Source organism: Mytilus edulis, chromosome 13, assembly GCF_963676685.1.
Source record: "Mytilus edulis chromosome 13, xbMytEdul2.2, whole genome shotgun sequence".
In the NCBI taxonomy this organism is placed as follows: domain Eukaryota; kingdom Metazoa; phylum Mollusca; class Bivalvia; order Mytilida; family Mytilidae; genus Mytilus; species Mytilus edulis.
This window is the reverse complement of record NC_092356.1, coordinates 34,736,261-34,792,568: the sequence shown is the minus strand read 5'-3', so window position 1 is coordinate 34,792,568 and position 56,308 is coordinate 34,736,261. Positions and strand designations below refer to the sequence as shown.

The window sequence follows — 56,308 nt, the reverse complement described above, 5'->3', positions numbered from 1 at the left end:
CAAGTGAGTAACAGACGGACAGACAGTCCAGAAATTATGCTTCAGAAATTCTCAGATATTTTTAGAATTTTACAGATACACATTTATCGTTATTGACATGCGCCATAATCATAAAATGAGGAGAAAGCTGATCATGCAGGATGTGGAATGATTGCAGTAATTTTTTAATCAATTCTACGTGAAATATCAATATTATATGTCAGATTTTTTTATAGACATATGTATATATCTTCTGTAGCTTTATATAACCACCAAATCGAATTCATATACGTAAAAATAATCAGACGTTTTTGTATTTGAGACGATCCCTTCATTTTACCTGTAAAATGTAGGTGTCATCAATCAGTCGGTGTCGAGAGTTGTTAAAAAGATCTAATAGGATATGCCAATAGCTGGCTACAATCTCATTCTCACGAACATAAACAAGAACTTCAGCACAACGAACTATTTTTACTGGGTTTATATGTGCCATAACAGAGGCACCTGATTTACACTTTTTTTAGTCTTGGTCGTATCATCGAAAATATTGAGAGAAGACTTATAACAAGGGTTTCAGACTCATAAGAACAGCCTTCCACAAAAGATTTAACCATCTGGTTGCCACGTTCAAGAGATTTAGGAAGAGAATCATGAACATTTAGTGAGGCTTTCATTTCAGTAGAAATACTAGTATTTATCAATTGCTAAGGATGATCGGCAACGTTAAGTGGATCGGTCATATTTGATTGCATATAAGGCTCCATGTTTATGTCTGATTGAAAACTCATATGAAATAAAGACAGATTTCACCATTTCAGACAGATTCAACATATCCAATGTGTAAGCATAATTCGTCCGATTGGTAATGAAAAAGCATCGCGACATTGCACCTACCATTTTCAAATGTAAAAGCCACTACCCATTCCGTTCAATCATAATATTCTGTACCCAAATTTCAACTGCACGAAGAAACATATCAAAAAATCCGAAGGTTGGTGATAGTTTACAAGAGTGTATTCTGAAATCTTCACACAATGTTAACATATGTTCTTTAAAATTAGAAAAAAAAAACCTGAGCAATGCCTTCAGAGCTTTTGGGTGTTTCAGCAAATGAACTGTGCCATACATTTGGTTCAATATCAATTAACGATTTTCGTCTGAACACAAATTGAAGAATGCTTTTAAATTAAACAAAAGAGCCATAAGAGCTAGCCATTTTGGCAAAAGAACGTTTTGGCAAATCTAAACATTGTTTCATAGTCGTAAATACTATTGCCATGTCGAGGCTAGGTATATATAACAGGAGCATAGGCTACAGACGAAATTTCAGATTAAGCATTTTGTAAGAACCGGTCAAAATTAGAACCATTTGTTCGGTGCTTTCGGCAGAAAATGGAATCGAATCTAAGTTTTGTCTCGAAAGAAGTCGAAGAAATACCAAAAACAGTACCGATATATCTCGGTTTTCGATGAAGCAAGACACAATCTTCTTATAAACATTAGAACAACGAGGAGGTTCATATCGTTCTGTTGGCTTGTCGAAAAGTAAACATGCCATAAGATTGGTATTCGAATCATTCAACGTAAAAGATCTTTCTATTCCCCGTTTAACTTTTATGGAACTCATGTGGGCGTTTGATGATTCGTTTTTATACTGAAATACAACTCTAGCCATGGAGTTAAATATATATACCATGATTGTTTCAGCATTTAAGTCAACATTGTCTGCTCCCTCCTTTATAATTAAACCACCTTTTCTAAATACTGCAATACTATTAGGTATAAAGGACATGTGTTGGATTCTGTCTATTTCTATTTTCTAAACTAGTCCGATATCTTCGTATGCATTCTGCTATTGCCAGGAATTTTTGCAGTTTGTGGACAGGAAAATTAAAAACATTACTAAAATCTTTAAATGAGCATCAGAATATCGAGGAGGTCCATATCATAATTATTGAACTATAAAGCAAAGTTAAGAATCCTCATCAAAGTTAATTTATGAGAAATACTGACTTGGAATGGCTTCGAAATTTTACAAAAGGAAGATTAAAATACTTTAATTCGGAAAATCATGACATTTTCAATGTAATTTAAATTTACAAATGTTGTAACCACTTTGTTAAAATACTACAGAGTGTACTTTCGCTAAACTGAGTGAAAATGGACAAAATTTAGAAAGAAAATAAAGGAGTTTAGTTTTACATAATGAATAAACAATTAAACAGTGTATAAAATGCAAAATCATATGTCAAAAGACAACAAAAAAAAGTAACAAAATTCAATTTGTTTCCAATCTTGAAATTTGAAAAAAAAATCCAAATGTCAATTTTCCTTTCCATTTTATGAAAAACTGCACCGCATGAAATACATGTATCTACAACCGGGCAAAAACGTAAGCTTAAGGTATTGGATTTGCAAAAAAAAAAGTGTTTAGCCTGCAGGTATGCCTGTCCATTAGAGTCGTAAAACTAGCACCTTTTTCTTGATCTGTCACTCCACTATATGATCAACTTATCAGTTTGACTATCACTTTGGTAGATAAGGTCAAGTTTTTTTAACCATCAAAAAACTACTCCAACTCTCGTTTGTTAGTTCATATGTAATATTTTGGTTTTGAAATCGCATCACCGATAATGAATTCAAATCACCATTTTTAAATTAAGAAATAATTGATGCAAGCTATACTTTATCGTAGTTTTAACATGGGTAGGCATTATAATGTTATATTCGTAATTATTATTGCCCGAGCGATAGTGACAATTAAGGTAATTTCTATGTCCGATGTGTATAAGTGTAGAGCGTTTTTGTAGGCTCGTCCATGAACCTACTTTTTTGTTTGTAAACAAGTAAACGACTGGCAATGTGATTTTTCAGAGGGAGGAGTTTTGAACAGTCAGCATGAACAGATGTCGTATCTAGGTCAAATATGTCAATTTCGAATATCAGCACAATATAGTCATGATAAATGAATTAATAGCAACATGTGCATCATTTAAGAGTTTGGAAGTGTTTTAAGTTCATGAAATATATTAAATGCATGCCAATTTGATAAAATTCATTATTCTGCAGTAGTCAATATACGCATGTGCAACAAATTTTATTTGATTTAGAGCATGGGTTTGTTCATAAAGTGAAATAAGCATGTAATAGTATAATTATATATATATATACATATGAAACTGAAGTAAAATCATCAGTCAGTGGCAAACGTATACGGAATCTCTCTGAACAAGAATGCCAAGCCATGAATAATTTAAAAAGCCGTGATGATATTGTTATTTAACAAGCAGACAAAGGTAGTGCAGTTGTGGTGATCAACAAAACCGACTACATTAAAGAAGGGAATCGTCAGCTTTCAAACACAAAATTTTACAAACATTTAGAAAGTGATCCTACAAAAGAAATAAGCAAACAAATTAATGAAGTCCTTTCAGATATGAACAGCAAAAAACACATAGATGACGACACGTACGACTATCTACGCCCTGATGAAACCTGCACAGCCGGTCGATTTTACTTGCTCCCAAAACTTCATAAAGAAGGGATTCCGGGAAGACCGATAGTATCTGCAAATGGCCATCCAACCGAAAAATTATCTAAATTCGTGGATTACCATCTTAGACCACATGTTAGAACAATACCATCTTACATTCAAGATACAACAGATTATTTGAAGAAAATGGATTCATTAAATCCCTTACCAAACAACACAATTTACGTATCGATGGATGTGTCTTATTTATACACAAATATTCCCAAAAATGAAGGAATAGTCGCTTGTGAACAAGTTTGGAAAAATCGTAAGGATAAACAACCCCCAACAGACTGTCTGGTTCAGTTGCTGTGACTAGTGCTCGAAAACAACAATTTTGTATGCCTCGACCAGCACTACTTGCAGGTTGACGGTACCAGTATGGGAACCAAAATGGCACCTTCTTTTGCCAACATGTTCATGGGGAGTCTCGAAGAACGCATCCTTTCGAATGTACCATACAAACCCTTGTCTTGGCTCCGTTATATTGATGACATCGACATCAAATGGAACGAAACTGAAGAACGTCTGCAAGAATTTCTCGATTTCTGTAACAACTTTAATCAATCGATAAAGTTCACATCTGAAGTTTCAAATGAGAAAATTGCGTTTCTCGACATCCATAACCTTAGAAAACGGAGTCATGACAATCGTTCACACCAAAAAAACTGATAAACACCAATTTCTCTCTCCGAAGAGTTGTCACCCGAAACACTGCTCCCGGAGCATTCCGGACAGCCAAGCCATCAGGTTAAAACGGATTTGTTCATGGGAATCAAAATTAAACCATCGTTTGGGGCAACTCAGACAGCAACTTAAATCAAGCGGTTATAAGAACAAAAATATTTCAGAAGCTTTCTGTAAAACAAAAGAAAAAGACCAAACAAACCTACTTGAATACAAAGAAAAGACGTCTCAGACAAATAAAATCCCGTTTGTTGTTAGCTTTCATCCTGACCTGACAAATCTTTCATCCATTGTCCACAAACGTTGGCATCTTATTGAAAATGATCCTTCCTTAAAAGAGATTTGTCCATCACCTCCCGTTATGGCTTACCGCATACCCAAAAACCTGAAAGATATTCTAGTAACATCCAAAGTATCTAAACAGGAGATATCAACAATCGGAGGTTATAAACCATGCGGAAGGGGCAATTGCAAGTGCTGCAACTCGCCTACATCGAAACCCAATTTGTCAGCACAGTCACAAAGAAAAATACAACATATTTATAACATCAAATTGCAAAACGCAAAATTGCATTTATGTTCTAAATAACGTGTGGAACTTGCAAATTACAATATGCTGGTGAAACAGAAACATCATTTAACATCCGACTAAATAACCATCGGTCATTTTATACAAAAGCAAGAAACTGCCCAATTACAAGACACCTTTTAAGAGCAGGACATGATTTTGAAAACGTCACATTTCAAATCATTGAGAAAAATCAAAATTGGGATACACAAAGAAGACAAAAGAGAGAGAGATTTTGGATGCACCAGTTACGAACTCTTGAACCTGGTGGACTTAATGAGAGAGACGAAAAAAGATTTAAAAGCAAATGAAAATTATAATCTTGGAATCATACAAATTGATTTATAGAAATTCATACAATTAATCGAACATCTATAAATGTGTTAAACTTTTGTCAACTTTATGTAGTTATAGCTACAAACATATTTTATGCAACATCAATAAATATGTTACACTTTTCCTCAAATCTTGTATAGATTAAGCTACAAAAATATTTTTTTTGTCATGCATCCGATTTCACCTTGAGAGACGCACACGCCTGATGAAGCTAATTTGTTTAGCGAAATATTGCGTATTTCTATTTAAAATCTAATAGAACTTTTTAATGCATTAATTTGCGATTCTTAGACATTTATATAATTTTAATTCAGTAATTAACTGTATTAGTTTATTTTCACAAACTGATCCACGCTTAAATAGATTGAATGTTGATTGTGGCTATTTTTAGACATACATCAGATGGCAAGCGAATTATTTTGATAAATATTCTAGTGTCGTAGACACATAATTGTCTTTAATTTTTTTATATAAATTAGGCCGTTAGTTTTCTCGTTTGAATTGTTTTACATTGTCATTTCGGGGTCTTTTATAGCTGACTATGCGGTATGGGCTTTGCTCATTGTTGAAGGAGTACGGTTACCTATAGTTGTTAATTTCTGTGTCATTTTTGGTCTCCTGTGGACGGTTGTCTCATTGGCAATCATACCACATCTTCTTTTTTTTTATATATTATGTGTTTTTTGTTGTCTGTGCTTTGGTCGGGTTGTTGCCTCTTTGACGCATTCCCCATTTCCATTCTCAATTTTATTTTAATATTCTTAAAAATAACAAATAAGAAAGTTTTATTAATAGATATAATTAAAATTAATAAATTGCTCTATTATGTTTATATGGTCAACTATTACTTTACTGTAAGAGATATTGATACGCAAACATTTTTGTTTATCACCACTTTAAAAGTTTAAATATTCCAATTTTTAATCGCCTTAATATTTGTTCTGTTTAAAAGGTATAATCATTAGTTAACCATGTACACCGGATTAAAACTACTTTGACAAATTATTTAAAATTTGGGTTGCCATTATATACCATGCCGAATGTTTGTTTCATTCAGGGGGTATAGAACAACTATGGGAGTTGACACTTTAAAAATCAGCTGAACAATTTCATGAGATAACTTGTACAGTCACTAAGGTGCAATCAACATCAACTTGAAGGTTTCGTTTTTCGTATTTTTCAATGGTATTATTATGCAGTTTGTTTTCGACTTATGAATTAGAATGTCCTTATGTTTGTTTATTTGTCCTCTCTCTCGTACTATTTTACAAACACAATTTTATTTGTACCAATGAAATGGTTTTATTTTGTCCAAAATTTTGTATAAAATGCAAAGTTATTTCACAAGAGGGTTTGGTTTTTTTTTCATTCAAATTTAGCGACCATTACAAAATGTACCATACTTACTATACAATATGAAATTTAAAGTTGTCAATACGTTTATGATAATTATATACTGTCAATGAAATCTTAAAGGAAGTATGTGTAAAAAAATATTTAACTGTTTACAAAACTTAATTTTTTTTAAATACTAAGTAATTAAAGTCTGTTCTTCCTCTGGAATAGATTACCTGAGCTATGTTTGGCAAAACTATTATGAATTTTTGGTCTTCAATGCTCTTTAACTTCGTATTTTATTTGTGCTTTTTAACACTGATTGATTCGAGTGTCACTGGTGATTCTTTGTAGATGAAAAGCGCGTCTGGCAAAAATATATAATTTCAATCCTGGTACCTATGATGAGTTTATTTTTATTAACGTTATTACGTTGCAAGCCATGGAATATCTAGATGTTACTTCTATTCTCCCAGTCGTCTGTATTTATATCCGCTAGCCCACATCAGATATGGATCACTAACAAAGTCTTGTAAAAAGTTGTAACATGCAGCTAATCTCTAAAATAAATAACAAACATTGAATAAAAAAAACGAACGTAAAACATGATCATAATAATTATTCTGCTAACATAAAAATATGTGGTATGAACATGCTATTTGAAGGTTCCGAAATAACAAAACAATTGAACTAGAAAAAATAACGACCTGATTGAACAAAAAACACACATGGTAAACAGCAACAAATAACAACCACTGTAGTATCGTCTCCTTACTTGGGACATGCACATACAGAATGTAGCGAAGTTAAACATTTTTTTGATGCGCGCAAACCATCCTCTTACATGGAACAGTTGTGCAACAGCACAGCATAGGTATAAAATTATAAAAATCAGTTTGAAACTCATCAAATCGATAGCAACTTCTTTTTGTGAACGTTTTGTTATCGTTTATCTGAACGTTATTTATAGGTTTCATAACGAGTAGGAATTGAATGACGCTTGATATTTATTTAACTCGTGTTATTCAATTTTAATATAATAATAAACGTGTTCAAAAAGAAGATTATGTGGAGAAAAGTGTGATTGTTTTGTATATTAATAAAGAAATCACATATGTCCGTTGCCAATGACGCAATGTACATCGTCGTAATATTTGTAAGTCATCAATGACCTAACGAATAGCCAATGGAAATACCAATTATATATTCCTGCAGTAAACAACCTTTTAGTATTTCTTCAATTAAATGTTTTGTAATCAGTTAAATTCAAAATATGGCCATAGCTATGAGTATAGATATAAGGAGATGTGATATGAGAACTAATGAGACAACTCGACATCCAAGTCATAATTTGTAAAAGTAAACCATTATAGGTCAATGTACGGTCTTCAACACTGAGCCTTGGCTCACACCGAACAGCAAGCTATAAAGGATCCCAAAAAGTGACTAGTGTAAAACCATTCAAACGAGAAAAACAACAGGTTTATCTATATAATGTACGAGAAACATGTATGAACCACATCAACAAACCACAACCACTGAACATCGGGTTCTTGACTTCGGAAAGGTGCAAACCAATGAATAACGTATGTCAACATTGAAGTGTTAACTACTGATTTAAACATACGGCACGAGTATCGATGTTGAATCCCTGTCCACCATCAACCAGATATCTATATTTAGGATGGACGTTTCGAAGCGCGTCTACCAGGGCGTCAATTACAGGTTCCGATGATGAGGCTGCACGTGTGTCATTTCGATTCACCAACATTTCGTCATACCATGCAAAAAAGTATTTTCTTCCGTACAACCGTTTAATTTCTTCGCTTGCTTCTTTCCATTGTTCTTCGCAGTCCTTCTTCACTCGTTCACACTGAAATAAACATGCAAAAAATACGCTTTTAAAATATATGGGGCAATTTGTCGAAAAAAATGCAAAACTTATCGGAGCTGATATAATAACAAAGAAAAGTTTTAACTTTAACCATGGCGACAACATTGTCTCCACATTTATTACATGGTGTGTATTTTAATTGTAAAAAAAGAAAATCTAGTTTTTCTTCGTTATTTTTCAATTCAAATATAATGTAGTTTGATTGATTATTGGTTGCTTAACGTTCAGTGGCAAACATTTCATGCAAATTCAGGACAAGAACAAGTTAAGTAAACAATAAATACAATAGGTATGTCTTGTAATGATAGAGGCCATCCGGGATGATGTCGGAGAAATTTGAACTGTCACTGGAACATGAGGGTATATTGGATAGGGACAGACATTTTGTCTTGCAACAGGCCACCTACGAACCCCTTAAAGTGTTGTTGCAATGGTTCTGAGCGTGTAACCGGACGTTACTGCAAACTTGATACATCCCGCACAGTCAAACGGATGCCCCACTTTGGCAAGCGTTTTACTGCCGGTTCGAAAGAAGATCTAGTGACTATATTTCAAGTCCCCAGTCACCGTTTAGGGAGTTCAAATATAATAAAATGTTTGTTACATTATCAATATCACTGAATTGACATAACTGTATGCAATTATATAAAATAAGGAAGATGTGGTATGATGACCAATAAGAAAACTCTCCACAATAGAAAAATGACACAGAAACACGGCATTCAACAATGACTAAAATCAATGGAATAGTCCATATACATGTAGTTCTATGAAAGCTAATGAAAAAATCGTTTATCTCATTTTGGAACGGCTTTTCGTGAAATTTTCAATATCTGATATAAAAATTATCAATATGCCATAGCCAGGTGACACCAACAAAAATATGGAAAGCAATTGGAAGTTCATTTGAAGAACGATGCATAAATAACTCATACCGTTTCAATTGACATCGATGCAGTTGCTAATGGAAACCAACCGGGTTCAACAATTGAAACCTTGATACCAAATTTCACCATTTCCAATCGTAAAGAATCTGACATTGTTTCCAATCCAGCTTTAGACACGTGGTATGTTGAATATCCGGGCCATGAAAATCGACCTCTTACAGATGAAACATTAACAATTCTCCCTAAAATAATTATGTATTGTTTATTTTTAGCAAATTAATACGATATGACAAACAAAGGTTAGATAGTAGTATAATAAATTGATTTTTTTACAGAACCTATTGGTTAACAACAGTGGCGGATCCAGAAATATGCATAAGGGGGTCCACTGACTGCCTAAGAGGGACCACTCCAGTCTTGTTTCAGTGATTCCCTCTATAATCAACCATATTTTTTTTTAACAAAAAAGGGAGCATCCATTGCCTCACCTCTAAATCTGCCTATAAACACCTGATTGGGATGTACAGAACAAGTGCATGTTCAATTGAAAATATATTCATAACATCTATCTATGGTTTTACATCTTTTTGTTACTTTTCAATAGAAGAATAGACTATACCGTTTTCATATTACCGACTATTTGCCCGGAGTTCATGTGGTTTTTTTTTACAGGTAACTTAATTTGCGGTAGGACATATTGGTACTCGATCAGGTAAACAAAACATGGGTATCATTTTCGGAGAAAGCTAACTACTTTTTTTTTAAACTTTTGTGAATAACATGCATCTCGATCCATATCACGGTGGGTATGGTTGTCCTGCGAGAGAACGTTCTGTTCTGGTGATTCGGTCCTGACGGGTGCTGGTGATCAATTAAAAATTGTAAACAAAGACGAAAATGATGATTTTTGACGTTTTCACTCATAAAAAATTGAAGAAAACAGTTGAGATTTTTCTATTTTGTTTCTTATGGGTTCATATGTAAACCATTAAAAAGTTGACCCTCTAAACTGTTTCAGTAAGCGTAACACAAAAATGCTCATTTTCAGAAAATCAAGAACTGAAAAAATAAAACAAAAATGCTCATAGAGTCCGCTCTCTATACCGCAATCCACACGACAAAACTATTTTGTGAAAAAACGTTGCAATTTATTAAAATTTAGCATTTTCTCAATTTATTCATGTCCTGATACTGTGCTGGTGGGTCCTGTCATTGTGCTGGTGGGTCCTGATACGGTGCTGGTGATTTTGGATAAGAAGTTGGTCACATTTGAAACAAATGTTAAAAAATCAATAAAATTGGGCAGATAATTGTTGTCAATAGGATCTATGACTCCTATTTTAGCTCTTGTGCATCCATTTGGCTGTTTAATATGTGTTTTCAAATGATCGTAACTTGTATTACATAATTACATAAAAGGGCAACATCTTTCGTCCAATATCAGATAACAAGATATAGTATCTAAAATAAGAATAGTTTTATTAAGATATTAAATGCCCCTTACATTGATGCTTCAACAATGATCAAAGCCCATGCCGCATAGACATGTTTGTTAGCGCTCAGCATACCCCTCCCCACTTCCACCCAATCAACCCTCCTCATTTCCTCCTTCATTGTTACAGTGGTGTACCAACACAACAATTTATCACATAAAATAATAACACAAAGACACACATTATTGAACAACGAATGCTCGCAGGTACTGAAAGCTAGTTCAAAGCCGCATTTTCAACTAATAGATAAACCGTGTTCTCATATACAAAAATCTCAATCGTGTCGATTAAAAAAGTCTCAAACCTTAAGTTCACATTTTAATGTTTGATGAAGCAGAACTTTAAAGGGGTGCAGTGAATCTTGTGCTCACAGCAGTTATTGTCATTATCATGTTTACATAAGACTTATAAAGGAATTAAGAAGGTACCAAGAAATATTTTACAGTTCAATTTAATGATCATGAATGGAAGGAAATGGTACGGAAGTTTACATAGGACAAAAAGAAATTGATAGTAATTTTTGGCGAAAGACTTAAATGCTTCTTTGTATTATATAGTACAGCTCTTCTATAAAAGCTAGCAAAAAAAAAAAACTTTGATTGACCAGGGCCGTAACTACATTGAGGCTAATGAGGCAAATGCCTCATGATGGAAATTTCAAAAAACAAACAAACAAAAAAACTGAAACAAAAGATTGTCTTCATATCAAATTGTTTTCACGGAGAGTCTCTTGCAAGAAGCAAGTTCTCTTCAATAGCTGATGTCGCCCCTGTATGTTTTTTGTGATCCATGTTTCTATTTTACTTTTGGTTTTCAGAGTTGATGGTCTATTGTTTGTACTTTTGTGTCCCGGGTTCGTCTTTTGTTCATTTAATGTCCTACGTTATGACTATAGTCTGAATGTTGATTTTCATTTGTAAACGTGTGCAATGTTGCATGTCCACCGATGTCCAGACATAATGTGCGAGAAAATATTTTAAGAATATGCGATGCTACTGGACACAGAAAAAAATGGTCGTTTCACTGATGTTTCTTTAAAAGTATTGATTGTAAAATTGGTTATTTTCTCTGAATCGTTTAAATCACTCGAAACTAGGCGAGACATGCACAGAAGCGATAGATATAATTATGTATAAACATAGAAATTGAATATTTTAATCAACAACAAAAATAAAAAAAATATCTGTATCATATACCCAAGCGCCTGTGTATAAAACTAGATAGATGACATGGTTTAGATTAAAGTAAGACCATCAATTTTCCGGTTTCAAATCATTTGAAAAAACAACAACAATGTATTGCCATATGACCTTTTACATCGAAGGGTTAAACTTGCATAAAGTCGTGTTCAGACCCTTTAAAGGAAAATAAAGGAATATGGAGTAAAACATGCACCGGACCTAATCACACACAAAGTCAATGCATAGAAAAAATACAAATAATCAATGGCCAAAGTTTTTATTCCTGTTCTTCATCTTGATAGTTGCTGGAGGGTCTTCAATAATAAAAGAATCATTAATACCGTTAAACATGGTCAAGATGGTTCCTAGTGTTTACTTAAAAGCAGTACTAGTGCTTAAAGTATTATACTGTACTGTCACTCTATTTTAATCTAGTCATAAAAAAAATCACCAAAGTCAGCACAGTACCAAGACGAACAGACAGACAGATCTGGTATTAATGATTATGAGAATGACGATTTTTGCTTTATCCTACATATCGGTCTTTAAATGTTGTCCCTTTAACCTAAAAGTTTTAAATTGCAATGAATCTATGGATTTGCTTTGAGACCAGAATATTGTCGAAAAAATAGCTAAAGATTATTTGCTTTTCAATGTAAGGAGAAGTCCTGGAAAGGCTCAGAATTCAGGATTTTGCATTATTTTTCTCAGAGCTTCTGGGGGCCTTGAGCTCCCTCGTCAAAATAAATTCGCCTCGCTACGCTCGCCGAATATACTTTGCCTCACTATTAAAAGTGGCTAGTTACGGCCCTGAAAAGGTGTAACCAATGAATTTAACAGAAGTTAAAAATTCCACAATACTATATAATTCATTTTATGTGTCAATTTGTTTGTAAAAAGTCGAAAAGAAGAGAGTTTTTTTTAATGTTATGATTATCTGTCGCTTTCTAGATCTATGCTTACTAGCATTTATTTCAGATGACATGGACTCCTCACTCTGGTGACCCTGTTGCCTTTCATAGCTTTATCCCTGTACATATATTAATAGATAAACAAAAGGCTGCAACTGGTATTTTTGTATTTAAAATGATTCGTTGTAACGAGAATATTTGTGGTGAATGGAAACTGTGAGGGTCAAAATTTTAAATTGCTTATAAATGTTGCTTGACCCAGTTTCGTTATCTGATCTGAATTTTCTGAAATGTGCAAGGTAGATAGACATTTGCTTTTTGATTTTTTTTTACTCGGTAAGTTTTGCCCTAATTGGTTGAACTTTTTCAATATTAAAGCCGATTTCAATGAGTGTGTAGACAAAGGGAATATCCTTAGTTATCTTGCTTGCAGAACAGAAAAGACATTGTTAGGTTATGTAAACTACCCTACTTTAAGAGTAGACTAGTCCGACAAATGACACATCTTTCTGTCTGTAGGACCAGGCTACTTCGAAAGGAGGGTAGTATACCTTACCTAACAATGACTTCACGGTTTAGCTAACAAGCAAGCTAACCAAAGATATAACCCCTGCCTACATACTCAATGGAATCGGCTGTAACTAAAAACTCGAATACATTTTAACAGACAGTGGTCATGTTTGTTAATGAATATTGTTTTTCCTAGATTCACTCTGGAAAAATCATTTGGTAACATTTTTCAAGTAATTTCAGATTATATCTTTTTGTAATTGCGGACGCCAAGACAATACATGAACCTCACACGACCCCTCGACACAGGTGAGCTTATATATGATCTTATAGCGACTCGGGTTGATAACCAGTTGAAATTAAGCCAGTTTTGTGTGTGTGTAGATTTGTATTGTTTTAAACTGTTATGACCTTTTAAAGTTAAATGTAGGTGTTTAATCTAAGAATTTCTTTTTTAAACTTATATACATTGTACTTGTTTTATACTCAATTGGTAGTATGAAGCTACGAGGTATTTTAATTTTTGAAATTGACATATTCTAGTCTGCCCTTTCATTGAATAGTGATTTTTTTTAGTGTTCTATCGAACTTTCGAAAAAAATACCTGATAACCGTTCAGACAAACAAATTATGATGAAAAAATCTTACAGATACAGCAAGTGGTTTTTAATAGCTATAAGGTACATTTTTCTTTTAAAATACAACTTTTAAATCTTACGGGAAACTATTCCAAGCTTAAAACTTTCACTGTAACCTCGCTTTAACTTATCCCCCATCCCCTAAAAAAAAACCAAACAATTTAAACAAACCCGCAATACTATTGTCATTCTTATAGTCAGCACTAAATTGTTCACAAACAAATGTGTTTTAAGCTGCTAAAGACATATGATTCAAACGCTCAGAAAGTCTTTTGTTCTATATTTTTGCTCTCCATTTTTATGCAAAACCTTTTACATTTTTATATTATGGGTTATTGTTGAAGGTCGTACGATGACGTATGGTTGTTAACACATACTTCCTTTGGTTTCTTATGGAAAGTCCATTGACAACAAACATACCACATCATCTACTTTATATAAGTATTGTATAAATTACAACGTATTTTGGTGATCTTGCAAAATGATCGTAATCCCGAAAATCGTAAACATATTTTCTTATCTTAAAAGGGGGCAAGAAGGGTTCCATTAACAGGCCAATAAATAAGATTACAGTTAATTTAAAAAAAAAATAAAAAAAATAGGGGTATTTTTCTCTCATAATAACAGTAAACAGATTCACAACAATGTCAATTTCAAGAAAGCAGACAACAGTTAATTAGTCAATAACAGTACAGCATCAATGATCTTGAATATATGTCACTTTTAACTAAAATATAAAGGCACAGAACCAGGACATAGGAGCACAGAACCAGGACCGTTTTTCTTATCACCAGCACAGCGTCAGGACAATTCCGTTTAACGAACTTGCACGACTTTTGCAATATAATATTGTTGTAATATACTTTGCATGGTACTTATGATGCATCAGAGAAAAATTAAGCAACAAAACTGTCGTTTTATTGCCGTTCTGATACAATGTAAACAAACCCATCAGCACAGAATCAGGACCCACCAGCACCTGACAGGACCAAATCACCAGCACAGAACGTTCTCTCGCAGGACAACCATACCCAACGTGCATATCAAATGCTAGTAATTGGTTACACTGAACTGTTAATTATTAATTACTGTTTAAATTCAAATTGATTCTTTGTTTAGCCTTAATAAGTTTTAAACAAATACAAAATTCTTCGTTAAAAAAAAATAGCGGCGTAAACGGGTTAACAGAATAGAGAATTATGGGCAAGAATCTGCAGAAAAATTGATCATAAAAAATAAGAATAGACAGATTAGGACAAAAAATAAAAAGGAAAAAAGCAATAGAATAGAAAAACAACTAGGACAGATAAAAAAGAATAGATAATTATTGACCAATAATGTACAGAATTGAGAAAAATGACAAAACAAAGTATTTAAAAGTACAGAAATAATGACCCTCTTTCCAGACCCTCCTATATTTTTACCATTTACCTTTACATCGTCGTAATAGTGGTAAACATGCTTTGATGATAGTCATATGTCCTAACAAATTAATGTCCATAATATGTCTGTATTGCTGTAAATTGCATAACTCTATATCTCCTCCAATCCCTATTCCTGCATTATTTACTACTGCCCACAAACCTACAGTAAAAAGTCATTATTTATTAACATTGACAGTAGCATTGTTTCTGCAGCAGATGCTCATTTCGATATCTAATGCCACGATACACATACATGTCTGAGTAAATGATAGTCGTCTCCTATCAAAGTCTATGATAGTATTAAGCGTGTTCAATAATAAGATAATGCATTTAAATAGAAATCATTCAAGCCTTGTTCCAAAGGGAAAACGATGGATGTAGGATATCCATCCAAGACGTCACAATGAGGTCTTCAGCACGGAGCAAAAAAAAACTCGCACCTCACTGCAAGTCTGAAACGGTCATAGCACGGGTTTGAGCGAAATTCTTTACAAAATTATTTGGATAGACTTTGCAAGATGTATTATATAAGTTAGAAATTTCAGCTAGCTACAATCAGGATTAATTCAACATTCTCTACATACATGACATAAGAATGTCTGCACCAAGTCAGGAATATGACAGTTGTTTTCCTTTCGTTCGATGTGTTTTGGGTTAGGATTTTACCATTTGAAAGGGGACTTTTAGTTTTAATGTTCCTTGGAGTTTGGTATTCTTATTTTAATTGCACTACCAAATCGAACCCGGACAAAAAAAGAACATACTGAAATTAAATTCATACTATCTAAAACAAAATAGTTCCTACGCAAATGTGTAAAAAAAAAAACTACGATGAATCGACTATATTTTAGTTATCAAGCATTCAAATGAAAGATGAAGGAAAGGTGATCCCTAAAAAACACAAATTCACTGGGGTAAAGCTGATGACCGTAACTGCATTCACGGTCATCCCAAGATGTCGGATGAAAAATTAGGTCAGTTTCTGTATTGCCTGTTAAAGAGCTTCTATATCATTTTTTTTTACAAAGCATACATTGGTACGATGTAATTTTATAAAAGATTCACACGGGAACCACAAATTGCTACAGAGAAATGTGCATGAAACTGGAAATTGGATTTGAAAAAATCGCTAAGACGACCGTAAATCATCACTAAAATATTTTCAAGATGACCGTAACAGATAACGAGGATGACCGTGATTGGTGAACAGATGACCGTAATTTGAAAAGGATGACCGTAATTTGAAAAGGATGAATTAACTTTAAAGGATGAAAATCAATTCAAAGAAATATTCGTACTTGTATTACCTTTTTTTACGACGCAAAATTTAAAAAAAGTTTAGAGCCAAAAAAAAGGGCCCCAAATGAGCATTTTTGTAGTTTCTAGTCATAAACTCGTGTTGAAGTGTATAAATCTCTCTGAAATTATACCACAAGTTTCCATACTACAAAGGGATGGTTTAGAGGGGTGTTATGGCTCAAATCATTTACATGTAGCTAACAGGGGCAAGAAAGTGGTAAACAAGAATTTTTCTAGTTAAAGGCAATTCAGAAAATTTAAAAGCAGTGTAAGGGAGGTAATTCAATTATAATTGAGAGAATATTCTTATATATGTTTTATTACCTCCCTTACACTGCTTCAATATTATGCATTAATAAATAATGATTGTCTTCAGATGTGTAATTGTAATTTATTTTAAGAAGTTACTATTAATTGCAGATACTAATTATAACCATTTAAAATTTCATGGTGTATCTAAATGAGTAGTTATTGTTTCAAACTCCATTAGAAATTTGAAATGAGATTATATTTGGAATAAGGGAAGGTGAAAACAAATTTGAAAAAAGCATGTTTTTAGGAGATTAATATTCAACAGCAAAGTGAATTGCTCAAAAGCAAAAAAAAATAAGTTAACTAGACCACATTCAGTCTGTGTCAGAAACCTCTGCTGTTTCAACTATTCAATTACAATCCAAATTCAGAGCTGTATCCAGCTTAAATGTTGTGTCCATACTTGTTCTAACTGTTCAGGGTTCGACCTCGGCGGCCGTATAAAGCTGCGCCCTGCATAGCATCTGTTTTTTTTTTTAATCAAATAATTAATCGTGTTGGTATAAAACGTATTTATAAGACAGCATTATCCTACAGGTAGAAGAGAATTAGACGTGCTTTCAATTCATAGTTCATCATATGTAGCCTCAAAGGGTGTGTTCCCATTTCGCCTTAGTTGTGAGTTCCAGGTTAAAAAGGGGAAAAAAATACCAAGGCAATATGGGAATTGTACTACAAGCCAAAAGATGTTTTTTATTTCTGGGATTCCTGTTGATGTCATATAATACATACACCTTTTTAAAAATGCCAATGTTGATTGATCTCCCACTTTGTCTTGCAAGTAAAATAACAGAAAATGTGGTTTGTTCTAAATAATACGACCAAACTAGTGAAGGTGAGCTCCAGCAAAATAGATCCTTAATATGGTCTTGTACGAATCGCGTATCACAAGGGGAAACCTTGTCAAATTGCATAAACAGAAATGTTATTCATATACCATAAGTAATTCAGATTGTAATCTGATTCCTCTGAAACCATACATATGGGCTCGTTTACCGGATATTCACATGTTTAACTAATGGGTTTTTTCTACAACTTTCTGTCGTATCGCTGTCAATTTGTAATAAAATTTTAACGTCATTATCAATACATATTCAATTATGCAATTTACTATCATTGTCTAATCTAAAAATACGGCAAAAAATTCAAAAGAAATTGATTAAACATATTTATATCCGCTTACCTATTGAGACAAACTCAACAAAACGCTATGAATATAAATATTGATATTTCTTAGAAGTGACGGTCATCCTATAAAAGTTACGGTCATCATTTACAAATTACGGTCATCTTTAAGCCAATTACGGTCACCCTTGTTATGAATCGTTGGTATTGTTACGGTCATCTCGATTATAATTTACGGTCATCTTAGCGATTTTCTCATATCAAATTTCCTGTTCCGTACACATTTCTCGGTAGCAATTTGTGATTTTCGTGTGAATCTTTTATAAAATTACATCGTACCAATGTATGTTTATGACAAAGAAACCCTTTTACAGGCAATACAGAAACTGACCAAATTTTTCATCCGACATCTTGGGATGACCGTGAATGCAGTTACGGTCATCAGCTTTACCCCAGTGATATTGACTGATAACTTTGAATAATACAAACATATATAACATATGGTGTAGCATTCTACTGTTTTCATTGGATATTATATGAACACGTGTTTCAAAGGTTATTTTACGTATCCGAAGCCTTTTTTCTATTTTTAATTGACTCGATTTATATATTTATATGTATATTGATGGTCAATACGAAAAAATCTTGCTAATTTAGATTTATGAAGTTATGACATCACACATAACAACCATGTAGGAAAAGCCACGGCAGACGAAAAGAACTCAGAAGGAGATATGAATAATTTTCTGTTAAATGCAAGCTGAGAATACAAGAAAGAAAGCTTACGCTACAATGAAGTTGTTTAAATAATATTGATATTTCAAATAACATATGTTAACTTTTTGGAAAATACAATTTAAGAATTCGCAGAAAGAACATTAAGCGGCATTTTCCAAATACATTATTTACACATGTAATATAAAAACTAAGGACTTTCACTCAGTCAATGTATGGACCTGTTATATTATATTAACACTCGGACATCGTCCTCGTTCAATATAATCTGAACAGGTCTATATATAACGCATTGACCTCGTCAAAATTCTATAATTGATAAGTATAAATGAATTTTAAAATTGAGAGTATAAAAAAAAATATGCTGCATGATTTTCGGATATTAAATGCCTGGTTTGTTGTATCCAAAGTGCCGGTAACCAATAAGGTCTGATGTAAAGATAACGATATTTTGAGCCTATTTTAAAATTTGATTTTATTTGGTTTGCTTATTTAAAGTAATTTTTGTTAAAGTTATATGAAAAAGATAATTATTTACAACTGAAGACCAAAAAATAATTCCATCGTATCAGTTTTCAAAATAAGATGTTGACACTGTTTCCGATCATAATTAAAAGAACGGAACCTTTCTGTTTTTAATATTTCTCATGTTTTTTTTAATTCTACCTACAACAAGGCTTTTATTTGTTTAGTGGCTTATAATATATACCAGATCTCTTTTTAATCAACACCAGAGTTGACTGTATAGGGTAGAGAAATATTATTATCTCTTCTCTTAGAACAGTAACCCCTTGGTAACGTTTTTGTCTGTTTGGAATGTATGAAAACATAACGACGTTCGGTCGAAATTGATACATCTACTTAATGCTTCGTGTAGTGAAAGTGTCATGGTCTCTCTCCGTTTAGAACAACAGTCTTTGACGAGATACGTACCAAGTCTGTTGCAATGTGAATAATATCGAAAGGTATATTTTTTTTTTCAGAGATGCAAATTTACTGCCCTTCATCCCATCTAACAGAACGTACTATATTTTCTTTTTAGTCATATGCATTTATCGCCGTTCAACCCATCTTGAGAAACATATCTTTATTTTCTATTTACATTCATGAAAAATTACCGCCCTCAATCTTATCTTGCAGAATGTACTATTTTTTTTTATTTAGTCATTCAAATTTCTCGCCCTGTAACTCATCATGCAGAACGTACTATTTATTTTCTATTTAGTCATGCAAATTTTTCGACCTTCACTCCATCTTGCAGAGCGTACTTTTTTTTTTCAATACACAGTCATAAAAATTCGCCTCTTCTTTTAGAACTATCGTCGTTTGTTTTAATTGATAATTAAAGCGTCTGGTCCTGCATGGTTATGAAATATTTGACATTTGACGTTGAAAAGGAATATCAATCCATCCCACTGATTGTTTTACTCGTTACTTGACTGAATTTGTTTATTTCATTCTTTGTCTTTAGCATGCATATACCATTTGCCACTGGACGTGTATATATCAACCAATTCCTTTATTTATATATCAGATTCTCTCAGTACTTACCACCGATTGCATTGAGTGTGTAGGTAAAGATTAACTTGCTTGCTAGCTGAGCCTTTAAGTCATTAAAAGGTAAGGTATACTATCCTCCTTTCGAAGTAGTCTAGTCCTACAGACAGATAGATTGGTTATCTTTCGGACTAGTCTAGTCTTAAAAGAGGGTAGTTTACCTAATCTAATAATGACTTCACGGTTCTGCTATCAAGCAGGCTAACCAAAGATATACCCTTTATCTACACACGCAATTCAATCGGCTGTAATACACACAGTACTGCAGCATTAAGTGCAAGAGTAATGGCCTCGTGTGAATGAGATGTATTGTCCATTTTTCAGCAATCTCTACTCATTTAGATATCACTTTATTTTATGCTATCTTTCTTTTAAACACTTGTTTAATATGGTACCTAACACTAAATTGAGATAACTCTGTAAAATCCGCTAAACATTTTTAATCACATTGTATTGTTAAGGAAATATTAAGCTTCTCAAAGAACAAAAATAGTGTTTGTCAAACTGCTATATATATATTCAATTAAAACTTTCCCAGAAAGTGTTTGGTTCAAGTTTTTTTTTTATTTTTATATTTTTGTCAAAGTAAATATTCTGTCAAATTTTATTAAAAAAAAACCGATCCAAATTAGTTTTAGCCAAATGTGTTTGGAACCATCTTAATTTTTCTTGAAACTTTGATATTATCAATATTTTGGGCTCTGTTCGACTATAGAAATAATACAATTGCGGACCGTTTTTTCGAAGATAAGCCTGTTCAAATGTGGATAGGTAGCTGACTTCTTTTGGTATTTTTTTTTAAATAAGTATTTTAACCCATTTGGCGTTTGCTGGGAAAATATATTCGATACAGAGAAAAGGACTATTAACAGTAAAACAAGATCTTCACACAAGTTGAATGATCTACACACTTTTAATATGCAAATTTTTCGCGCATCAATTTCACGCGAATTTCAACTTAAACGAGGTTCTACGTGAAACTCACGTGAAATCAGTTCATGTGAATCTCATGTCAAAAGTAAAATAACAAAAATACTAAATTTCCAGGAATATTCAAAATGCAAAGTCCCTAGTCAAAATTAATGTCAAATCTAAAGCTCAAACACATCAAACGGATGGATAACAACTGTCATATTCTGACTTGGTACTGGCATTGTCTTATGCTGTGTAAAACATGGTGGATTGAACCGGGTTTTATAGCTAGCTAAACCTCTGAATTGTATGACAGTCGCATAAATTCAATTATATTGACAATAATGTATGAACAAAACAAACAGACATTATACATGTAGGTAAAAATGTTTAAAAAAAAACATAAGAAAAAGAACATAAGAAAAGATAAATAGACAAAGAACATAAGAACAAACGAAAGGGGGAAAATAAACAAAATTACTTTTATTTATTACAATAACGGGATTTATAGGTACCGAGCCACGTCAAATGAATTTTACCAAAAATAGAACGGAAAAGTAAAACTTTACAAAGACAAATAAAGTTCAGGTAATATTCATGTGAATTATTTCACTTGAGTTTCATGTGAATCTGAATCAATGTTAAATGCACATGATATGTTCACATAATTACATTAGATGTTTGTTTCATTATAATACGTTATTCTGATTGACTAACTGCACTCTCGCGTTATTCCTAAATCAACGTCATTTCAAAATGAATTGTAACATTCATGTTGACACGTGCATCTACAATAAAGTACACAGATAAATCAAAGAAAAATCTTAATTATAGTAATCGTGTTTAAATGATCATAGCAAAAAATATAATTATAAGTATTGAATGCTTCTTTTAGTAATTTCATAGGGTTGAAAAAGCGTTGACCGTGTGCACATTTTAAGAATGAACCGCTTCCGCGATTCATACAGAAATTACTTCGGTGAACGCTTTTACACCCCAATGAATTAACAAAAAGAAGCATTCAATTCTTTAAAAATGAATTGACGTATGAGCTCGTTTGAGGTGAATCTCGCGTGAAATATAAAGAAGCATTAAATGACAATTTTTATCGATTTATTTCGATTTTGTCTAAGACAAAGATAGAAAGAGAATTTGTCAAAAAGTAAAAACAGCCGACCAGTCAACGAGAAAAAAACTATATGTCATAAGTAAGCCGACATCGTCCATCGATTCCCTTAATATAAAAATTATTGTCCTTGAAGGTCCATGTTATTATTATCTTTTCTGTTAATGTTTTTATTACATTATAATGAATAATGTTATATAGATATATACATTTTCCATTGAATTTTTTTCATGTTCTTTTCCCATTTCCCTAGATACGATACACATTACTGTTTGAATAGAGATTATAATAAATTTTTTTTTTATACTAAGTTAAACGTCAAAGGTAGTACATTGGTACTACAACACTTTCAACATACTTGAGGTCAATAAACGACAATAGTTCAGTGTCGATATACTTATTTCAAATTAGTACGACGTATAGTACTTAAAGTACTTGTCAGTGGCGGATCTCGAAATTGTCATAAGTGGGGGCCCACTGACTGCCTAAGAGGGAGCCCACTTTAGTCACGCTTCATTGCTTCCCTATATAAGCTACCAAATATTTTCCTAAAAAAGGGGGGCCAGGGCCCCCTGCCCCTCTAAATCCGCCTCTGCCTGTACATTAATTTAACACCTGGCGTATTGTAACAAAAAAACACTTTACTATTTGGCTCATGATCTTTTTGCTAAACAATTCTAAATATATGATGTCATTACTGGGACCGTTAGTTTATTCTTTTGAATTGATTTACGTATATCATTTCGGGGTCTTTTATAGCTGACTATGCGGTAAAGGTTTAAAGCTCATTGCCGAAAGACGAACGATGACTATAGTTGTTAATTTCTGTGTCATTTGGTCTGTCGTGAAAAGTTGTCGCGTTAATAATCATACCACAGCTTCTTATAATTATATTAACATACTTGTAATAAATCTGTCGCTTGGCGCTATTTAAACCTTCCATATTTGTATTTTATAAATCAAACGATTAAAAAGCAGAAACAACGTTGTATGTTATATTTAACTTATGTTTAGTCATTGTAAAAGAAAACTTCAATTTCAAATTAAACCAAGTCGATCGTCTTTATTTCAAATTACAAACAACATGTCAAATCTACTTAAATTCGAATAACTAAAAGCAGGGAATCTTGTTGATTAAAAGTAAAAACAATATATATATAAGTCACTAAATAAAGATGAATAATGGGTTGATCCCTAAACGTGGCATTGCATAATGTCATGTTTTTCTCTGACTGTTTATGACGTTTTTACACTAAATCCATTGGATGTTTGATGCGTTCAAAGCCAATAATAACTCATAAACAATTCATGAATCTAAGACTAAAATATCAATCATGAATATTTAGGACGAGATTTGAACGGGGTCGACTGAAAACATATGTGTTAAATAATAAGACAGACACCTGAATGAAATACCTTACAAAAAAAGTTTGGACCGTAACATGTGTCGTAAGGTAACCTATTTTCTCCACGTTAGACTAATGCCAAAGATACCGAAAATGAATTTAAAAGCAATAATGACCAAATGTGTAAGTAAATAAGATGTGTATGTATTTATGTATATCAATTTCCATTACAGCCATTTAATAGATTCGGACAGGTTTGAATTCCAACTGTAATATCGTCAAACGGATATTATCAGCCCAATGCACTTTTAAATGGGCACTTTAGTTAAGAGATACATTAAAGTATAAAATATGATTTTTTTGTTCAATCCTTAATGAAAGTGAAATAGTGGAATAACATATCGCTTTTAGCAGCCAGTATGGTTCAATTTTGTCAAAATAATCTAAGAAACATTGATGACGAATTATTCACTCGCTACGTATTATCGAGCCCATGTTCTATACATTTTGTTATTGTAGACTTCCTATAATTTGGATAAATGTTTTACATTGTAATAAATCAAATAGGTAAATTTGAAAATTTGAATCAAAACGGTGAACATCAATTTGACAGGTTCTATGAGCATTTAGAGTTTAATCAAATTCTCCCAACAGTAACGTACTGCTCTTGTCAACTTAATGTGCCCTTTCAATCTTTGAAACTGTAAATAACAGTATTTCTTCTTGCCTTAATTTTCAGTATCCTGTTGAGACCAAATGATTAAAGGTATCCTGTTGAGACCCCCTGATTAAAGGTATCCTGTTGAGACCCCCTGATTAAAGGTATCCTGTTGAGACCCCCTGATTAAAGGTATCCTGTTGAAACCTCCTGATTAAAGGTATCCTGTTGAGACCCCCTGATTAAAGGTATCCTGTTGAAACCTCCTGATTAAAGGTATCCTGTTGAGACCCCCTGATTAAAGGTATCTTGTTGAGACCCCCTGATTAAATGTATCCTGTTGAGACCCCCTGGTTAAATGTATCTTGTTGAGACCCCCTGATTAAAGGTATCCTGTTGAGACCCCCTGGTTAAATGTATCCTGTTGAGACCCCTGATTAAATGTATCCTGTTGAGACCCCCTGATTAAAGGTATCCTGTTGAGACCCCCTGGTTAAATGTATCCTGTTGAGACCCCTGATTAAATGTATCCTGTTGAGACCCCCTGATTAAAGATATCTTGTTGAGACCCCCTGATTAAAGGTATCGTGTTGAGACCTCCTGATTAAAGGTATCGTGTTGAGACCTCCTGATTAAATGTATCCTGTTGAGACCCCCTGAGTTAAGGTATCCTGTTGAGACCCCGTGATTAAAGATATCCTGTTGAGACCCCCTGATTAAATGTATCCTGTTGAGACCCCCTGATTAAAGGTATCCGTTGAGACCTCCTGATTAAAGGTATCCTGTTGAGACCCCCTGATTAAATGTATCCTGTTGAGACCCCCTGATTAAAGGTATCCTGTTGAGACCCCCTGAGTTAAGGTATCCTGTTGAGACCCCGTGATTAAAGATATCCTGTGGAGACCCCCTGATTAAATGTATCCTGTTGAGACCCCCTGATTAAAGGTATCCGTTGAGACCTCCTGATTAAATGTATTCTGTTGAGACCTCCTGATTAAAGGTATCCTGTTGAGACCCCCTGATTGAAGGTATCCTGTTGAGACCCCACGATTAAAGGTATCCTGTTGAGACCCCTGATTAAAGGTATCCTGTTGAGACCCCCTGATTAAAGGTATCCTGTTGAGACCCCCTGATTAAAGGTATCCTGTTGAGACCCCCTGATTAAAGGTATCCTGTTGAGACCCACTGATTAATGGTATCCTGTTGAGACCTCCTGATTAAAGGTATCCTGTTGAGACCCCCTGATTAAAGGTATCCTGTTGAGACCCCTGATTAGAGGTATTCTGTTGAGATCCCCTGATTAAAGGTATCTTGTTGAGACCCCCTGATTAAAGGTATCCTGTTGAGACCCCCTGATTAAAGGAATCGTGTTGAGACCCCCTGATTAAAGGTATCCGTTGAGACCTCCTGATTAAATGTATCCTGTTGAGACCTCCTGATTAAAGGTATCCTGTTGAGACCCCCTGATTAAAGGTATTCTGTTGAGACCTCCTGATTAAAGGTATCCTGTTGAGACCCCCTGATTAAAGGTATTCTGTTGAGACCCCCTGATTAAAGGTATCCTGTTGAGACCCCCTGATTAAAGATACCCTGTTGAGACCCCCTGATTAAATGTATCCTGTTGAGACCTCCTGATTAAAGGTATCGTGTTGAGACCCCCTGATTAAAGGTATCGTGTTGAGACCCCCTGATTAAAGGTATCCTGTTGAGACCCCCTGATTAAAGATATCCTGTTGAGACCCCCTGATTAAATGTATCCTGTTGAGACCCCCTGATTAAAGATATCCTGTTGAGACCTCCTGATTAAAGGTATCCTGTTGAGACCCCCTGATTAAAGGTATCCTGTTGAGACCCCCTGATTAAAGATATCCTGTTGAAACCCCCTGGTTAAATGTATCTTGTTGAGACCCCCTGATTAAAGGTATCCGTTGAGACCTCCTGGTTAAATGTATCTTGTTGAGACCCCCTGATTAAAGGTATCTTGTTGAGACCCCCTGATTAAAGGTATCCTGTTGAGAACCCCTGATTAAAGGTATCCTGTTGAGACCCCCTGATTAAAGGTATTCTGTTGAGAACCCCTGATTAAAGGTATCCTGTTGAGACCTCCTGAGTTAAGGTATCCTGTTGAGACCCCCTGATTAAAGGTATCCGTTGAGACCTCCTGGTTAAATGTATCTTGTTGAGACCCCCTGATTAAAGGTATCTTGTTGAGACCCCCTGATTAAAGGTATCCTGTTAAGACCCCCTGATTAAAGGTATCCTGTTGAGACCCCCTGATTAAAGGTATTCTGTTGAGAACCCCTGATTAAAGGTTTCCTGTTGAGACCCTCTAATTAAAGGTATTCTGTTGAGACCTCCTCATTAAAGGTATCCTGTTTGAGACCCCCTGATTAAAGGTATTCTGTTGAGACCCCTGATTAAAGGTTTCCTGTTGAGACCCCCTGATTAAAGGTATTCTGTTGAGACCTCCTGATTAAAGGTATCCTGTTTAGACCCCCTAACTAAAGGCAAGTCTAATCAGTCATACCCGGAAAAAAATGTTTATAGAACACCAACTTGAATACCTGCACCGGGTTAATTAGTTCAAGGTGCAATAAGAAAACAAAAGATATCATTTATGAAACGAGATCTCCCAGGTATTTTGAATAATTATGTTGCGTTGATTAACAATGAGAAATGGACGTGAAGGTTTAAAAAAATTGATTATCTGTATTATCTGAATTGATGGTATTATATAATCTAAAGGCGATTAATATGACACTAATCGTGTGATAATTAGTTTAATTTAATTTGTAAAGCCAAAGGCTTTGTATTTTTGTCTCTTTATATATGAACATGTATCTTGTATATAGCTACGTGCATATCTTGTTTTGTTGGTGCGTTAACTGTTATCGTTAAACTGTATTTCTTTTTTGTAGGGCTACATATTTCTGTTCTGTGCGCCCGTCCGTTCGTCCGTCCGTTCGTTCTTTCGTTTGTTAGTTCGTCCGTCTGTCCCGCTTTAGGTTTAAGTTTTTGGTCAATGTAGTTTTTAATGAAGTTGAAGTCCAATCAACTTGAAACTTGGTACACATGTTCCTTATGAAAAGAGGGACGAAAGATACCAAAGGGACAGTCAAACTCATAAATCCAAAACAAACTGACAACGCCATGGCTAAAAATGAAAAAGACAAACAGAAAAACAATAGTACACACGACACAACATAGAAAACTAAAGAATAAACAACACGAACCCCACCAAAAACTAGGGGTGATCTCAGGTGCTCCGGAAGGGTAAGCAGATCCTGCTCCACATGTGGCACCCGTCGTGTTGCTTATGTGATTACAAATCCGGTAAATTGTCTAATTCGGTAGGTCATATTCATGAAAGGGAAGGGGATTGTAGTTACGACGTAAGGAACATATCCGATATCATTTGTGAAACGGTTATTCCATAACGGTCAACCAACTCGTGATGGCGTCCGTAAAATTTACGAAGGGATGATTTCAACTTCATCATTTGGAACTCTTGGTTTAATAGCTTCCTTGTTAGCAGCAAACCTCTATCAAGAAAATCATGATAGGAAATGCAAGCATTAGCTTTCTAATTTCAATGCTATATTAGAGTTTCGACCCCAATTTCACAGTTCACTGTACATAGAAAATGATAGTGTGATTGGGGCATCCATGTACTATGGAGACATTCTTGTTTGTTATCTTCCACTACGTCGATAGTACTCCCACATTTTTATCACTAGAACTTGTGTTTATGTAGTTTATTGAACATCGACTTTAAATAAGGGACGACATCAAAAGATCGATGTAGGATAAAAAAAAATTAAATCAAATAGTTTGGGGGTGTGGGGGGGGGGGGTCAACATCGCTGCAAGTTTTGTTAAACCAAAATCGATTTTACATATATCCCTATTGGTCAATCAATTTTTCCCAAATTAAGTTAAGAGGGGGAGTGTGGGGGTCAGTGAAAAAAAAACTATGTGAATTAAGTTTTTTATCCTACATTGAACTTTTGATGTCGTCCCTAAAACTTTGAATTCAACGATTCTTATTAATGAATAGAGGGTTGTAAGTTCAATCTCACCTTTTGCAGAGCATTGTTCTGAAACTATAGCAACTAATTTGTCTATTTCATTAGACTTTGTAAGATCTAGTTGTACAACATTTAAATTTCGAAGATTCCTATTTCTTAGTTCACATGCTCCTTTTCCATTGTAGTTTAACACACCAGCAAACACAATAAACCCGTCATCTACCAGCCGGTATGCTAAGTCGTGCCCAAATCCTATAAAAGAAACCGACAAGACTTACTATGCGAAACGGGATTCGCTCATTGATGAAGGATGCATGGTGACTAATAGTTGTTAACTTGAATGTTATTTTGTCCATGATGAATAGTTGTCTCATTGAATTTTTTCTTTAACAAGGTCACTGTTTACGATTTTCAAAATGGTCAAGTACATCCACTGCACGTACTTGTATATACATTTAGATTTTGTTATTATCTTTTTTTTTTATTAACAATTACGTATACGGCATATTTGTCAGAAACAACCACGGTTTCGTTTTACTATGTGTCGGAGCAAATCATTCAGCATATCTTATGACAAACTATTGACTGAAGATACTTTATAATCTTACAATATATATCTTATCGTCTCTATTTAAATAGTTTACGATAATAAGAGGCAGGCATTACCTGTAAATGGTTAAATTTCGGGAAAATTTTCCCGTTTTTGTTTGTTTTTTTTTAGTTTTTTTTATTGATTTTTCTACTGTTATTGGGGACTTCGTTCCCATATTACTATAGACTGTGCCTTTCAGAACTTTACATATTCTATAGAAACTTTTTTGTATGTCAATATTAATGTCATTTGATTGCATTCTTGTATTGTTTGGTATGTATCTCCATTAGTATATTCTACACATCTCATTAGATAAACAAGGACCTGGGTTGCCAATTGGTGTTTAGATTTTTTAGAAGTAGTCCAAATACTTTATCAATAGCCTGTCAACACCGAGTTTGTGATTTCGAATCCCGCAATATGTGCTCTCGATTCCAATCTTAATTAACTAAAATTATCAGTTTTCCTATTGTGTATGGCTTCCCTCACAAATAAGATCTGACCGCCACGAAAATTCATAATAGTGCTGAAAAAGGGGTTAAATACCAATCAAGCACTACTTAGTATGTCAATACAATATGCTAACCAAGATACATGTGTTTAGGTATTGTAAGTGTACTATGTTGTTAGGTTATTGTATCAGTGACGGACTCTACACATCTTCTTTAGCTATATTGTATTTTGATAAATTTCGAAAATATTTAATCCAAGGTGGTGACGTAGTTAAAAAATATAAGTAATATGGTTCGCTACTGACCCTATTCGGATCCATAGAGGAGGGTTGATGAAATCCATAGGGATTGAGGCCGAAGGCCGAATATCCTACAGATTTTACTCACCTTCTATGGTCCGTGGGGGGTAGTTGTTAACTGTATGACGGATTTATCGCACGCGGGATTTTCCTGGTGCGTTTTGTAGAAAAATAAACAATGAAATACAACAACATCAATTGATGACATCACCATAAACCTGGAATTCTTAGAAACTCTTACGTATGCATAGGGGTCACCACGTGAAGGCGTTTAACCAACCACAACGTCATAATTTAACCGCGGTACGAAAAAGACCAATTATATACATGTATGGTAACATCTTAAAAAAAATACCTGTATCACATCCAGTTATCAGAACAGCCTTTTTATTTACAGGCAAAACGTCCTTGAATTTTCGTTCCGTGACTTTGAATGTCAAATAAAATATCCCAAAGCAGATCAAAGTTATGTAATTCTCATAGCAAACAATAATTATACACAATAGTACACTTGTTGTAAATAATGCGCGACAAATTAAAGTTATGTCCATTCTTGTACAAGTAAATATAGCTACATGTATCTAACGTACATATTAGATAAGACACGATTTGAAAATAATTGTATTGAACTAGAACCATATTATCAACAGAATATTACATACAGGTACTAGTTGTTCCAAAATATTTCTTATCATTATAGATTGAAGATTTATGATAATAAACTAGACAAGTCCTTTACCATCTGACATGTTCCTCTTTAATTAAAATAAGAACGGTTTTGGAACAATTAGTACATGTATATATAATTCAGAAAGATGTACAACGGATGCAGGGTACTAGTATATAGTGTTATGAGAGACTTATAGAAGAATTGACAGAGATTTGTTTTAACTTATTTCGAAGACCCTGCACTTAACATTTTAAGACAATTTCTATCCTATTAAACCCGTGTTGACTGTATCGTACGTAATCACAAATGAACTTCTATGCGAAGAAGACAAGAATAAAAACGAATTTTAAAAAATAAGACGTGGTGTGATAGCCAATGAGATGACTCTTCACAAGTGACCAGATGACACAAAAATTAACAACTATTGGTCAACACATGACCTTCGACAATGAGAAAAACCCATACAACATAGTCAGCTATAAAACGCCTCATGTTCAACCAATGCAATTGGTAAAAGAACGTTCAGTGATTTTCGTTTGTTTATTTGTTACATATTTGTTTTTGTTCATGTTTGTACATAAATTAGACCATGGGTTTTCTCGTTTGAATTGTTTTACATTGTCATTTCGGGGCCTTTCATAGCTGACTATGCGGTATGGGCTTTGGTCATTGCTAAAGGCCGTACGGTGACCTATAGTAGTAAATTTCTGTGTCCTTTTGGTCTGTTGTGGAGAGTTGTCTCATTGGCAAGCATACCACATCTTCTTTTTTTTTTATAGTGACAGCTTAACAGAACAATTTACATCTTTCAAATTTAATAAACCTGTCAAGTTGCCTAAAAAATATTAATACTTGTATGACGAAAACTCAAAATTTTATAACTTTCGATAGCACTCTATTTCTTATTCTCGCCATAAATTTCGGTATTCAAACTTAAGACGACCAAACTTTAACTAGCAATTGCTTAATATACGTTAGACAAGTATTTTCAACTTAAAAACAACCAAATTTTAATCACCCCACTAGTTTACTGTAAATGGAATAAAAATGAATAATTATAAAGATATAGTTATAAAATATGCACAAATAAGAATCACTGTGGCAGAATACGCTATAACCATCATGATATTATCAAGTCCGTCACACACATCCTTCCACGTTATAAATATCTCAGTTTTGCAATTCATGTTGTCTTTCTCGGCATCGTTGCACAGCGGCATAACTTGGGTAATTTTGTTACCCCTATGCCACTTTTGCCCAATAAATTTCAATAAAAAGTTCATTTTTGCCGATTCTTCTCTGTAATAAAGAGATGATATGTAAATGGTAACAACAGCAATTATTCCACTCAGCAATATAGTCGCTACCATTATGATTAGTAAAAGACTCATCGGATTTGACGCGGCTGGTATGGACGTCTGCACCATGGATAGAAAAATAGTATACGATAGTAGTACTGTCAATGCAAGTCCTATTCGTTCTCCAGCCTCAACCGGAAGTAAAAATACCAATGGATTTAAAATACTAAATAAAATGAACGGACAAATCACTATAACCGTGTAATATAATGGTGAACGTTTCAGTGTCAGTTCAATCATAAATATAGAATATCCTGTTGAAGGATGTGATATTAGAATGTTCGATATTAATTCCCAATCTGAGTTTGGTGTAAAGAAGGATAAATCAATTGGTTCTGAAACACCTTTTAAACGTATATCCCTCGCATAAACACCCCAAGCAGCAAACTCTAGTTCACATGTTTGTGAATCGAATGGAAATTTGTATATATTTGTACTACACTTTGAAGATAATACCTCACCAAACGATACAGCCATAGAGCCATTGTAATCGATAGTCACAGACAGTTCATTGCCTAATCCCATAGGTTTTAATGTACCAACAGAATTTAAAAGTACTAATTTTGGTGTCCAAACGGTTGTTTGTGGAACTATTATTGACTATTCCCTGATGATAATATAACAAGAAAAAATATAAAACTAACTTGTGTATCGATATACATTCTTATTTACAAATAAACAACACATCTAATACGAAATGGTGTTAAAAAAAATTAAAATCCTATGAATTAGTGTGTCGTGTACATAACCTTTGGAATCATTTAAATATTATTCTATTTAACAAAATAGAACAGTAGTGTAATTCATAAGTGATTAAATATCTTTCAAGCAAGACATTAAAACTAAATCACATTTAGATTATTAATAACAGTCATGACACGTTACTTCAAAGCGGTTTAAATACTATTCAATCAATTTACTAATTTGAAACTTAATATCAAATTGATCAATAACAATTTTTGCTTTTTTTGTTTTGGTGTATTATTATGTCAATTATGTTTTTTTTTAAGATAAAGTGAATTACTTTTACAATTGAAACGTCAGGATGAGAGGAGTTCTATTATGAATTATGTAAACAATCGTGCAACTAGGATTAGAAAAATAATTTCTACTCATATATTTGCAAATTGAGACTATACAGGTCTTTTAGTTCAAAATAGAAATTGTTATAAGTTATAACAGCTCTTGTTATGAAAAACATGCATTAATGAATTGTCAAGTGTATGAAGATTTGCGTTGTTATTCGTTTTATCAAGCGTCTCTATTTAATGTTAATTTTATACATTTGTCTGATAAATAATATTTTTATTCACAGATGAAAATATGTACTTTAATACTGACAAAATCTACAATGACATTTTATTGAAATGCAGATTTATTTTATATTGCTAATTTAAGTGTAAATACTAAATAGATACCTTTTAGATAGTCTCTCATAACTCTTTTTAGAACGGCTCTTGTATGTTTATGATGATGTTTTATAATCTTTTTGTATGGTTTATAAAATGAAGAGTTGAGACTTTAAGTAGATGTTGCCTAGTCTTGTCTTGCCTTTTCTATATTGAAGTTTTGTTTTTAAAAAACATATCCCTAGTACATACATGTACAGTATATCTATTTAAAGTCCTATGAAACGAGTGACTGGTAAAAAATAATGTTTATCCAATTCTTGAACCAATACATGTATATATCATAAACTTAGTCTTCTGTGCACGATTTTATCATTTTTGCGCAAAAATATTGTTTTATCCTAATTATTTTCTCTCTCTGTTATGAAGTGAAAACATGACAGCTCATTAATTGTCGTGTTTTGAAGCCGTAGTTTACCGATTGTCACCTTATAGTAAACAATCAACAAAGAAGCATGGATATTAAGCACGTGTATAACATGTACAATTAGATAATAGTTTATTTCAGTGACCGATCCATGCGTACTAGGATCGCCGATTTTTACGATAAGGTTTACGCTAAGGACACGTCGAATACGGAAAATATGTCTGTATGTCGGCGAATTGCTTCCTGGAAGCAAGCAATTAAAAAAGTAAGCATCTTCTAAATGTGGACACATTAAAGAATTTTCTTCAGAAAAAAGTATATGTACACAAGGTCATGTTTTTCTCTTACTGTTTATGACGTTTTTTTTTTTTGTGTACGGATTGACAATTTAGTTTTAGATGCACGATTTATTTATTAGTTGTTAGTGGCTTTGAACTAGCTGTCAGATTACTGCGAGTACTCTCAGATCTGTTCCTGGTGTCTTTTTGTTGTCGGGATGTACAAGAACCCGGCCACGTTCACTTGTATTTTTGTCCATCTGATGAGTTAAGCCTTTTTCAACTGATCTTTGTAGTTCGTTCGTATGTTGTACTGTTATACCACTGCCCCAAGTTAGGGGAGGGTTGGGATCCCGCTAACATGTTTAACCCCGCTATATTATTTATGTGTGTGTCTGTCCCAAGTCAGGAGCCTGTAATTCAGTGGTTGTCGTTTGTTTATGTGTTACAAATTTGTTTTTTCGTTATTTTTTTTTTATATAATTAAGGCCGTTAGTTTTCTCGTTTGAATTGTTTTACATTGTCATATCGGGGCCTTTTATAGCTGACTATGCGGTATAGGCTTTGCTCATTGTTGAAGGCCGTACGGTGACCTATAGTTTTTAATTTCTGTGTCATTTTGGTCTGTTCTGGACAGTTGTCTCATTGGCAATCATACCACATCTTCTTTTTTTATATAAGTTTAATAATGACAACTTTCTATTTTGTTATATAAAACATTGGCATCATTTTTTTTTTTTTTATTTGAGGTTTCGTTTGAATTTAACCACAAAATCATTACCTATTTATTGAACTCAAACATCTTATAGATAATGAACTGAGGTCAGGTTTAGGTATTCATTTAAAAAGGTTCAGACTTCTTGCTTTTTCCCTACGATACAGGGTAATATATTTCTCCCAATAACACCCATGTGTTTTTTTTTTTATATATATAAGACAATATAAAGCTAATAAAAGGTTATTTGCGAAAACTTGAGCAGAGTCTAGATTTCCTATCTTTCGATTTGAGACCCAAATAATACCTAGTATGTACACATATTCAAACAGAATTTTAAAATGGATGAACAATTGGCAGATCATTTACTGTGGATCTGGATCTGCTTACTCTTTATGAGCACCTGAGACCCACCCCCGATTTGTTTATGGGATTAGTGCTTTCCTCAGTCTTTGGTGTTCTATGTTGTGTTTGTGTAATGTATGTCTGTTGGACATTGTTCTTCTTTTTAGCCAGATCGTGGTTTGTTTTTTTCGACTTATGATCTTGAGTGTCCCTTTTGTATCCATCGCCTATCTTTTACATGGAATTCAAATTTTACCTCGTTGAAATTACCACCCAATTATATATTTGATAAATAAAGATGGTGTTTGATAATTTTTTCATGAAATATTACGCTCATGATCACAGATCACTGTTGTAGTCTTTTAACATTAACTAAATAACAAGACATATAACACAGGTATTTTAATGAATTGATCATAAACGTATAAATAAAAATATGAACGTTTAGGGTTTATAAACAAAAATAACATTTTAACCGTTTGCATTCCAAAACGCTCAACACGACCTTATACGATCTGAAACTCTCACAAGAGGGGAGGTTCAGCTAGTTATAAACCTGGTTTTAACAGGAATATGGCAGTTATTTCTATTTGTTGCGTTGTGTGATAAAGTTGATCGTTAAATTTTGTCAGGTTTTATGGTCTTCTCACCTTAATGAACTTATCTTGAAGTTCGGTACTTTTGTTAACAGAATCATGCAAATTTATTTTGGTCCTCGATCGGATTTCTTCTGACAGCGTCGGAAAGCATTTTAAAAGCTCACTGACTGTCTGGTTTACATTGACACACCTCTAATAACTTCGAAGATAGAATACCTTATAAAAGAGATGATTGAATGGACCAGTTCCAAAAAAGGCATCGAAGCTAGGCATGATAGAGATGTATTTAGAAATTTGAAAGATTTCCGAAACAGTTTCACTGCAATTTAGATAAAACAGTATTCGTCTGTCCTAGCCTTTGCAAATGTAATATTTTGCGCGTTTGCATGTTTCATCCTAAAGTAGTTTCGTTATGTGTCGATCAGATCTAACATGCTGGCGATAAGAATGCCTTCTAAAAACCTGAAAAGTCTAAACCTTACCCATGACCACATGCGGTAATGTAGCCGCTATAGAAATTTACATACAACATTTATCGATTGAGACAATAAATGTGATGCTTAAAAATTGTCAATCAGCATCAATTTAAGAAAACTAGTTTTGTCGTATGCATGATCTAATCCTCTTTCATCGCACGTTACCGACCGAATAGCCGAATTGTACTAACGAGCACCACGGTGGGTGTAACATTGTGGAGAAGGACCTGCTTAATCTTCCATGACTCCTAAGATCACCTCCAATTTTTATATGGTTTGTGTTTTTCAGTATTTAGTTATTAGTATTTCTGTGTAATGTTAACGTTTTGTGAATTGTCAATTATCTGTGCTGTCATCTACAGCTCTTTTGAGTTTGTATTTGGATTTTTTTTATCAATTATACCTCGAACATTATTGTTGAAATGCGCACCAGTTGCATTTAATTAGTGTCGTTTAATAAGATATAGAGATATGAATGAATTGTGTATTCAAATTAAAGCTTTTTTTTCAACAAAACTATAAAATGTATAATGAATGTCCTTTTTGTATCCTTCGTCTCTGTTTTGCTCTAAGCTTGTGATAATTGTAATAGTTACAAATTACTGGAATCCTACTGACGATTAAAAGTTAATTGAAAGTTATTAAAATGTTTGCAAATATCCCGGTCAAACTTTTGTATAGCAGACAATTGTATAACAAGTGATTACATACATTTTACAAGAACAACAATCTATGTGCTTTGCTACGAAGAACAGAGAGTAAACGATTATTGACAAAAATGAGGACTTCAATAATTGAATGTTGTTCTAATTCTTAATTTGAAATAAGTGTCCTGAATATTACCCTTTGACGTATTAAAGTAACAGTTTATCTCAGAAAACAAATCAAAACTCACAAAGTAAATAGAAAAGCATTAAGATTATTAAGGTGATGATATGTTTTAAAGCAACACATTAAAACCCATTGAAAATTTGTCAATGAAAAGTTACTACAATGGTATTATTAAGTGTTATAAGCTTATATAACGAAATGCCGTTTTTTATTGGTGTAAAAAGAAAAACATTGATGTAATATGCTTACAAGAAACACATAGCTCTAGCAATGTCGAAACGAAATGGAAAAATGAATGGAAGGGGGAGAGTTTTTGGAATCATGGATCAAGTAATTCAAAAGGGGTAGCTATTCTTTTTTCTGAAAAATTTAAATTTGAAATTACTGAAACCGGACGGGATAGTATTGGTAGAACAATTTCGGTGCATGTTAAAACCCCAGGTAATAACGGGATTTTTATTTACAATATTTATGCTCCTAATCTGGCGGGTGACAGAAAATCTTTTTTTGAAAAAGACATACTTATTGATAACAATAATAGAAATATCGTTCTTGGAGATTTTAATTGTGCTCTTATTAAAAATTTAGATCGAAAACCAGTGACTTTACGAGACGACATAGGATCACATGAATTAAAAACTTTTGTTGAACATAATGAATTAATAGACGTGTGGAGAAAACGATACCCGAAAGAAAAACAATATACTTTTTGCCGGGGTAATTCAAGGTCACGAATTGATTATATATTTATTAGTAGTGAGCTTCGATATAAATCACAACAGGTAAAATTAGTTTATTTTCCGTTCAGTGACCATGACGGTGTGTTCATGAAATTAAAAACGAATGAACCAGAACGCGGTCCCGGAACGTGGAAAATGAACTCATCAGTTATTCAATCGGATTTATTTAGAAATACGTTCGAAAGCTTTTGGGGGAACTGGAAATTAAAAAAAATCATTTCGAAAATAATCTAGAATGGTGGGAGGAAACTAAGATAAAGATAAAAAGTATAACTATAGAAGTTGCAAAGCAATTAAACATAACAGAAAAACAAATAAGGGAGTGGGAAAAAAGGTTAGATAATATTACGGGAACCCATCCTATCAATAATGAAAACGAATTAAATAATTTGAAAGTAAAAATTAAAGATTATTATGCCCAAAAAGCCGAGGCAGTCAGAATTAGGTCTAAGGTTAACTGGTACGAGAAAGGCGAAAAATCAACAGGGTACTTCTTTAAACTCGAAAAAAAGAGGGGTGCTGAAAAATTATGGACTAGAATAAAAGGTTCAGACGGAAGGTATAAGGACGATATAGAATCTATTTTAGAAGAACAAGTGTCTTTTTACAAACAATTATTTACATCCGAGGGTTGGGATAGGGATGCTGCAGAAAATCTATTACAAAATATAGATCATAAACTAAGTGAGGAAAATAAAAAAATATGTGAAATGGAAATATCTTTAGATGAAATAAGTAAGGCCGTTAAAATTTTGAAACTTGATAAATCTCCTGGGGAAGACGGAATTGTGAATGAATTTTACAAAACGTATTGGTATTTGATAAGTGACGACTTCGGGGCGGTTATTAAGGAAATTTTTGACAACAATTTGCTCTGTGAATCTCAATACAGAGGTAAGATAACGCTTATGTTTAAGTCTGGGGAGAGAGAAGACATAAAAAATTGGCGTCCTATAACGCTCTTGAACACGGACTATAAAATTATTTCCAAAGTACTCGCGGAAAGGTTAAAAAATGTATTACCGCAAATAATTGATTTCGATCAAAAAGGGTTTGTCAAAGGGCGCAACATTTTTCAAGGCAATAGATTATTACAAGATGTTATAGATTTTTGTGAATTAGAAGATGAGGAGGGTGCGATATTATTTTTAGATCAACAAAAAGCATTTGATAGGGCGGAATGGGAATGGATCGATTTTTGCTTATTAAAATTTGGGTTTGGGGAAAAATTCAGGAGTTGGGTAAAAATGCTTTTCATTAACGCTAAGACGTGCATTCATACGAATGGGTTTACTTCTAGATTCGTAGGCATAACCCGTTCAATTCGTCAAGGATGCCCAATAGCCCCGATGTTATATATCCTGCAAGCAGAACCACTTGCAGCATCAATTAGAAACAATCCTAATATAAAAGGAATAAAACTTCCTACTAGAACTGGGGACTTTATTGAAACAAAGCTAAATATGTTTGCTGACGATACTCAACTCTTTAATAAAAGCGAGGAGTCCATCGAAGAAACATTTAAAACTTTAAAACTGTACGAAAATGCTTCGGGGGCTAAAATGAATATGGATAAGACTGTTGGCATGTATTTAGGCAAGTGGCGAAATAAAAAACCAAAATTTAACAAAATTAAATGGTCTAAGCGTCCTGTGAAAGCATTAGGGGTACTACATGGATACGGGGTGGACTTAGATCAAATTTGGTTAGAAAAAATAAACAAAATAAAAAGCTGTATGGAAGTTTGGAAATCAAGAGATCTCACATTTACGGGAAAAGTCTTAATTATTAAATCCTTTGTACTGTCCGTCATTGGATACGAAATTGAAATGAGAGGTATCCCGGATATATACGAAAAACAAATAAATAATATTATATGGTCCTTTATATGGGATGGGAAAACAAACCAAGTCGCTAGAACAGTGTGCTGTTTACCGAAAGAAAAAGGGGGGATAGGAATGATAAACTTAAGGGACTTTATTAAATCAAAACAAGTGAAAAGTATGTACAGTATTGTCAACTCAAAAACACAAAAATGGAATGTAATAGGAAAATACTGGTTAACGTCACTAGACGAAAAATATGATACAGACTTTTTTATATGTTCTTGTTCGGACACTACATGTTTTAAGCAAATACAAATGTCCAAATATTATAAAGAACTTTTAATTTCCTGGACTGACTTACAGAAAATCCAAAAATCGGTCACGAAAGAGGACCTTTTAGAAGAAAATATTTTCGGCAATTGTAAATTGAAGTTCAAGGGACATGCATTATATTATGCAAATTTTGCCTCCAGTGGAATAAAAAAAATTAAAGATATATGGGACTTAAACAATAAATCCTTTAAAACATCCCTTGATATTTTTAACAGTCTTAAAGATAAAAGGAATTGGATTGCACAATATTGCCGCATTAAATCTTCGTTAACACCTCAACAAATTGACGTTTTAAAAACAGACTCTAGTATAGTATTACATAGTCATTCTGATGGACCTATAAAAATAATAAATTCTTGTCAATTTATAAAAAATGGAGTTGTCGTTGATGCCAAAAAATTATGCCTTAAAGATATTAGATACTTTTATGAGAATAAAACAGCTCCAAATAGTCAGTTGAAGTGGAATTTACATTTTGGGAATGAACTACCATGGGATTACATTTGGGAAACTTTGAATAAGAATTTAGCTAACAGGAAAATTAAACAATTTCAATGGAAGTTACTACATAATATAATTTACACTGAAGAAAAGTTACAAAAAATGAATCGCTCAAACGGGAAGTGTCACTTTTGCAATGAAAAAGAATCACTATTTCATCTTTTTATTTATTGTAAACTGGTGGAAGACGTTTGGCGGGAAATTTTTGAAAAAATAAGGGAATTTTGTTCAAAATTAAATATCCAAAAATTACAAAAATCGGAAACAAGTATAATTTTTGGGGTCATTAATGCAGATGCATCTTATACCCAAATTTTAGATACGGTGCTTTTAATCACGAAATGGGTTATCTGGAAAACTAGAAATGTCGCAAAATATCAAAAGAAAGGGATAAGTAAATTGGTGATTTTAAATATGATAAAACATGAAATGCAATTTCTGCTCAAATATTTTAAACCGAATACGAAAATCGAAGCCTATTCTACTATGTGTGACATTTTTTGTATATAAATATATATTTTGCATGGTCAGGTCAGTTCAATGACCTCTTTGATACTGATTGAATAATAATAGGTACACTGCTCGCAACTCCCTACATGTAATTTCTGTTGTGTATATATTCATGTATATCATCTAATTGTAACAAGACATGTTGTATCAACAGGTTCATATTATAAACAAATATTTACTCACCATATCTTTGATATTAATCCTTATTGGGAATCAAAATCATTAATCCATTTTTTTTATGAATGAACTACACATCCCTTTAACAAATCGCACGTGGTAAATGATCACTCGACCAGAAATTTAATGTAATCGAAATTAACATAACAAAAGACTTGATGTACGATAAAATTGAAACTGCTTAATAAATACAGGTAGCCTTTGTGAGAAATAAATGAAGATAACAAACAAACTTTATTCAAATAATTATATATGGTGAGATGTATAGATATATAGATCGATATTGATTGCAGGTACATGTACATTTGTACAAGGATAGATAATATTTATAAAGGTTGATGTTAATAATTTATAGTGGGAGGTTTTTTTTCTCATTTGCTTTTTCCCGACAAATGAGACTGTTTCCCTGGGCAACTGAGGGTTGATGTAACAGGTGATTGTTAATAAAATATGTTTAATATTAAAAAAAAAAAATAAAAAAAAAAAGTGTTATAAGCAATATTCAATTAGGCTAAATTGATGGACCATCTGATAAATAATATATCAATGTTTGTTGTGACGTACAATGTATATTAATTTACGTATTTAAATGTTCAACGATGCATGCATTTATGAAAGATTAAGTCACTAATTGTATCCAAACTCTTAAAGGATATACAAATGAAGTTGTTTCCGGTGATTGCGTTTACTAGTGGCACACTTGTTCCACTAGAAAATATTTCACCTTGTGTTGTGTATGCTAACATTGTCAATGTGAAATATTTTAATTGTTTGTATATACATTGAACGACACATATATGTGACGTATACAATTTTCTGACGTCAGACACGCGAATCAATGAATGTGTTTGTAGATAGATGGTCTTGTGTTCTGTTGAATTGTTCCTTTTAAAATTATTACACGATGATGACTGATGTACCCATATTTTGACTCTTTCATTTATTTTGTATGTTTAGTTCACGCATCATTGTAAATATAACGGAATTTGATGATACTGTCGTCAAAGTGAGAGGTTTAGCGCTAGAAAACCAGGTTCAATCCACCATTTTCTACATTTGAAAATGCCTGTACCAAGTCAGGAATATGGCAGTTCTTGTCCATTCCGTTTTTGATGTATTTTGTCATTTGATTTTGTCATGTGATTATGGACTTTCCGATTAGATTTTCCTCTGAGTTCAGTATTTTTGTGATTTTTACTTTTCACTGTTAGATATTTAAACTGTTTAACTCAAAATTGAGGTTTTTCTTAAATTGACGATTCCATGTTAATATATGCTACAATTATATACTCGATTTCCTAGAATTGCTTCAGTTTTCTATAAAAAAAATCTAAACGAAAGAAGAGAACGTTTACGTTTTCTATTGAAATTAGCTCTATTACATTTCTGTTTGGAGTTAAAAGCGGAGTTAGCAAATTTATTAAAAAAAAAACATTTAAGAAGTGGCATAACTGAATCTATTCAATTGTTTATCGATTTTTTTATGTACATTTCATCTTATTATGATGATTTCACAGTTTCTTTGTTTTATTCAATTATGCAAAGAAGTAAAATATCATACCTTCATGAAAATTGCTCCATATCTTTGAAATGTCATACATGTATATGCCTAGTGGTATTATACCCAAAGTTTTCTATAGGGCTAGTGGTACTACAACTTTGGTGTTTATATATGCCTGGTGGTAGTACACCCTTGGTATTTTGATTGAATGAAACGTACCATTAATAGTCCAAAGACATCCCACGTCAAATAACCATATCCTATACTGATATGTTGTATGTGAGCAAACAATGGCATATGGACACTAATCGGATAATGGACACCCTCGAGACATCCACTAGCAATGGGAAGAGGAGTTATTTTATATTGTTAATCATCCAATGGTCGGGGATATTTATTACATTTTACTGTAAATAAAGTAGTGTATAACAATGTATAAGAAACTTTAAAAAAAATAACAGACAAACTACAAGCCATAGTATACTGTTTTTGTGGTATATTAAGCCATCACGGGTGTTAAACTTATTCATCGCTAGTTAAATTTGTTATTTTGAGTGTTTTTACCGCATCGGTGGTCCCACAATAGCGTGTTATTCTCGAGTGCAAGAGGTTGTGTCTTCGAATCTCCTGTCGGTCAAACCAAAGACTTTGAGATCGGTATTTACTGCATTTCGGAATAGAAAGCGACAATAAGGAGTAAGAGAAAAGACTGGTCGGCCTGGACGCAGAGTAATGGATAGGGTTGCGTGTCTTCCTTCAGACTGTTATCTTGGGAATTTGAACGTTTAAAATCCGGGTCTTCCGAATATTGTTCTCGTCCGGAATATTTATTTGCCACTTGAGGTTAAAAAGTCATTCTTCATTGTCATCATCTGTCTATTTGGGCATTGCACAATATTTTATAATCTCCATGTACTGGTAGGAATTTACGGATATAGTATTAGCTATATATTTATCAAAGGTACCAGGATTATAAGTCAGTACGTCAGACGCGCGTTTCGTCTACATAAGATTCATCAGTGACGCTCATATCAAAATATTTATTAAGCCAAACAAGAGCATTGAAGATCCAAAATTCCAAACAGTTGTGCCAAACACGGCTAAGGTAGGCTATGACTGGGATAAGAAAATCCTTAGGTTTTCGAAAAATTCAAAGTTTTGCTAACAGGAAATTTATGAAAATGACTACATTATTGATATTCATGTCAACACTTTATAAGTTGGTAAAATGATATTTTGAAACCATTTACTTGTATATGTAAGGAAACTATTTAAGTATCTATCTAACGCATATCGCACAATTTTGGATTTTCAAATAGTTTGACCTCAATTATCGTTTAAGAGATATAGAATAAATAATGCACAAGTTCAAGGTTTTTTTCTCTATCTTAACCATCGAATTTAGGATGTAAACAGTTCGATATTGTATTGTTTATCAGATACATTATGTTTTAATAGTTGTAAGTGCCTTTGAACTTGCTTTCAGTAACTGAGAGTTCCTTCGGACCTGTTCTATGTGTCTTATGTGTTATTGATCTTTATATCGATCTATTGAGTTACACTGTAAGTCGTTGTTTATCTGATTTTCCTAGATTATTCTTATGTCATGTTGTATTTCCACTTTCAAGGTAATTTAAAGGTTGGTCGTTCGCAAATATTTTTAACTCCGGCACATTGTGTATGTGTCTGTTCCAGGTCAAAGGCCTGAAATTCAGTGGTAAGCGTGTGCTGCTTGTTATTCTTTTTGTTTGTCTTTTATTGATTTGTTCATAAATCAGGCTTGTTTGGATAGTTTGTCATTTGTCATTTCGAGACCTCTTTAAGCTTGTACTGCAGTATGGAATTCAGTTATAATTGAAACCGTACTCATGATTTAGACTTTGATTGAGAGTTGGCATCTTCTACTTCTTCGGGTGCAGCTACATTTAGTTTGGACACACTAGTTAACTGTTAAGATAGATAATTTATTACTCTTAGTATCATTTTTTTATGTCACTGTAATGTCAGTGTGACCAGATCATTTATCACAGACGACGGAGGCAGCAACGTAATAAATAATGCTAGAAGAAACGACTTCTACCAGAAAAATCAGTGCAGTGTTCCTATGCCGAAAATTAAAATGCAATACCATCTAGATTTTTAAACTAACAATAAGGCTGATGTAATTAAGAACAAATATTGAATGATACGGCTATCAATAGTATTATTATACAAAGTAGAAAGATTCAAATATCTCACGTAATTACAGACTGGAAAAATGAAAAACAAGAAGTGTATAACAATACTTTTTGCTTCAAGTCAGGCAGTTTGGTTCAAAGTTCTACAATGTATTGCTCTATCTGTGATGGAATTTTGCTACTTTTGTATCATACCTTGATCCTTGTATATATTTGTATTGTAAGGACATTTTGGACTCTACATATGTTTGTTTAGCTTCATATGAATTTCATATAACGTCTAAAGGAATGTTTTGCATAGAATAACAACGCTTTCTTTACTGGATATAATCATAACAGAATTTACGAACCAAAAGCAAACCTCTACTTGTTCATTACTATTGGATACAGAGATAATTAGTGACATGGTTTTTCTTCATTTGTTTAAGAATGCAATTTCAACGTGATCACTTTTCTTAATTTTATGTTTAGTTTTGAGTGTTAACACCGGTAACCCGATATTGAACTATCAAATAGAATTACCATGTATATGAAATCGTCAAGGTTGAAAATGAGGAATATTTTACGTGTATGATTTGTGTGAGCATAATCACTGAGTTATAAAAAGGTTTTAAAATACGACAATTGATGCTTTCGGTTAAGCAATGTGTCCCGCTTGATATTTGCAATTCTTTCATAAAATAAAATATTGAAAATGGACTTTAATTATTCATCATTGTCTCATTGTAATAATAAATAAATTGAAAAGCTTTTCTCGTAATTGAAACTTTATATAGATGTAATACCACCATTGAGTTTCCCCTAATAGTCTTTGTTAAATTTTCACTTTTTAAAACATTTTGCATAATTTATCTTTGTTTCAAACAAAAATTACTTGGCACGACTTAATTTTATTCTGTCCTGTGCAATAGACAAAATTTCACATACTTTTTAACATTGCCTATAAGAAGAATGTGTCTACCCTTTTTTATGCATCCGGATGTGACGTACTATGGTTTGGTGGTATTACACCTAAACTTATCTAGTTACATGTGGTCTTCATTTGAAAATGGTTCAATAGTTAACTTACAATTATGTGAAATGTTGTTATCAAACAAAGCATTGTGATGTACGAGACAATTAAAAACAAAATATCAAGTCCATAACTTACATCCTTCCAACTTACATATCCAGGAGGAGAAGAAGTTTTACAAATTTCAGGTTTTTCATTGGTAATTGGAACTACAGTAACAATATTGTTTTTTCGGGTCCATGGTAGTCGAGATCCAATCAGTTTCCAAAAAGCATTCATTTCCTTCGTGTCTTCTCTGTAGTACAGATACGATATGAATATGGACATAACAACGATAACACCACTTATTACGATCGTCATTATCATTATGATTAACAAGTAACACATTGGATTTGACGAGGCTGGTATGGCTGCAGAGACTAAGGTAAGGAAAATGGCGTATGACAGAAGTATAGTCATGCCCAGTCCTATGCGTTCTCCGGATTCAACAGGAAGAAGAAACACTAGCGGGTTTAGTAAACCGAATAGAATGGTTGGACACACTACCATAACACTAAAATATAAAGACTCTCGTTTTATTGTAAGGAAAATCTCAAATGTGGAATACTGGTTCCAAATCACAGCCCGTGAATGGTATGATGTAAGATCCCAGTTGGAGTTTGGTGTGTAGAACAACATGCTTATTGGATCTGAGCTTTCTGTTAACACGGCAGTTTCTACTGAAAGTCCCCATACCGCGAACTTCAAATTACACGTTTGTGAATCATAAGGGAATTTCGATATGTCCGTAGTACACTTTGCTGACATTATTCCACCTAAACCCAAGGTTACATTTCCGTCACTGTAAATAGTCGCAAGATTGTTTGTACTCCCTTCAATAGGTGATAAAATATCGACGGCGTTTACTAAAATCATTGGAGGCTTCCAGATATGTTTACTTGACAAAATAGTGTACGGTATATTGCCATAAGAACTAGGATTCCACGATATCCCAGCATCATTCCAATTACAATGCAATCCACCTAAAACTTCAATAGTTTCATCAATTTCTTCAAATTTAGTGATGCTCATCATATAGAATGTCATTTGTATCTGTAACGGCGTATTGAAATTCGGACGTGGTATAACCTCTTTTTGGTGATTAGCAAAAACATCCACGAATAATTGTTTTTCATCGGAGAGGTTTTGTCCACTGCAACAGTTCAGGACAAAAATTACCAAAGTCGCAAATAATGAAATGGTGAACATGGTCATCGATCAGTCAGATTTATCTTGCGGCACTAATATCAACGAATAATTTTTGATTTGTTATTTTCAACTAACAAATGACCAATGTATTTTGAAAATAAAACATTCAATATGGTCAATCAGACTATATCCAGAATCGTAATGAGACTTTGAGTTGCTGTTAGACTATTTATCTTGTAAGTTGGAACTGATATTCGCTATCGAAATACGAATGTGACTATTTTGAAAAAGAAAGAAATACTCATATTTAATTAATACGTTGTAATAGTAGATAAAAGGAAAACATTAATTAGGTTTTATTCAAATATTTAAATAGGATATTTTATATTCTCATGCTAATTTTTAAAATAACCGTTATGTAAATAATGAGTTAATAATTGATATTGCTTCTTCGTTCAATCGAATAAATTTCAGTTGCATGAAACCTTGATTAATAGACACCAATTTGCTGCTTCAAGACACTTTCTGCGTCAGCTAATATTTAAACCCAAAGAAATAAATATCTATAATATTTATCTTTTTGATCACTCATTCTGTTTTCGTCATCAGTGGTTTTGTTAATTTGCTTGATTTCCTAAAAAAAAACATTCAATCGGAAATTCGAAGTTAAAAGCAAGAATTGGATTGTAGACGGTATAAATTTGCAGTACTGCTACATCCGACAGCATTTAATCATACCATGCAATTACCTGCAGGTTGAGAAATTTAGCTAACTATAAAACCAGGTTTTATCCACCATTTCCTTAAAATACAAAACATGCCTGTTTCAAGTTATGACAGTGGTTTTCCATTCGTATGACGTGTTTGGGCTTTTTCTTTTGTCAGTTGATATAAGGGACTTTCAGTTTTGAATTTTCATTGGAGTTCGGTATTTGTGTTACTTTACTTTTTTATATCACATATTCTGCGTTCGATATCAGTTGTTTTATTAATTTGCTAGAGTTTATCGGAAACGCAACATCAAGATAGAAGCAAGAAGGCGTTAGTAGACAGTACATTTTTGCAGCACTACTATGCGATAGAAATATTAGACAACCATCCACTGACATAATGCAAAAAAAACCACCAGCATACTTGCACTATGACTATATAGTGAAACCTGTTTAAACACCAGTAGTGTCATTTGTCAAATATGAATAAAAGCAACATTTTGGTTTATGCCTATGGGTCACGGACGTTAGAACGAACATAAACAAGTAGATATTGTTGTGGTAGACATAGGGTCTCCATTAATAGATATTTTCTGCGCAAAATATCAAGCTCCAAATGGCCGCTGTTTGACAAAATTAAACAGATGAAAATATAACGCCTTTCGTGCTTCCGAACTTTTAAACATTTATAAAAGAAGCCCTTCCCTGACGAAAATTTTGCTTTTGACGTCATTGTTTACTTTAACTTAAAAACAAATTTCCAGAAAGACACTTTTAAGTTTTGTTTCTAATATATTAGAACTATGGTAACTTTTGACTATCCATGTTTCTATGATCAATTAAAATCTTTCGACAGGAATATGACAATCGACCATTGAGTAGAAAAAATTATAAAAACACAGCTTTTTCGTTTGGATTGATAATTAAGTAAATCCTAGAGGAATTAGTTTTTTAGACTCCTGTAATTGCAAATTTAAAAAGAATACATTCAATGTATTCGAATTTAGTTTTTACTATTTATCTTATATATATAATTTATCTGGACAATTATGACAATAATTATAAAGGCAATTTGAAGGATCTGACAAGTGGTGTATTTCAAGGAGAATGAAATTAGTAATCTGAACTGATAAACTAAATTGATATTTGACCAATCGGAACAATGTTAATAGGGATTGTTACCCTCAATACTAGAATAAAAAAAAATATCATAACGTCGTAAAGTAATATGAGCCATTCCTGTCAATAAAGCGTCCGAATAAAAATAGGACGAATGCCTACTGAAGTGCTACTATCGTATAAAGTCGTTTTTCTAATTCTTCGTGAATTTATCCCTTTCTGCACCTATTGTATAAAAAAAATTAATCAACGTGTGGTTCGTTTGATCTCAGTTCGTCATTGGTTAAAATCCGATTGTGAAGTCGAATGTTCTTGCTTTACTCTGAATTACTTATTGTGACGGCATAAAAAAAAGCGACAATGTCTGATAACGTTACATAGAAAGAACACATCTTTTTGCAGATCATTCTCAAAGAAGGAATAAGTTTTCCTGCATATTGTTTAACAATCATTAGAGAAACAGATTCCACCACCACATTTCATGGAATACGATATTTATCCACTCTCGACAGTTAAATTTTAAATATTTAAAACGCTCGGTGAGCCTCGCGTTTTAAATTTGAAAAATTAACTGTCTCGAGTGGATAAATATCGTATCACACTCGATGCAGTGGTAGAATCTATATATTTATTATGAAATAAAAAAATATTGCGAAAATTTAATATATTTTAAACGAAATTAATAATCTTCATTTGAAATAGTACACCAGTCAATAATTTGAGCTATATTTCGGTCATTACTTCGTGTTTTTTGGGGTTGGTTTTTTTTGGGAGGGTAGTTTTTCGGTTTATGGACAAAGCTGGAAATGGCTGCTAGCGGACGGTGGCTACTATTAATTTGCTGCTAGCTTCAGCCAAGTACTTCCGATGTCTAATTGAATTTCAATGGAACCCATAATCTACTTTAACAATCGAGCCTAGCATTTAAAAATATTACCTTTTCATTTTAGGCATCTTACATGTACCTAAATATCGCTTTGTTTTTGTAGTTTCTATATAATAATTTAAGCTTTTAAATATTTTTTAATACTTTTTGTACATTATCTTATATATATACTGCCCATTTAGGTGTAAGAACAAATGCGGAGTATAACGTATCCATGGCGGGCGGCATGTCTTCCCACATCAGTTGATACCTCGTGAACTAGCACGTTAACGTTGAAACCGCCTCAGCGTATCTGTCTTATTAAATTTAATGTAGAAAGTGGGTTTAATGTTAAATTGGTTGACTTTTGGAATACCAACATTTATATCAATGAAGATATGTTTTGTGATACAGTCGTGTCAAGAATATTTGATAAATATATTGATGAATGGAAAAATATCCTTTATTCATCCTCTTCCAGACGGGGAAATGGGCGTAACAAGTTAAGAACGTATACTATTTTTCAGCAGGATTATGTTCTCGATAACTATTGCAAGATGTTGATACCTTTTGATTAAAAAAGTTCCTTTGCAAAATAAGATGTTGGGTGGCTCCTATTTGACTTGAAACTGAGAGGTATGAAAATTTGCCACTGGAGGAGAGATGCTGTTTTATTTCTTTTAATACTATTGAAGATGAATATCATGTCAATGAAAAAGGTCTACAGATAATTTATTGATTATTTTCTTTCTTAATTTACCTCAAAGCAACATGTGATCCATACACACAGGGCATTCTTTTTACCTAGACAAGTATTAAATTAAACCAAGGGGAAATAACGCCTAGAACAACAGTAGGGAGAAAACACAATTAGGACATATGACAATTTATAACGTTACAATTATAAGCACACCTCAAGAACTAAAACAGTAAAATGAAATAACATTCTTCCTATGTTTCAATATAATTTATTCTAATTTAAGCATTCATCGTATCTTCCTCTGCTATTTTCATGGCTGACAATGCTGAAGGGAATCTTTTCGGAGATACTGCATCCGATGATACCAAAATTGTATAATATTCAAACACCTTAGTCGCAATATAGATTTCTTGTGCAGAGGCTACCTAAAGCAACTCCAAGTCAGTCAAATATATGGTCAAAATCATTAAAAATCACACATGATCAAAATCATTAAAAATCACACAAGTATCATATTGGATATGTGCGGATTCATTATAGCGTCATACAAAATTCCTTTTAAATAGTTGCGGTGTTTCCCCCCCTTTTTATGGAAACTCTTTCATTACATGTATGGTTTTGTGTTATCTTGATGAAGAACATAATTGAAACAAGGTTAAAACCATTTTAACATTATTGATATTGTGTGCTGTTTTTACAAAACCTTTTTAGTACATCAAGCTTTGTTTGATGAACGTCTTATTATGTCTAGTTTTATTTCACATAACAAAAACAAAATGGTTTGAATTATATCTGTCTAATTATCCATCATTATATTTTTTTTTCTGAAACAATTAGAAAAAAACTTCAGCTTCGATCCAAAAAATAATATGATGTCAAATATAACCGGATGACACTTATTACAGCAGGCTTGTTATATATTGACATAAACCACAATAATTGGTATAAGGGCTTCACCATAACTTCTTAACATAGACCATAACTTTAACAGTAAATTATTGGCATTGTGTTGTCAGCATTTTTTCGACTAATGAGTTGAAATTACCCTTTGGTATAAACTCATAAAAAATACATGAGCTATTATAGTCAAAATATCGAATGTATGTGAAAGTTTTTTCACTGAAACGGAAATTACCTTTTGATTTGTCACTACTACTTTTGTTTAGTTATGATACACAAGGTGATTGCAATTGAAATTAAATCAAATTATCGAAGAAACATTACATTGTGTTCTGAAACAAAGAGAAAAAACTTGAGCTTCGATCCAAAAAATAATATGATAACACATATAACCGCATGACACCTATTACAGCAGTCTTGTTATACATTGACATGAACCACAATGAATGAACTACAAAGCTTTCATATTTCATACCACACATTTTCTACCTATTTTTGGTTTTTTTGTCAGTATATTTATACTTCTAAGACTCATGTTTACGTCCGATCTCTCATCGAATTTCGTTCCACGAATCGGATTCCAATATGTCGTAAAGTAGGATTCGAAATTGACGGCCGATTCTATTTCCCTCTAATTGAAGTTCTTTTTTAGTTTCTCTTATGTGTATACTTTTTGAAGTAATGTAAAAATGGAGTAAGACTCGTGTATATATTACGATAAAGGAGAAGAAACAGGAAAGAACCAATCGAGGCGATGTTTGATGACGAAAATCCTTTCTAAAAGGAAACCACCACCGTCAAGGATCACAACAGTGATTTCGGAACTTTCATTTACCTGAGACATCCAAAACATCACTACAAATATAGAACTACACGTAGCTTATCCTGATACTATCCATACCCCATAAAGATACGTGACACTAGTCCTGACTTTTTTCTGACTGAATTACTCTGAAATTAGTTTCAAACATCAGATACTGCATTCTGCTTTATTATAAAGACACATGTGTTTGATGGAATAAATAATGGCATTTTCGAGTGTATTAGGGAACAATTTGTAAATAAATGAATCCACATGAGAACCAGAGATAAAACAGAACCTACTTTATCCTGAACCAACAGTGCATTCATAACATTGAGTCTTTAAGGAAGAATACGTAACATATTTATTTTCAAAAATCGAAACATTTGTTGAAATATAGTAAACAATAATTATAGTTAAAATATGGAGCTGAACAGTTTTAAATTGATTGTCAATGTAAACAACAGTCATGTACATATTGGTATATACAGTGTTAATTAATTTATGTTACGATATTTGGTCTCCTAACTTTAACGGACTTGATTATATTTTGAAGAAAAAAGTATTTCAGAAATATCTGAAAAAATAATTGAACATTCTCTTTGTGTACTTTTCTACATATACATGTACGACACGTGTATTGCATTTTTCTTAAAGACACAAGTGATTCGATGTTTGTCTTTTCTTTTTTTAAATCACGTGTGTTGGTTTTTGTGGTAAATGCACTTGACTCCACATCTTATGCTTCATTCGATTTAATACCTGAAGCAAAGGGCAACTTGAACTCTTTTCACCACTGATAAATGTTGTCCGTGGATATCTTGTTATTACTAATTTCAATAATAATATGTAGCAATTTACATAACCCTAATAATTTGTTGCTTCCCGTAATCGACCTCATCTACTTTCAGGGTTAATAAAGTATGAAGATGGAAGTTTTTGGGGGAAATGGTACTATATATTCTGCCATAGGCGACATTATTAACATTTTCTAAATTTACCACTTTTTATTATAAAAGCCGGGATAAACAGTAATGTGTGGTGTTAGCACTTTATTGTTCTATTTTAAAAATTGAAGCCAAATAGTACCAAGACCAACTTCCGACGTAGCTTGTTGGTGTTATCCACACCCACCATCATGTTACACCAAATTTATGTAGCTATGGAAGACCTTTCGAATAATTTTCTAGAAAACATTACGATAAGTTTCAAAATTTATATTGTAAATATACACACTGCAGTTATTCATAGATAATAAAAACATATATAGCGTACCCTTACATCCAGTCACAGCGCTCCTTAGTTGACTTCCTTCACCTGCCTTGGGTACACAAAAGGCCAAACTAATGCTGGAAAAATGTAATAGTACCATTTTCCATTTAACGTCCTTGACTGTCTATACATCACTCGCACGGTCGGTTAATGAAGTTATCGTTGATCAGCGGGAACTAACGATTGGATTATTCGGGTTGCAATAAACAAAAAACAAAAACACACAAAATATATTGTCGGATACAACTGAGGTAATTGTAGTTTGAATAGAATGTTATACTCATGCTATTTTGTCTCGCTATCATATTCTTAAATAAGACTTCATAAATAACGTAGAAGGCGCTTTTCAATGAATGTGTTTTTCTAATTTGATAGATGCTTTTGTGTGTTTTTTTGTAAATGATTTTTTTGTTTTTAGCTAGTAACAAAATGATGACTGCTGTACCCATGTTTTAACTCTTTTATTTATTATGTCTGTTCTGTTCACGCATCGTTGTAGATATAACGGAATTTGATGCGACTATCATACAAGTGAGAGTTTTAGCGCTATAAAACCAGATTGAATCCACCATTTTCTACATTTAAAAATGCCTGTTCCAAGTCAGGAATATGACAGTTGTTGTCCATTCGTTTGATGTGTTCTGCCATTTGATTTTGCCATTTGATTAGGGATTTTCCGATTGAATATCCTCGGAGTTCGGAATTTTGTGATTTTACTTTTTTCTGGAATTATCTACAACAAGAAAGCTAAAACCAAAACATATAGGGGAAGGGGTAGTGGATTACTCTTATCTGTAGTTTAAATAGTATAGTATGAATATTTCTCTAATTCTTAGGGTATAGAACCACTGATTCAGGCCAGGAGGAAAGGAGAAAGTAGTACATAATTCAAACAAAATAGTTCCTACGCATAGCTGTATCCTTATCAATAGTACATATTTTAAACAAAATAATTCCTACGCATAGCTGTATCCTTATCAATAGTACATATTTTAAACAAAATAGTTCCTACGCATAGCTGTATCTTTGTCAACAGCGGGTATATTTGGGTAGTTGTGGTATCAAATAAAAGCTTGGGGACTTGCGATCACTGTAGAACCCTTCTTGTAAGATTTATTTGAATAATAAAGAAGTATATGCAATTTTGCTAGAATGATCACATTTTGCCTGTTGTTCAAATCAGAAACTACTGATTTTGTACTTTCCAACTACCGGGAACAAGTACGCTCTAATATGAAATTTCAGAACATGTCAGGATAAGGTACAATTTTGACATGAAATAACTACCATTTATCCACTCTGAACAGGTTTTTTTAACTGTCTCGAGTGGATAAATATCGTATCACACTCGATGCAGTGGTAGAATCTATATTTATCCTACACTAACTATATTACGTATTTCTTAAATGATACTCTGGACTAGTACACATTTTTGTTTAGGAACCAGCTGAATCCCGCCACAATTCAAGGTGCTGCATTTTCTCGCTGTGATGAATTAAGCGTCTTGTGCTGTTTTCTGCTCTTTGGTTTGGTTGTTGTCTCTTTGACACATTTCTCATCTCAATCTTCAATTCATCTCATTACAGACATTCAGCTTGTTGTTCGGTGTGAAATAAGGCTTCGTGTTGAAGACCGTACCTTGACCTATAATGATTTATTTTTATAAATTGTGACTTGGATGTAGAGTTGTCTCATTGTCACTCATTTCCTATCTTCCTATATCTATTCACCTTTGTTGTCATATTTACTTGAATGCGGATTAGATATTAATTGGTCACCAAGGATAAACAATTATTTATGTTTACTCATCCTTTTTTGTTTACTCGTTCTTTTCTGAACTTCTCAATGAATAATCGACCTGATAAAAATAAACGTACTAATTAATAAAACAGGGTCATTGACCTATAATGATTTATTTTTATAAATTGTGACTTGGATGTAGAGTTGTCTCATTGTCACTCAATCCCTATCTTCCTATATCTATTCACCTTTCTTGTCATATTTACTTGAATGCGGATGAGATATTAATTGGTCACCAAGAATAAACAATTATTTATGTTTACACATCCTTTTTTGTTTACTCGTTCTTTTCTGAACTTCTCAATGAATAATTGGGAACATGTACAATCGTAATTGACACTTTAAAATTTAGAACAATAGTGAATTGCCGTCATTCAGAATTCCTTTAGAAAATATGTAACCAAATTCAAAGATTGCACTATGTTAAAACTCGTTTAAACAAGTAGCTGTGTGTAGTTTAGTTTAGTTTTAGTTTTAGTTTAGTTTAGTTTAGTTTAGTTTAGTTTAGTTTAGTTTAGTTTAGTTTAGTTTAGTTTAGTTTATGTTAGTTTAGTTTAGTTTAGTTTAGTTTAGATGGTAGGTACACGTATTATGTATGTTTGTCTTCTTTTAAAAACTTTCGAGACCATTAAAATATAAAATGATGCGTCCTGTGCTTTCTTCCTTATTTCCTTTTACCAAGAATCTTTAAATCAAAATACCTAATTTAAAGCATGGGATGTATAATTTTTAGAAACGTTAGGATCTAAATGAGCAACCAAAATCTACTGTCAGCTTGGTACAATGCGGAATTGAAACCTTAGTTTCTTAATAATTTCATTATAAATAAACTTTTTTGGAAAAGAAGGAAATAAAGAACGTTAGTATGGTACGGAGGCACTGACAACTGGATGATTTGTTCTATATTCAGTATGATAAAAATATATTTTGCAATCCACAGTCTCAGTTCTAACCTCTTGTCTCGATAAAATCTTAATTAAATGGTATTTATGTGCACATTAAAATTGAAGAAAAAATCATTAACAGTTATAATATCAACTTAATTATTTTATCTCTTTAGTCGATATTTTCAAATTTCGTGACAATACGTTATTAAGCAACAATTAATCTAAAACTGTTGAAAATACATCTATTGAAGAGGGAGTTAAAAATCGAAAATCAGACACAATATACTAACGAACGATTTCAAAGCGACTAGACAAACATAAAGATCATTAAAGGAATCAGACGTTAATATAGAATTATGGTCAGGTACGATAGGGTACACAAACATGTACGGACAAGGAATCCGACGTTAATATAGAATTATGGT

At 33.0% G+C, this 56,308-nt stretch overlaps 2 protein-coding genes across 2 annotated transcripts; both read right to left on the bottom strand.

Moving 5' to 3' along the window:
• Positions 1 to 6,851: 6,851 nt before the first annotated feature.
• LOC139502346 (D-beta-hydroxybutyrate dehydrogenase, mitochondrial-like) lies at positions 6,852 to 32,430 on the bottom strand. Its single transcript, XM_071291796.1, has 6 exons — positions 30,171 to 32,430; positions 28,524 to 28,724; positions 15,383 to 15,535; positions 9,267 to 9,460; positions 8,065 to 8,310; positions 6,852 to 6,997 (listed from the first exon to the last, which is right to left on the bottom strand). Exons 1-6 carry the CDS (start codon positions 30,364 to 30,366, stop codon positions 6,902 to 6,904), a joined length of 1,086 nt encoding a protein of 361 aa, XP_071147897.1. The 5' UTR covers positions 30,367 to 32,430; the 3' UTR covers positions 6,852 to 6,901.
• A 12,262-nt stretch (positions 32,431 to 44,692) lies between these two features.
• LOC139502345 (acetylcholine receptor subunit beta-type lev-1-like) lies at positions 44,693 to 47,071 on the bottom strand. The gene has a single exon (XM_071291795.1). The coding sequence runs from the start codon at positions 46,892 to 46,894 to the stop codon at positions 45,689 to 45,691; it is 1,206 nt and encodes a 401-aa protein (XP_071147896.1). The 5' UTR covers positions 46,895 to 47,071; the 3' UTR covers positions 44,693 to 45,688.
• Between the last annotated feature and the right edge of the window lie 9,237 nt (positions 47,072 to 56,308).

What these genes read in the sequence shown, in the direction of transcription:
- LOC139502346 (XM_071291796.1), bottom strand. Translation starts at nt 30,366, where the DNA reads ATGGACATAACTTTAATTTGTCGCGCATTATTTACAACAAGTGTACTA. An exon ending in AGAACAATGCTCTGCAAAAG is followed by an intron (nt 15,536 to 28,523) that starts GTGAGATTGAAC and finishes TTTTTACTGTAG; the next exon opens with GTTTGTGGGCAGTAGTAAAT. An exon ending in ACTATTACGACGATGTAAAG is followed by an intron (nt 9,461 to 15,382) that starts GTAAATGGTAAA and finishes TAATTATTTTAG; the next exon opens with GGAGAATTGTTAATGTTTCA.
- LOC139502345 (XM_071291795.1), bottom strand. Translation starts at nt 46,894, where the DNA reads ATGACCATGTTCACCATTTCATTATTTGCGACTTTGGTAATTTTTGTC.